Below are 65,079 nucleotides of genomic sequence, written 5' to 3' on the forward strand. Positions count from 1 at the left end.
GACAAAACAGAGCAGACAGCATCACAAATCCTCTGTCTGCACTGGGAGGCTGTGAATGGGCTATCAGGCCTGGTGGAACAAGCATACCTTCAAACAGGAGAGTTCAACAGTTCCATGGGGAATTCCACCAAACCTCTCTCCCATATCCAACCCCTGTTCCTCTCTGAAACCCCTCAGAGGCACAAGCTCAGGAGGAGACTGCAATGAGGCAAATTTTTGTAAAAGATTCACTTCTTACCAGTCCTGCTGAGAGGACATATCTACAGAAGTTTCAATTCACTGTGAAGGTTCAACTGACAGAGCAACTTCTCCCAAATTCACCTCCATGGGGTAGTGGATGAGAGACCAGGAAGGCAACTTCACTAGGAGGAGCAGTAAGGCTTGTGAGGTGTTTATTTCCCTGTTACACACATTGTCCAGTTAAAGCAGGGCTTTGGTCAATCACTTTGAAGCTGCGGCACTCTCTTCAGCAGAAATTTGCTCCAGGCCCACGAGGCTCCTCTGAGGAATGGAGGGGACTGTGAGGGTGATGCTGTGAGGTCCTGTGGAAGGAATTCAGCTCTGACAGAAGAGTCCTCTGAGGGATGGAGGGGACTGTGAGGGTGCTGCTGTGAGGTCCTGTGGAAGGAATTCAGCTCTGACAGCAACAGGAGCTGTACAGATGGAATACACACAGCTAATTGAGTCATCTTATGGATATTGCTGTGGTACATAAAGGACCACAAAGCTCTAGTGATGGTGTTAAATGAGGTCACAGTGCCAGAGACAGCAGCACAAGAACTTTGGTCTCTTCCAGTCATCAGTGATGGAATGTCTGGCACTTCCCAGGAAGCTGAGCTTTAATGGGTCAGGAGAGAGCTCTCCATCCTGCTGAACTGAGACATTCCCTTCCCACTATGCAGATCAGTGTGAGGAGTTATCCCCCTCCCCTCCAAACACTCCAGCAGGGCAACTTCATCTTGTGGGTGGCATTCCTGCCTGTGGCAGGGGGGGTGGAACTGGCTGATCCCTAAGGTCCCTTCCAACCCAAACCATTCTGTGAAATACCTGAGCAGCCAAGCACTGAGCAGAGCAGAAAAGAGAGAGCTGAGCAGGAGTGTGACATTTACCATTTTAGCAATGTAAAAAGGGAAATTGTTCGCTGTCTCTCACAGCACTCAAAGTGACATCAAGTGGAGTAGCGAGTGGCAGGTTCAAACAGACCAGAAGAGAATCTTCACACAGCACTTTGCTAAGCCATGGGACTGCTTGCCACAGGAGGTTCAGGATGCCAAATACTTACCAGGATTCAGAACGCAGCTGGAGAAGTTCAGGGGAGAAAACATCCATCAGGACAAAGATATTAAGGCTTAAGCAGCTGCTGAGCTGCAAACTGCTGGAAACCCTTGCCTTGTTCTTCCAAATCTCCACGAGCACCCGCTTCTGATACTGTTGGAGACAGCATTTCATAGCTGGACCTTTTTCTGGCTCAGAACAACCTCTCTAGGATCAGCCAAGGAACAGAAAGCACCAGAGCTCTGCAGGGGGTTTCAAAACAATCTCAGACCAGCTGAGAGAGAGCTGGCAGGGCTCTCCAAGTGCCCTGCCCACGGCTGCTGTGGGACCCAGGAGATCTAAACTTGTTGGAAGTAAGCCTGGATGGGGTGGTTAGAAACCTCCACAGAAGGACAGTGTGAGTTGGATTTGCAAGATGAAGAGTACAACTGCACACTGAGGGAGGCGTAGGAGGAGGGGAACAGCACCAGATGAAGTTTTTATTATATTTGCTTTAAATACATTTTAGGCATACACTGCTAAACTCAAGAAGACTTAAACGAAAGTAAGATGATTATACTCTGATCAATAACTTATGTTTTTTTTAAAAAAAAGATCACTTTTAAAACCAGCTGTGAATCTCCACAGAGACGCTTACACATTTTTGATGAAAGCATTTTGAGTTTGTGCTCTTTCCAAAGTCCAGGCCACATCCTGGCACGGAGAAGCCTCAAATGTCTCTGATATTTCCTCTCTGCTCAGAGAGTTTGGAATTGCCAGCCCCTGCAAACACACTGCTCCGACTGGAGCTGACCACCTGCAGCTCAAGCACGCATCTCCTGCCGCTTGAAAGAAGCACACCAAAAAGCCTCTTTCAAAGAAACCCCTCGGGCTGCTGCGTTTGAAGACGCAGAGACAAAAGCTTTTGCAACTAGTGCCTGCAGAGCCTCTCCCGGGCTGGCACTGAGCGCAGATTTCCCTGGGGAACCCGTGTTTTCTCCCTTCTGCAGCACTTTCTGCAAAGGACAGCTTTGCTGGCAGCTCAGCTGGGGCGGATGAAGCTGGAGCTCCTGTTCCCTGCCACGAGAGGCTCTGCCCCTCTCTTTGCTGCTCAGCACCAGGGCAGTTACTGCAGGGCACCAAGAACTCAAATCCAGAGAAAATCCTCCCTGGAAAGCCTTGTGGGATCCAACAGCAGCTGGGGCTGAGGCTTGGGGTGACTTCCACACACGGCTCTTTTTCTCTGAGGATGCCCAGCTCTGACCTCTGCCAGCCTGTGAAAGGTGCCCAGAGCTGCTGGGTCCATACAATCCAAGACAAATACCCACCTCCCCAGGTGCAACCTAAATATCAGCATACAAATGTGTCCAGGCATGCCACCTCTCATCTGTCACACAGAAATCCCTTTAAACCATCTTCCTCACAGTGTTTTGGTCTGCAGACAGCCTGCAAGCACAGCACAGCCTCTTGATGTGAGGAAACACCATTGTAATCTTATTCTCTCCTTGGTGTAAATGTCACATCTCGACTTGAATAATTACAAATAATTGGCTTTGAACAGGCCACATTTCCTCCCTCAGCCCCTGCTTGTACCACACTCCATCCTGTTTTGGCCCTAATTACAGAGAATAATAAATCCAGCTAGACAGTGCTTTTCTGAAGAGCAATTTGGTCTGCCTTGTCCCAGCACTAATGAGTTTGTTAATAGAGGGATTTTCCCTCTCCCTCCCCTCTTCTAATCTGTTTCCTTAAATAGCATCACCCACACCGATAGTCCTCCCCAGCCACCGCAGGTGATGCCTCTCCCTGACCCATATTCTCCTCTCCTCCAAGGCAAAGAGAAGCTGAGTATTGCACCTCCCAACCTTTTTCCTCTTTCAAAGGAGGCACAAAGCAAGAATAATTAATAACTGTTTGTTAACGAGCATCAGGAGGATCACCCATTTCACAATGCTGGGCTGTTCCAGCCTGGTCAGAACCACCACTGGGGCCTGGAAAGCAGCTGGGAGATGGAAAATCAGTTTAACTGCTGGCCCAAATGGGGAAAAATCCACAAAAATCTGATCAAAATGTCAGGGGTTTTTTTTGTTCACCAAAACACTTTAAAGCGTCTCACTTATGTGTCCAAATGGAACCTCTGAAGTGCCCTACAGGAAATGTATTCTACCTCAGTCTCCCCTGAGGGAAGCAAAGGACAGGAAGGGGTGGATGTTCTCAAAAGATCAGCAGCTTCTCCCTGTCCCTTGTTCAATAAAAGCCCTGCTAGCAAAGGGAAATGCAGCTTTACTTTCCCCTCTATCTGGAGAAAAAATATCTTCACTCCTAAGCAAACATTTCCTAACAACAAGGACTTTATCAGTGACTTTTGAAAAATCGCATCCCCAGTTTTTGTCCCCAGCAAATTTAAACAGCATTTGCAGGGACAGATGTCAAAGTTCAGTACCTATTAACCCAAACCTAAGAAGAATCCCATTTCATGGTACTGAAGGGAGATGACTGCATGGGTGGCTTTTACCATCTCTGCAAAGTGAATATCAGACCCTGAAATCCCAAAACCCATTTTATATTGGAAAAAAAAAAAAAAAAAAAGTATTTTGCACTTTTCATCTTACAGTTGGAAGCCTTGTCAGAAACAATTCCCTAAGTTCAACCCAAATTCATAGACAGCTCCAGTTCCCCTCAACACAGAACAATCCTGGAGTATTTTCATGCCTGTTCTGGATCTGCAGAGATGTCATAGGTCTGTAGGTGTTTCTTTTCTTCGATCATTTACAATCTGAATTTAACCTAAAGCAGCAAGTCTGACACAAGGAGAGAAGGTCCTTGATTTGATGTGAGGGGTACAGAGAGGTACCAATGATTCTGAAGATTACAGTTCTGACTTCAAGCTCTGCATTTTTTCCCCCCTAAGTCTCTTACTTGACAAAACTATTTTCTCATATTTCTCTGCAGCCCATTTATTATCCTCTCTATTAATAAACCCTCCTTCCCTGATGAATCACTGCAATTTATCATTAAATTAGAAGATGAAATGGGTCTTTTTTCTTTAAACAAGGAGGTTAACTACTATCAACAGGCTATTTCTCCATTATAAAACTCCATCTTCCTCACCAAATGCAGGAGTATCTTTGTTTGAAGCAGCCCCAAAGATGATGCAAGGAGGGAGGTTCAATCAGAGAGCTGCCATCCTGCAATACAAATATATGGATCAACCTAAAAATAGCTGTGGAATGATATTATGACCGTGATTCACTCTGGAGTTTTCTAATAGCACTATGAAAAAAAATGAAAACTATTAAAAAAAACCCCCAAAAACGTTTAACTAGTACGTAGATGAGACTGCCGGGAACTGATATGACAAAGCACAGTCTAGACAACACAGCCCACCTGTGCATGCACAGCCCAGGGATTAATCACACCCCAAAAGGTCACTCAGGAGAAGAATTCAGCTAAATATGAAGCAATCTTCTGCTGGAAACCCGTGTCTGCCCTCACATCCTTTTTGTATGGTGCAGGGCCTGGGAGCTGTCCCTCACCAAGCTGCTGAAGTTCTGCACCATCACAAACACAGAACGACCCCCAGCTCCCCTGGGGCCAGCAAAGCAGGTTTGAGCTTCCTGAGCTTCTCTGCATCATTGCAGCCCCTGGACACATCTGCTGTGAGATTTAGACTCCTTTTACTGTGGTGGGTTGGGTATGGGCAGATCTGTGAGGGGAGTGGCAAAGCCTGGGTGTTTTCTGAGGTCTCTTTCTGTCCCATAAGTGCTGCCAGCAAGGGGCAGACCACGATGTGAGAGGGATGGAGGCCCAGAACACCCTCCAGGAAACCACTTCACAGCAAGAGCTGCCCCTGGCTGGTGACTTTTGCTGCTAAAGTCACCCTTGGGAAGGTGTAACAAAAGTCAGTCAGCACTAGGCACCACAAAAAAAAAAAAAACAAAAGAAAACAATAAAATCCAGTATCATTCCCTAACACTCCCCATATTCAACCCCTTGGTTAATTTGATTATAATCAAATTATCATAATAATAGTAATTATTATTTTACTATAATAATAATCATTTGATTTCTATCTCCAGAATTACAGCAGTTCCTTTCTTTTATTCTTGGATGCTAAGGAGATAACCTGTCTCCTGCCCCCACAGGTCTGGCAGAGGAGAGAAGAAAATGGAATTAGGATTTTATTCCACTGTCACCGTTTGTGATGAACTTTCTCCTATAAGGAACAAGGCCTTATCAAGGCAGAGCCAGCCCTGCCAAGCACCTTTCCATGTGTCAGTGTGCTCCTCTCTCCAGATGTGATCTCTTCTGGAAGAGCACTCTCTGGCTGGGCTATTCACAGGCCCGTGTCAGCTTTCTGCATTGAAGGAATCTATTAATTCCAAGTAGGGGCTCATTCTCAAAGGAGCTGCTGATGAAATGGAACTGATAAAATGGAGGTAATTTAAAGGTCAGATGAAATCCAGCTCGTGTTCATCCTGCTTGTAATAGAACATCACCAAGATGCTTCATCAGCAAAGGGGCATTTATATGTATTTTTTTAAGAGACATTGCTTATCTGTAACAGAGACTCCAAACATCTGATAAGAAAACTTCCCACATTAATCTAACCAACAGCTGGCATCCTGCTGCCTGCCTGGGTGTCCCTTTCTGGAAATTAAATCTCCTATCATCTTTTTATCACACTTTGGAGGGAAGAAATGGGTGCCAAATGCAGCACTCAGATGAGCAGCAGAAGCAGGAGCTGACACTGATAGGGCTGCAATAATTCAGGACATTAATTCAAGACAAGTCACTGCTAGCTCAGGACATTCCTCCCCCTTTGCTCTCTGCCCACAACTCCCAGTTACAAATTTTGGAGGTGGACTCCTCAGGGAGGGGAAGGTCCCTTTCCTTGGCCAGGTTTAGTTGTTGAGGTACTCCAGAGCCAGGTGAGCAGGGATTTCTGTGCACTGAAATCCACTGCACACCCTTTTCCTCATCTTCCACACACCCTGCCTGAGCTCAGCAGTGTCCAGTGGGGCACACAGAGGAGCAGGCTCTGTCTGCAGCACCTGAAGCTTCTTTGCTGGGAGCAGAATCCAGCTGATACTTGCTGCAGATAAACCTTTCCTTCACTGATAGAAAAAAGAGAGTTCATCTGGCTGTTTCCTCATAAAGCAAAAAGCTCTTGCAATGGGATCTCTCCTTCCCTCCAGTCTATTCTCTGCCTCCATCCTTCAAGTGCTCCTCCCCCAGTCCCTATAATTAATATTAAACGTTACAGTTTTGTCCTATTAACACAAATTGGCCTTTCCAGAGGCAGATTAAAGAGTTTCCACTGGGGATTTCTTCCCTCCTTTACAATTTGCCTTCTCTGATCAGTGCTGTCTATGTCTCTCACTAGGCTCCTAAGGGGAAAGGAGTGGGAGGGAAATAGAAGACAAACACTTATTAGCAACTCCTTTGAAGAGCTGGAGATTGTGAATTAAACTGATTATTAACTCCCATCATACCAAGTTCCCCTTTTCTCTCTCCTTCTGCTCCTCCTCTGGGAATGGTAATTGGTAACCACACAAGTCATGTGTGTGAAGTTTCACCTAAATCATTTACAGGGCAGCATAAACCAACTTGCACTTAATTTCTTTGGGAAAAGGTTTTTGTTTGTTTTTTTTGGTTTTTTTTTTTTTTTTTTGTTGCTCAGTGATAAACACAGGTACATAAAATAGACATGGACATGTAGACTTACATAGACATGCAAGTGTGAGGTGTGTTGGCACATTCCCAACTGCATGACCCTTCCAGTTTGGTGCTTGGAACAGGAAGGAAACACACATGTTGACCCTGAGGCAGCTCTAGTTCCCTTCCAAAATGGGTCCTCAGTGATATTTTAGTCCTGAATCCTTGAGGGGCACACAGGGACAGACCTGACTCATCAGACATGTGTCACTTGCACTCACCATCAGCAGGGCTGGCAGAAATACCACACTCACAGCCCCCCACACAAACCCAGCCACCACCACAGCCAAAATTCTCCAAACCCTCACTCTGACTCCTCATTAGCACAAATCCAAAAGAGGAAGAGGTGTTCCAAATCTTTGGGCACCTATAAATTTGATAATCTGTCAAATACACTCCACACCCACACCTCTCATGCCTTTCCCAGAGATTTTTCCTCCTCAGAGCCCCAGCTCCATGGGACGGGAGATGCCACTGAGGGCTTTGGACATGAAGTAAAATATCTTTGAGCTTGTCAAGCCAAGTGAAAAGTATCACGAATGTTATCTGGCTTATTAAAACATTTCATAAGTAAATGTTTCTGGGGCTGTGATGGTAAATAGATAACTGAATTTAGTCACAACAGCACCAAAAAAGCCTGGCCAATGACAATTCACTGTGACAGCTCACCGTGCTAACTAAGAAACAGTAGCATAATGAGATGTACAATCTATTAAATAAGATGTGTGTTTACAGTGAGTAAGCTATTTATAATCAAGTTGCATTTATTTAGTGTACAGCAAGCCTCTTATAAAAACCTGAATTAAATGCAGAACTACCTGTAGACGCGTGGCATTTATTTAAAATGTTTCAGGATGCAGCAGCTTTTTCAGCAAAGAGAACTTAATCAGTCCCTGGAGCTTTCCCTTCCTGTGCTAGGACAAGGCAAGAGCAGCTGTATTGATTTCTAGCATCCAGCACTGCCACGTGAGCCCGTTTATTGGGCCAACAAACTGTTTAATAGAAAAGGTCCCAGAGGTCCCAGCTTTTACCCGGGGTATAGGCACATCCTCTATGGATAGGTGGTGCAATGCTAACTGGAATTTATTAGACAATAAATACATCACATCACCCAGTGCCAGGAGCAGTGTCAGACTGCCCAAAGTCCACTGTAACTCCTGTTTCATTTAGAACTTTGTCCACCTTCTGTTATGGAAATTTCACACTGGATTCCTCCTCAGACATTCTCCAAAATAATGCAGACTTTTTGAGGGAAAGATGGTGTTTTACCAATGTTAAAAAAGCATCTTGTGTATAATTTATACAGGCACTAACCTGTTCCCAGTGGTTCTGTGTGAAGAGGTAGATCCAGGGGGCTGGGAGATGTCTCTCTTACACTTCCCAGTGAGACCTGCCCAACTTCAGCCTCAGTTCCCACAAGTTCATAGAAGCTGGAAAAGCTGAGGCTGGAAAGCCTCAGTTCCCACAAGTTCATAGAAGTTCTGAGAACTTCCTTCTCCCCTGCAGTTGGACAACTGCTTGAGCACATCCTTGGGAGAGCAAAGATTACCCCAGACGTAATCAACACGTCTAGAAGTTCTCATATCCAGATTCTGGAGCTTTTTGGAATGCTGAGACTTGTAAGAGACTTTTCCAGGATTCTCTGGGTTTTTGAGGAACATCAGCCAGATGAAAAGTGGCGCAGCTCCAGGATCTGGAGACTATTTGTATGTGGATAAAGTAATCACCCTGGCAGTTCACCTCTGGAAGCCCTGAAGTGCTTCAGATCTCACTGTCAGTTCCTTACCCAAAGAGTTGCCCAGAGGAATTCAATAAGTGGGACAGAGCTTCAATTCACAAACTTTAGAAAACAAGTATTTTCCTGTTAAATAGTCCAGGAAACACAAAGTTTTTCTGAAGAGATGGTCATCACTTTTATGTGGGAGAAAGACTTCGGAAGTTCTCTGATATTCCTGGGAATGAATAGGAATATCCTTGAGGCAGGACATGTGGCACAGCTCAGATTTGGAGGCACTTTCCATGTGAGTCTCCAGAGAATAGTTTGGAGGTACAAAAATAAGTGTGTGTGTATATATATTTTTAATTTTTTTTTAAAAAATATATATATATATGTTATAATATTTTGGTGATTCCTTCACAGACATTCAGCCACCTCTCAAAAAACAAGAGAATACATCAGAATAGCTCATGCCTATGCAATAAATCTCTCCAAAATTTATTTCAGTAACCAAGCTCTGGATCATTGATAGTTTTTCCACTTAAAATACTATGAGTACAAAGAGTGCAATATCAGAAATATCTCCAGTGGTTTTGTCCACAGAGGAGTCAGGTGATTGCCTCCAAAATTCTGCCTAATATTGAATTAAACTGCTTCAAACCAAAGCTATTCTTTCCTTTTCTCTCCCAATCACAGCCCACAAAGTCCAACAAAACTCTTTAACAGTTGAAGGGATTGCTTTTCCCATGGATAAATCATCTGGAAGGAGAATGGAATATTTGTTTCCATGAGGAGAAGTCTCTCCTAGACCACGATGACATGACATGAAGAGTTAAAAAGCTGAGGTATATTTGCACTTCCACATGCAAGCAGAAATGTGCAGGGACAGGTTTTGGTGTCTGCTGCATTCAGACAACCAGCCAAAGGAGAACATGGCATCCTCCAGTGCCTTCTGAAAGCTGCCCATTGCTTTGATTTACTGCTTTTTGTTTCCAGACAGCAGCTCCATGGACTCGGTAATCAGGCAGCAAATGCAAAGTGAGGCCAGCCTGGCCATAGGCTGGAGATTTAATGAGAGCATTGTGATTTCCCTCTCTCAGCCAAGCTGCTTCTCACCCCTGGTGTTTCCATGTCTTCCCTGAAATCTAACAAAGCCTTTTCTCTTTGCACAGACTACATAAATCACTTCTGTTCAGTTCACTTGCCTTGGCAAAGAACTTTTTCATGGGGAGGGAAAGCTATAGAAGACAAAAAGGCCAATGTCGTGCAACATTATGAACAGGCTGGAGTTTCTCTCCTCTGATTTGTCCAAAGGAAAAATTCATGGTTACACTCTGATTTTTTACTACAAATAATTGTATTGATGCTTGGGGGGGAAAAAATCAGAGCTAGTGTATTTTTACAAAAAAAAAAAAATCTATTCTGTTTACACCCTGAGAGGGAAAAAATCAGCGCTAGTGTATTTTTACAAAAAAAAAATCTATTCTGTTTACACCCTGAGTTTTCTGCACTCATTCCTTTCAGTAAATACAGGCCATTGATGATTGCAAGGATTTGCAAAAGCTTTGCAATGTTGGGGTTTCCAGCACAAAGCATGTAAAGGCAGCAAGAGAGCAATGCTGCAAAACTGCAAGCAGTAGAAGTTTGGTTTTGTGTCTGAACTGGAGACACAGAAGCTGTCTGCCTGGAGAGTCAGTAGAACCCATCATGATTTTAATATTTTGAAGAGGGAAGAGAATTTTGGTTCTGGCAGAAAAAGCAATCTTACAATTAGAGCAAAAAGAATTGTGATCTAAGATTCTCCAACATGCACCTGTAGGAATATTCACTGTGCAAGACGAAGTTAACCATTGATATCTTAGGAAAACCAAGGAATTCCATTCATTAATGGTGGCAGTCATTTAGAGGAGGAGCTTTATCACGTGCTATGATCAAGCAGAGCTTGACCACAGAGGAACATTCCCTCCAATCATATTTAGCAGAGGATAAGTCATTGTTGAGAGCTGCCAGATTCCCTTTGCTGAACCCAAGGAGTGGCCCATGCTAATCCCCTTCTCCAGCTGGAGAATAATCAGTTGTATCAGACAAAATGCTGGAATCAGAGCTCACTGAACAAACTTTGCAGCCCCGCTGTGGGTGGCAGGAGAGGAATTTTGTCCAAGCCTTGGGCGAACACAGAGCTGAGGGAGGGCATGAGAAAGGCCTTGTTCCTGTCACAGGGTTTAGCTCAGCAAGCTGCAAAGAAATATGTAGCCCAAGGCAATAACAAGGAACTCAGCAAATATGTTCAATTCTCTGTTCTCTTTCACCTGAGGCATGAGATAGCACACCTGAGGCAAGGATTTTAGGTGAGGTTAGCATCTCAACTCACACAGCCAGGCTGAGATTCTCAAATGACACCTTTCACCTCCCTCTGGGACTTCCAGAAACAGTTACCAGTGCTGAAATGCTCTTACCAACCCAGCCCTGCATCAGCTCTCTCTGCCTGGAACGCAGGGGCAGAAACAAGAGGCTTTTGTGAAGACCAGACAAGTCACCCAAGTCAGTGATGCTCAGGGAAATTCCTGCAAGTCCACAGGGCCACGGTTTTAAATAATAAAATAAAATAAAGCTGGGTAATAAATCCTTTGCTTAATGACCTCTCAAAATCCCTGCTTAGCCCACTAGGGATGGCAATGGAACAGCCAAAGCTGCCACACGGGCAAAATAACTAAGTGGGACAGGTCAAGAGGGCTGTGACACCGAAGGAAGAATCACATTCCACCAGAGGGAAGTCCCTGCTGATAGTGACACCTCAGCAGTGCTGCCAAGGCTGGAGGCACCTCAGATGCGTGAAAAGCCCTTTATTTTGCTAATGCAGTGTGAATCCCAGCCTGTCATCAACACTTTTGGCAACTGAGCTCCTGAACAAGAGCAGCTCCATACTTCTCCCTCAAAGCCAAAAGGCTTCATTAAAATGGATGGAGGATCAACCCCTTTGCAATGTTTAAAAGAGGAGGGATCCTACAAGGATTCTTTTTATCCTTTGCATGTCTGACATGCAAATATTTCTATTGCCAAAAGCTTTAAAAAATGCAGATTATTTCTTTCACTCCAGAAGATAAATTTTGCTGCTTGGTCCTGTGAGTGAATTGGGGCATGTAAGAGGAAGCTCCCGTATCTAAGCATTTGGACACTGAGGGGCCACTTCAGCTTCACTGGTTATTTCTCAATTTCTTTTCCAAGTCTGTCATTTGCAGTTAAACTTTTCCTCTAAAGGGTTCCACTTTTGGTGTTTCCCACACACACTCCATTGAGTTCACAAGACAAGTGAAGCAATGCAAGTGTTCGAAGCAATGCAAGTGTTCAATGTATTTGTTTCCATTTATTTCCCTCTTGATCCTCCTATATCTTTTTGGTTTGGGGCTTCTTTTTTTTTGTTTTTTGAGTGGTGTGGTGGGGTTTTTTTAATTAACTGATTATTGTTTTGATTGTTTCTATTGCAGGACAACAGGAATGAAGAGGGTAATGTGAATAACCCTAAGTCTGCCCTGAATCCTTCTATATCTCTGCAAAACCTGGTGCCTGCTCACAACAAAAAAAATAAAAGGTTTCTTTCATTTAAAAGCAAGATCAAGGGTAGAAAAGTTCGATTTCCCACAGCACTTTAGGGCAGCTAAGGCAGGAGCAATGGGCTTCACAATACTAAAAGGCAAGAGAGCATTTCCAACAACTGCAGGATGCTCAACACCCTAGAAGTTCTGACAAGACTGGCTGTAAAAGTAGCTTTGGCTTCTTTTTCATTCACACAGTAAAGTGACCAAAAAAAAGTTTTATGGCTCAAGATTTTTGAAATAAATAATACTTCTGGATTTTTGGGAATTGCCTGGCAATTGTTCTGTACAGGTCAGAAAAAATTAACGTAAATCTTGCAAGCTTCTAGTGGGAGTGTAGTTTTCTTTTAGGATTACACTGTAATTCTAGCAGTGTGATTTTTGTAGGGCTATGAGGTTCTTGCTGCTTTCTTACTGCAAGACACTACATAAATTGTAACCATGACAAGCCTGTGATGCTCAGCAAGACTACTCACAGCTCAAGTGTCATTATGTGACATATGAGACATGGGAATTTATTAATAAGTCAGCACTCCTAGGGGGAAACAACCATCCATTCCTTTTTATTTCCTCTTCCTCAGGGATTACTGCCTTAACCTGGACATGGGAGGACAAACACGCATTCAAATCATGTTGCACAAAGTGAGATCTTTGCTTGGCCTCCTGCAAACCTTTAGTGTGTCATGAAGTCATCCCAGCCCAGGGCTCCACTGCCCTTCCAGAGTCTGTGATCACAGGCTGGATGTCACCAGGCTCGTGGGGCCCATGTTTCCCCTGATGAGAAATCAGTTCCTACTCTACTTGTCAAGAAATAAATTGCCCAGGAGTGGGAAGGTCAAGGACAATCCATGGAATTGTCTGTAGAGGAAGTTGTAGGGCTGAACCTCAAATAGAGTTAGACCTGCAATTTTAAAAACATGTGGGGTACTAGGCTGTCAAACAGTGATATTTGTTCTGGATTTCAGTAAAAAATATCAATCACCTACACCACAAGTCCCTCACCTCCATTCCTTGTAGCCTTCCAGTCTGGGGTTGCTGAATTTCCCATACAAGACACCAGTGGTTTTCCAAAGAGCCAGTGCATATCAAAAGATAATTTATCAAACTTTTCATCAGTGTTCAATTCTAAAAATATTTTTAGATGATGGATACTTCCAAAAGTACTGGAAGATGGACCTTTACATTAGTTCCAGTTAATTATTTCATCTGTACATCATTTAAGTAAAGAATCTTTTTCCTCACTTTATAAATTATTGCAGAAACACTTTATGGTGTTATTTTACCGGCAATTACTTTCTTTTAAAAAAAAAATAATCCCAGGTTCTCAAGTTTCTAAAAAAATTGTATTTACTTGAACCATCTTGCATAGCAATAACTTACTCGACATGGAAATTAGCTGAATAGGAAATTACTTTATAGAACCTTGTAAAATTCTGTGAACTTAACTCTAATTTAAAATTTGGTTTTCATTTGTTCAGTGTCAAAAAGGCAAGTAGTGCTGCTGTAGCAATTTGAATCTCTGCCTTGGGAAGCAGAATCCAAGTTCTTGGGGCACTGTTTCCTCATTAGCCATCCTCCAAAGAACAAAGTGACAATAATGGATTTAGTATTCCCAAGATAATGCTGAGTGTACTTTACTGCTGTGCTGGCCATCTCTTCACCAAAAATCCTGTCATTTATCTGGGGAAGGAAGGCAGATGCATGGTCAACTTGAAGGAGTTTATCACCAGGATGAATTTATTATTGGATTTTGAATTCTAAAAAGCAAGAGGAGACTAAAATTACTCTGCCTGCTATAAAATCCAGAGATGGAAAACAGATCAGGAATGAAATCAGCTTGCAGTTGTGAATGAATCTTTAGGTAAATTCTCATCATAACAGAGTGATTTCCAAGGCCTTCTGTGCTCTCCTTGTCTTTAAGCAATTCCATCAACTATCAAAACCAAAATGAAGCCACAGCCTACCAGGAAGAATCGTTTTCTTCACAGAGAAGAATTCCACATGCATTGTTCAAAGGGAAAGGATCAGGGAGGGGCCACATAAAGGAAAAACTGATATTCTCCAGCTTTTATCCCTCCTCATGCACACCCTTCTCAGCAGATGTCCCCAAGTTTTGGTTCAGGGCTGAAAAACAAATTAAAGCCATTATCTTTGTGGTGTCTTTTATTGAAAAGAATCCATCACTCACAGCCCAGAGAGAAGATGACAAAGAATCTTCCCAGACAATTTCACCTACAAACGAATTTTACAAGACTCATCTACTTTGAAACTAAAAACAAGAACAAGATGAACACGCAGCAGGTAATTCTAATTTTAAGAGCCTCATTTGACCAAATGATAAGTTATCTTCAACTCTGTAATTTGTGCAAGTGCCACCACAGAAAGACGAATGCCTTTCAAAATCATTTGGACTCTGCTTGAAAAGCAGCAGACCTGGCAAGTGAACCTTTCCCCTACAAAAATAAATCACAAACCACTGCAGCAAAACCAAGCAGAAAACTAAAACCTGATCTAAGAGGGAGCCAGGACAGACCCAGGGTGGGAAGCACCTGATGACAAGGGTGACTTAAAGTAACAGTGATAAAATTGATTGCAGACATTATTCAATCTCCAGGACTACTTCCAGTTTATCTACCCTTAACTTCTTGGAGAACAGAAGAAAATCTAAATATCTGGCATGGTACAGAACAAATGTGGGAAAGTTCATCACAGATATCTACAGATGAAACAATATCAGGAACTACAGAATACAGAAACTACAGGTGGGTGTCAGTCAGGCTGTTTCTGGAACCACCAGGGTTAAATCAGAGGATGTGAATTCCAAGGACCTGAAATCATCCTGGCCAAGGCCTGACATGTTCACACAGCACAGTACAGGGCACTGTACCAAGGCAAGCAATTAAGAGTGAGATAATACAGCATAGACAAAAAGGTAAAGCAGAATGTGTGAGTATTTTTGGTGTCATCCTGAGAAGACATGCAAAACTTATATCCCTAAATTCACATTTCATTTTACTCCCTGGTCTAAATCCCTCAGTGCAAAATTAATAATGCTCCAGTTTCTCTCCAGTAGGAAGAAATATTTGAATATCAGCTGAAGAGTCCTTGGGCCCCCTGGTCACCATCACCACCAGGAGAGGTGACAGCAGAGCAGAGAAGTTCTTTCCCTGGGAAAGGCAGTTTTGAGACCCTTCAACAGTAACAGCCTAAAAGACTCTTTAACCTATATAAATGCAGATTTGTCTGCTTTTTGGATCTTAAGCACAGGTCTCCTGCTCCCCTGGTCCAAGAGAGAGCAAGGACAGCAAGTGGGGACAAGAGAAGACAAGCCCAGATTCCTTTTGTATAAAGATCAAACTTGGAAGCAAGGGAAATACCACATGAGACATTCCCATCTTCTATAGAGCCATTTCCCTTTCTAAGGGAATAAGAAGTCTGACAGCCTCTACAATTAACCCACAGATGCCAAGAGATGATTCTACTTCCTGCTCTTTGTACTGCTTCCCAGAAAAAAAAAAAAGAAAAAAAACAAAAAACCACCAGGGAAAGACCATTTCTTTCCTGCTGTGTGGATCCTGTTAACAATCTCTGTCTGGAGCTCCTCCTCTGGTCTGCCAGCACACAGGGGGCTGGAAAAGCACAGCGACAGAGTCACATCCATGGGGGATAAATGTCAGGAGAGAAGGGACAGAGAGGAGCCAGCAAGAGGCAGGCAGGGAATGCTGCATGGAATCACATCCCCAGGAATCTCCATGAGGTGAAATCAGAGCCTGTGATTAATCTCTCCAGACACCGAGACCCAGGAGCTGGAGTAAATCCGATTAAATTCCTACTGTACCAATGGCTAGAAGCCAAGCAGGTCTTCCTTTTATTTTGAATGGTGACCCAAAGGATATTTCTGTCTGCTTCACTACATAAACACACTGCTTTAAAACAAAACAAAATCAAAACAAAACCAAAAAAAAAAAAAAAAAAAAAAAAAAAAAAAAAAAAAAAAAGAGCAGAAGATCAAAAACATCAGGTGAATTCTAGTGTGGCAGTAAGGTCCTTTGGGATGCAATTCAAAAAGAGAAGAAAAACGTAGTTATTTCCCAGCCTGGAGGGACTACAACAGTGGTGGAGAAAGCAGTCATCCTCCACCCTTCAGCATGGGATAGGAAGAGTCCTTGAACAGATTAAAGACAGCTAAACAGGGGTTAAAAGCAAATCTTTGCCGTGAGGAGTTTTGCAAAGCACAGGACAAGTAAACAAAACAGAACTTAAAGAAGAATAATCCCAATACAACGGGACAATAGAGGAGAAACAAAAAACATAACCCTGGATTATTTAGGAGAGCTAAGTTTTTCGATTCTCAGAAGTTGATGGGAAGCCGAGCAGAGTGACACTGACAAAGTGACCAAGGAGCCCAATCCTCCCCGCCCCGACCACCAGCTCAGCACCCTGCGAGCACAGCTGGAGCTGTGAGCAGAAACTACTGAATGCTCCTTACCTGCCCTGGCCTTGATGGCTCTGGTGTTTGCCAAAGCTCTTTGAAAAACCAAATCCAAAAGACCAAAAGCAACCAATCAAACAAAACAAAGAAAAAAAAATAAATCAAAGCTAAGCAACAAAAGAGACACAACACAGAGATGTTCCTTAAAAGCCAACAGCAACACATATCAGCTGCCAGCCAAGCAGATCTTCCACGAGATGGAGATTTAAGACACGTTTCGCTTGCCCTGTCAAGGGAGAAGGTTTCAGAGACTTCTTAAAAAGACAGCAATTCGGGTTAAAAAAATTGAAATAAACCAAAACGTATCAGCGCTTTAAAGGTTAACGGCCTCTGCTGAACAACATGCGTTTATCCAACCACGTCCTAGAGTAGTTTTTTCAGCCCCGAGACCAATGAGCACAGCTAAGAGGAGGGCCTTGGGATGGTGGAGAGGCTGAGTTACCCCCTCCCCTCTGCCTTCCCTCTCTCCACCTCCCCCTCCTTTTTTTCCCTTCTTTTCTGTCTTTTTTTTTTTTTTTTTTAGTTTAGTAAATTAATGCAGCAAGAAACTCCCAAGATCTGGCGAGTCCTAGCAGGGGAGAGAGGGCAGAGGGGAGATGAGATGCATTAGGAGGACACTGAGCCACTTTCTTTCCGAGCACAATGGAAGTGCTTCCCAAGAAACTTCCCCTTCTCTCCCCTCCGCTCTAGCCCTGAGCAATGGGACACCTTCCCTCCAGCAGCAATAACTTATTCGGGAGAAAAACAGCCCAGGAAGCAGGAATCAACAGCAGCCAAACGGCGGGCAGGAAAGCGACACAAGCGGGACTGCAGCACGGCTCCACACTGACAAATTCCTGTGGATGTAACTAGGAGGACACCCGGGCCAGCAGCGGAGATTAAACCCCGGGTTGTTGAGGGTCGCCGTCCCCCCCACAACCTCCCACCTCACCGCCAGCACCCTGATGGCAAACCTACACCCTCTGCGGCCGCCCCTGTCGCCAGCCTGATGTCCGGAGCGACATCCCGCTGAAGGGAGGGTTCCGCGCGGGCAGCCCCGGCCCCGAGCGGCGCTGCAGCGGCGGTGGCGGGGGCTCCGGCGGAGGAGGGCCGAGCCCAGGCGCGGAGCGGCGCCGCTGTCCGCGGTGCTGAGCGGGCGCGCCCCGGGCGCTGTCCGCGGTGCTGAGCCCGCCGCCGCTGTCCGCGGTGCTGAGCGCGGCCGCCCGCCCGTCCGTGCCGGGGCTGTTCCGCTCTCCCCACCGCTTCTCCCCAAGTGCCCGGTTACTTTATTGGCCAACCCCACCGGCCCACCCCTCACGGAGTACAAAAAAAAAAAAAAAAAAAAAAAAAAAAAAAAAAAAAAAGCTACAACAACAGTGAGAGCTGGAAAAATGTGCAACGTCAACGCGCTCGGAGTCTACGTGTGGGAGACGATCGTTTTCTTCAGGTAAGGCTCGGCTTAACGCGACGAGAACCGGGCACAGCCCCTGGGCACGGCCCCTGCCCCCAGCTGCCCCTTGCCACCCCTCGGTGCCCCGGGCTCGCTGTCGCCCATCCCCGGGCTCGGGACGTTCGGCGGCTCGGGGAGTTACTCCGGTTAATTAGCACCGCAATCTCGCTAACCGCAGTGCTGAAAACACCGAGCCCGGCTGCTTGCAAAGTGACAGCTAGTGGCGGCTGGCAATGCTGCACTTGAATTTGCCCGGGTAAATATTCCCACCTCGCCCCCTCCCCATGCTCGGATTGCAGGTGAGTTCTGTGGGATGCTTCCACTGCCTCCCTCTGAGGGCTCACCGTCTATCCTTAGCTGGCTGTGTTTAAAATCACTGACAGCAAAGAATAATTTCCTTCCTTCCCAACTTTTTTTTTTTTTCTTTCATGCTGTTTTGAATATTCTTTCTTTGCAGAATCTAAATGAAAGCCAGAGGGGAGGGGGCGAGCTTTTTCCAATTATGCCTATATAACCCAGCTGTATTTTGACTCTGGTTTAGATGCGTTCAGTTTCTCATTAAAGCTAAGATAGAAGGAACAGCTTTAGTCTAAAAGAATTGCTTCTTGTCCATCTATCCTTGCAGTGCTTTTATTAAATGGACAAAAAAAATTGGATGGTAGAAGCTTCTATATTTCAGTGAAAAATGCAGGCTGCTATAGCAAGTGAGATACACCAGATATAAGCAATTGGCAAAAAAAAAAAAAAACCTGTTTCATGACCTGAACTTGCTCATCAGACTCAGCCTTCCATTCAGTTGCATGGCTCTTACTTCTGTGTTTTGCCCAAGTCTCATCTTGTAGTTTAATGCGAAAACACAGACTTTATTTGCATAAAATCACTGGCATAATACTTATTATTTTATGAATCACAGCAGCAGACCTGCCAATACTGGCCAGACTTTGAGCTAGCATTCTCTTTCCTTTTGAACATAAAAGTCTTTCTACGTATAAAAAATGGAACATCCCCATTTTTTCCTCTAATTCCACAGAAATTCAGAGACAGCAAGACTATTTTAAAGCAGTAAATGTTTATGTTAGGTAAAACAAGAGTTCTAGAAATAACTAAAATCACCAATCTCTGAGGAGCAGCACCCAACAACCAACACTTCAGGGCCATCCTTTCTTATCTTAGTCAAAAGTGTATTTCAGCCCTGCACAACACAGTGGGATGGGCTGACAGGGAGCAAAAGGATGTGCAATGAACTCTTAGTTCAACTGTGGGGAAGCAGTGGGTTAAAAAAACAAGCAAAACCAACAAGATTAAACAACACAAATGCCAGAAAGCAAAAGGAAAATTGCATAACTGAAAAAAAATAGCATTTCCAGGCTTGCTTTTGCTATGTCCCTGGTACTGAAGCCTCTGAAGTGCCAGAACAGTGAAATTGATGCACACTCACAGTGAAATTGATGCACACTTGTCCTGCAGATCCTGCTCTCACCTGTGCTCCATCACACCACACGTGTGAGCACTGACAGGTTCCCAGCTCATCCATCACTGTCGTGGGCATTGAAACCCCTGGCAAACCAGTCACTTCAGATCCTAACGAAAAGGTTCATAATGTTATAGATTATACACAGACATACATGGGATTATATCATATTGCATCCAAAAGGTATTTCTGGAACTTTAATTTCCTCAAAATCAGCATTTAAGAATATTTGAAAATGCTTTAACACAATTACAGGGAAAGGATGAAATCAAATTTGTTTATATACTGCAATAATATTTTAAATACATTAAAAAAAAACCGCAAACAAAAAAAACCAATCACTAATTCCTGCTCAGAACTGACTCTACACAATGATTTTCTTTTTTTCTCTCACGCTTTGTGTTATGTGTTCAATTTATTACAGGCCAAAAATCTACCAGCCTTTTTAGTCCAGGAATAGCTTTGCTATTTCAGTTTCAGTAACAGAAGTTTATTAATTAACAGTCATTCATAAATTTAGTATGTCAATTACTCCTGCACTCAGTCATACAGGATGTTTAACAAACCCAAAGCTGATAATCCAATAATCCATAAGAGAAGTATGCATTGCTTTAAATTACAGAGTGCACCATGCTTTATTGTCAGCCTGTCAAAGAGAATCCATTGTATGCTAGCATATATATCACACAAATATATATTTTAAAAAAATGAAAAAAAAAAAAGAAAATCTAACCTTCCAAGGAAAATTATATACAGCCAATATAGGAATATAAGCCAATATAGAAAATAAGGCTAGATTTCTTGCTTAACAGAAATGTCCTCCACCAACCATTTAAAAAACAAGACCCCATGGGAAACAGTAACTGCTGGTGTGTGAATGCAAACATTATGGTACTGCCAATATAATATTTGTTTCTGTTCCAGTTGGGGTGTTTTAGAAGGAATTTTTGATATGTGGCTTATTCTGACATGCCTTTCTTTATGGAAGATCACTTCCCATCCTGCTACCTGCCTCCTCAGACTGCAGTCACTTAGCTGTGACTCAGGCTTTTCCTGGGAACCTGGGCAGGGATGGGAACTGGGTTGGGATGGGAGATGAAGACAGCTTGCTTGACCAAGCTTTCCTTACAGGTATCTAGGTAAAGCAAAGTGCTAGTTCTTTAAAATAGATTGGACAGTTTGGAGCAAAATTGGACACAGGGATTTTCAGATGTCCTGTTTATATCTGTGGAGACATTTACAATCAATCATTCTCCCAAAGTCTAACTGCACACCCTGAGTGTTCAGCTGTGAATTCCTTCATGCAGAACAAAATGCTCCTTTATCCTGTGATGATCTTGCCTGGACTTTCTGTGGTGCCATTGAATTTTCATAGCTGTAATGGTCCAGAAACATCACTGCATAAGCTGGAGGTAGGAATGCACCTTGTCAAATTAGGAGAGGAAAAGATGCCCTAGAACTGACCCCTTACCCAAATGGACACTGTCCTGTGAGGCTTTGAAAATCTCTGGGCCTGAATTTGATCCTAATATCAGGAATCAGCAGCACGACCTTCATGACTCAAGATCAGGGTTGGCCCCATCTGAACAACAATCTGTCAGCTAGCAGGAGTGATTCCAAGCAACTGCTCCAAGTGAGTCACAGGCTAAAAGTTGCTGCCAGCCTCAGTCCCTACTGGATTGCTCCCACTGGCATGTTTATATTCCCTCCTGTCAGTAACAGAGCTCTTCATTGCCAGTTTTTAAAACAATAAGAAGGTGCCACTGCACACATGAAGCCTCATCTTCATGGGGAGGGAAAAAAACCACACACAAACCATCTCCTAAAACAGTCTTGGCAAGTACAGGGGATGATTGAAGAGCTGCTGGTTTCATCTCCTTGAAAATACCAAGAATGAGAAGAATAACCTGCACTATTCTCTAAGGCTCCTGCTACAGCTCTGCAGGGAGAGGTAACATTACAGACTGAAACCCCAACCTGAGACTTCCAGAGCCACAAGATAAATGATGTAGCAGATATTGTCAGTAGTCACAGAATATTTTCCATGCTAACTAAAATCCACTGGAAGTTGTGCCTTATGACCTGTTGTGCCTCTGCAGAGTCCCTCATCTCCATGAAATAAAAGTGATTTAGCAAGTCTTGGACCAGATGGTTCTAAGGATACTCTTTAGCTGCTTTGGTCTGCAACCTTTAATAGCTCCATTAGAGACCCTGCTAAAAGGGTTACAGAGGCAAGGTTTGAAAATGTGACCATGTAGACAATTCTAGAAACCCTTATAAATCATTCTGTAAAGAAAGATTAATTTGGTGTCACTGTAGTAAAAGCACAAAATGTCTGGGGCCCTGCCTTCTGCAGGGACTTTAATCCATCCATCCTGACTCTTGCATTTAAGACAAATCAACATAAACTACATAAAACATTTTCTGACAGCCTGGCCTTAACCGTCTTCTTAGGCAAAGAGCTGCCTTAAACAACTCCAGACCTGCTCTGTGGATGGTTCAGAGCAGAAGACAGGCTCCACAAATGTTTGTGAAAAAACCCCATTCTTTCCCCCTCACCTTAGGTTGGGTACAAAGAGCAGGAAAACCCTAAATAACCAACTTGCTTATCAAAACCATTACAAGGAATGTTGCAGTTTCTCACATGGGCTAATAAAATACCCTTGGTGTCTGAGGCACTGGTGCTGGGCAGATTTTAGGTAATGCAGACTGGTTGTCCACCTTGGCTCTCTCTGAGCATTACCCCACACTGCAGCAAGTCCCACTGGCAGAACAGAGATTTGCTGTTCAAATACCTGAGAGTTGCTGCTTCTGAGAAAAGATTGAGATGTAGAGGGAATGGTCAGACCCTGCCCTTACATGCAAAGGCACTACAGAGACTTCCTTCAAAAACAATTTAGGCATGGCAATTCTTATTCTCCTTTTCCCATAAGAGGAGTTGGAGACCCTTAGGTATGAAGAAGATCAGCAGCCCTCTGACTCTGGATATCCCAGATTTAAGAGCAGAGGAAAAGGCTCAGGAAGTTCACTCTGCTTCTGATCAAGTGATTCCAGACAGGAATGAAAGCTCTCATAAGCAACAGAATAGGGCAGCTCCCCTGGTCCTGGTCAAACACATCCCTTGCGAGCTGAAGAAATTCATCTCCAAACCCACATTAGCTGACCTGGATAGAAAAGGATCTCAACATCTGAATTAAGAAGTTAATCAATGTCCAAAATTAAATTACTTTATTATCCCAGCACCAGGAAGCAATCATTCATATGCAATAGGAAACCAGCAGATAGGCCTGTTCTCATTTCATCCCAGCATGCAGCTTGAAAGGACTCTCCAAATTCCAGTGTTAAAACAAGGTGTCAGACCACCTAATGAATAGAATTGCTATTTAGGTACTGATGAAAGACAAGGGTCTTATAAAAATAAATCACACTTTTTAAAAATCACACCAACTCACAAGACTTAATTATTTCAAATCACATCACCTATTCTCACTTGCTTATTTTCTATAACCTGGAGCTTTTCTGAGATCCCAGAGTGATCAGTGTTAAGACAACAAATAGGCTGTTTACAAATTATGACTTCCATCTGCTTTATTTGCCTGTATCAGCTCTCACTGTTGTGACACATTAAATTAGGGTTTCGCTATTTCCAGTAAATTATCCTTTTGCTCCCATTACCTGGCATGTTTCTACTGGCCTTTATCTATCAACAAGAGCACAAATTATTGGGTTTTTTCATTAACTATGGTTACACCTATGCACCTCACTCCTTCCAAGAGAAAGGATTCATCATAAGCTTTCAAAAACTAAAAATGTCATTCCAGCACACCCTTCCCACTACAGCTATATTCAATTTTTTGATGGACCAAAAAAGTAATTCCAAGAACTTTTGATAACTTTAGTTTGGAACAAAATCCAACAAAATGACAAAAAACCCAAACCAACAACACACCAAAACCCAACATCAGCTTGGGATACATGAAGCAAAAAGGAAGGAGTGAGAGAAGGAGGAATTCTTCCTGCAAGGCACTGGAAGGATCAGCAGCAGCCATGCCCAGAAAACTGAACACCAGACTGTCTGACTGCTGACTTCCAGACCTACTTGCACAGCTCAGGAAGGAGCAACTTTTTGATTGTACCAGCATAATAAACTATTGCTAATACAACAGGTCAGTGCCCTTTAAAGAGACAAAAAATTCACTGATTTCTTTTCTCTCACAGTTTCCCCAAAGTATACAAACAATTTACATTTGTGTTTACAAAGGCAGACAGAACAGAAACCATTTCCCTCCAAAGGAGGTGTTTTGCACTGGGATTTCTTAGCCAAGATTGGTGCAAAATGTTGCAGTTCCCTTCCCCTCTGGGGAAAGTGCTGATACAGTCCAGCTGATCTGGTGCTATCGATCCCATACACACCCCCAAGCTGCTCTTAAATCTCCCTGATGCTTCAAGAGACTAATGCACAAAAACTGAAAAAATCCAGAAATACAATATTTGTCCTCCACTCAGCAAGGCCAAAGCCCAGAGGGGGCCTGCAGAGAACAGAAATAGATGGAGGCAGATGCACCCATTGTTCACAGGAGCTGAGCTTTGCCCATGATGCAGACAATTAGTTCATCCCTACAGTGCCCACGGTGAGCTGCTGATTTGGGGACTGCACCACATCTGGCTGGTACATGGGCACCGTTGGCATCCTGTAAATACATCTCTGCTGGGTATAAGTGCCAGCAAAAAGAGCAGGAGAAATCTTAATTTACCAAGCCTCACAAAATTTAGATTTTGAGAGGGAGGGCAAAACATAAGAAAACATTTTAGCACCCCTGCTTTCCTTTCGATTTCTCTCTCTTCACTCTTCCATTGAGGCTCACAAAAAAATAGAAAAAAAAAATAAAAAGGGGGGGGGCGGGGGAAGAAAAAACACCCACGAGCCTTAGCAGCCAGCAGGGAACCCTCTTGTGTTTATCAGTGCCTCGCTGTGGGTGGGTGAAGAGGGAGCAGAGCACAGGGGGCTGCCAGCCCAGGAGTGTCGCATGGCTGGAACAGCAGGGCTTGCAGTGCCATCAATCATCCCCGGGCTGCCTTCAGAGCAGAGCTGCCGACAGCACCTCCCCAGCCCTGCCTGCGACCACTCGCCCAGAATGCAAATCCCGTGCCCAGCCCCGGCAGGGCCCGAGCAAACACACAAATCAATTAAACAGCAGCGCAAGGGGCATCAGGGCTGGATCAGTCGGGCTCGGCAGCAAAAATGCAGCTGAGGCAGGAATCCTGCAGGAAGTCCAAAAAAATCATGGTTTTATCACCTTTACTTGATTTTTTCCAATTTTGTTTTTATATTTTTTTTGTTTCAGCTGATGCCCCTAAAAAGATGCACTGCGTAAAGCCTCGAGCAGAGACCCCTCCTCCTCTGCTTTATGAGGGAGTTACAAAACCTGAAAGCTTGCAAGGGCCAGCTGTTATCAGCACCCCAAAAAAAGCCTTTCCAAATGTCCTGCTGGTGCCAACAGTGCCTGTGCAATGTTGGCTCAGTCCCCCATTACAGCAGGAAGTGTTCACCACAGGCATTACCCCAGTGAGGAGTGGAGAACCTCTGGCTTCCTGGGTGAGAGAACCTTTCCTTATAAGAATTTTGTCCACAGCCTGTCTTCACAAAGTGACTTTCTGAGGGGTATGTTTACAGTCCTGTCTCTGTTTGCTCCCAGTGCTTCCACCCTCTGGAAGCACTGCTGACCAGGGCAATAGCTGCTGGCACACCCACACACAACACAGAATTCTTTCCTGCACCAGGTCTCCCAAGATCTCATTTACAACCCAAAATGTGTGTATCCCACCTCTCCTGCCACCCCATGGGCCTGGGAATTGTAAACATTGTCCAGCTTCCAGCCCCATCCATCACACCCTGACACAGAGCTGTGGACTTTGAAATCATCTCCCAGCAGTGTGGCTGACAAAGCAGCAGCCTCATCAAACACAACTCGCTCTCCTGAGCCAGGGCTGAAAAGATGGAGTTTGGTTTCTTCAGTTCCCTGACAAAACAAAGTCAGAGGGCACCTGGAGTGAGGAGGAAAAAATCCCTCCTGGGCAGGGGACCCAGGGGTTAACCATTCCTTCCAGGAGTTACAGTTCATTATTACTCATGAATAAACTGATGAATTACACCAGGAATCACAGATGGCACACAGGGAGCACTCAAGTCCAGCAGGGTATTTGCATTGCAATTGTAATGATCAATTCCATCAGGAAATATTAACGTGAGTGCTCTCATCACACAACTCACTTTACACAGCACAAATTTCATCAGAGAGCCCCAGTTTTACCATGGCACCCACAGTTTTGTAGGTAGGTTACACAGGTTAGCTCAGGAGACCTCTTCAAAGGATCTGCAGCAAAAAAGTTTTGATTCAGAAGATAAAATCCCCCACCGCTCTGCGCTATATGTCATATCTCTTAAAAAAATTCTATTCATACCACTTCTGATTTAGCACAAAAAAGTTACAATATCCTTACCCCATCTTAACGAGCAGCATAAATCCTTAAACTAAAACTAATTTCTAAAAAGCTGCCGTAGCGAGCTACTTGAACTGACGGGAACGCGCCCGAGAGCGCGGCTGCAGAGCTATAGATAGAAGAGCACCCACGACTTCCCGTAACTCCCTGACACTTGTCTGCTCTGTGATCTAAAACCCTCTGACGTCAATTGAGGTTCCCATTGCAGCTCTCCATCCAAACACCAAATCAGGAGCGCATCAGCAAAGAGAATATTCTTACCTAGATGATGAATTTCATCTTGTTAAGATGTTTTCCCCCTTTATTTACTCTCTTCAGGAGGGCTGTTTATGCACGGCTTTGAATACCTGACTAGCCCTCCTGACTTTAAAAGGAATGTGCAGTGCGTGTGTGAAGCTACAGACACATGCTTTTGTCTTTGCAAGGATGTTTTCCCCTTTGTTTTTCAACAAAAAAACAAAAAGCAATTATAACTTTGGATTTTTTGTAAGTCTCTCAGTATAGGCACAGGTGAGAGTCAGTGCTGGTGTTTGCTGGATTTATCTCACAAGTGGTTAAAACCTGAGCTTTGACTTGTGTTCCTCTGTTGTTGGGAAGTGTTTTCAGATCTGTCTCAGAGGCTTAGGATCATATACATCTCCAGAAAGTCACTTCATGGGCTCCAAGAGCTGTGGATGCTTCTGGAAGAAGGAATAGTTGAGAAAGTCACCAGAGATAATGCCTGTGGCTCAAAAATTAATTTAACAAACACTTTTTAGTGTGCAATAAGCAAGAGTAACCACACAACAACAATCCTTGTGAGGAGCAGACCCAGCACAAAACTGAGCATTATTCCCATACAATTTATTGGTCTCCCTGTGCTATTCCCAACTATATACAACATGCAGATTTCTCCTCCCCCCAGCCAATTGTCTAGTCATTTATTATTTTCTTACTGCTCTGTGCAGGCAGCGTCAGCAAATGTTCCAAGCGCTGGTGTCTTTCCATAGAGTTAATCAGTGTAATTGGGATGGTTTATAGCTCTGGACAGAGTGTTTTGCCATATGGCATAGGAGCCATGAGCTGCAGGAATGTGGCAGTGGAGCACAGACACCAGAGTGCTGCAGTCTGAAAAGATTTTTCTCACTCCAGTGAAGTTGTTACAGCTTTCCCTGGATGGGAATGACCACAGAGGGTTAATTCTCTGAGGTTCATGAAAAAGTGCCTCCCAGCTCCTCTCCTCAAGTACAGCCACAGGGACCAGTGACAACAGGGATGGTGAACGACCTTTGAGAGAGTTTTGGGATCCTTTGGGTTAAAACTTTAACTGATTACATCCTGTGACTACTGCAATGCAGTTACTTCTGGTGCAAGAGCTAGAACTGGTTTAAAGAGCTCACAGCAGCAGAGCACAGCCATCCAGGACAGAAACATTTAACAAGCCTACTCTTTCTTTCCTGCCCCCATCCTCCTGCCACTAATGGAGACAAAGAATAACTCATTGCCCATTTCTTTCTCAGAGTGAAATCTCTCCCCACGTTCTCAATTTCCCTATTTCTCCAGCCTGACTGTACATGTCCACTTTCCTGTCCTGTTCCTGTATTCAGGCCTGCTCTCTGCCTATCCTGCATAAGAACTCAGCTGAATTAAGAAACCAACAATGTCCAAATTACCTTCCCACCTGTGAGAATTAACTTTAAAATTCACCTCTGAGAGCACCTCACACCCACACACCAATGGCTGTAACACACCAGCAGCTGGGCATGATGGAGGGATTGAGATCACCACTCAAGATGTGCAAGATGCACACCTGCAACACTCTCAGCTCCTTCTACTCAGCACCAGGATAGGCCAAAAATTCAGTATTGGGGCTCTTTTGTCCCCCACACCTCCACCATTCCATCTCCTTTCCACCTCTAATGTTGCAGGCCAGAAATTCAGACAAGGTGATGGAGAAAAACAGGCAGGCAATGAGTTTCATCCTATTTAATTGAATTGCATATCAATATTGATTGTGCTATTAATTTTGATAGTAAATCTAATCATTAAAATAAAAAGTCTGCTTGCAGTCTCTGCCAAGCCTTCCCAGCAAGGGTCTGGCAGCATTCCCCCTCCAGATAACATGCTGGTGTGCAGTCAGAAATAAATGTCTGGATGCAGAGTTTAGGCCTGCCCCTCTTTCTTTTCAGGACTATCTGTCCTTCCTGCTGCAGAGGAGAAGAGAGAGACAGGCAGCCCCAGCACCATCTGAATCCAGGCTGGGCTCTGCTGAGCTCCAGGATCTGTTCTGTGCCTGGGGAGGGGGTTCAGGAGGAGGAAGAAGAGGGTTACCCCGGGCTGCACTGTTAATCATGCACAACACGATGCCTTCCTGTGCCCAGCTCTCTGATGTTCTCTGTGCAGCTGCCCCTCTCAGAGCTCACTGGAGTCAACAAAACAAAAGTGAATTCTCCCACATCCCCCAGCCCCAGCGCTGCCCCAGCCTGGCTTTGAAGGTGATGGGGGAAGCAGTTATTCTGCACACCTCAGCCTGCCTCAGACCTGATGGATATTTCCCTCCCTGGGATCTTCTTAAAGAACACGTCACATTTGAAGGACAAATGTGTGAGGCAGCTCACCTGAACACTGTTCCCAGCACATCCCTGCCAAGGTTTCTGGCTTGCTGTGTTTCAAAAATAATAAAAACCACAAACAAACCACTTCAGAAACCTCTGCTGAGCAGCACAGAACCAGGGTAGGGGTGAGGTATCTTCTGTCCCCCCAGCCTGCAGAGATCCCATTTCTCTGGTGCCACTGATGTGGCACCACCTTACCTTCACAGGGACCTGAGCCCTCCATACTTTGTAGAGAGATATTTCCTTTGCAAACACTTGTTTTGTAACAGTTTGTTTCTGCTGCCAGACATGATTTTTTTTACACTCAGAATTAATGATTAACAATTAAATTATTTGACAAGGGAATAGAGGCCCTGTGATAATTAAATTCCTTCATCACTCCTCTTTGAAAAAAAAAAAAGAAAAATGTATTTCTCAGTATCAGCATTCAGCCAGAACAGGGCATTTTGTGATGTTGGAGTTAATTAGATGGACAACCATAGCCACAGCCAAAAAAAAAAAAAAAACCCACAAAAACATTGCTCAAGGATCACGCAAATGGGAGGAAGAGAAGGAAACAGCCAGCTGGGGAGCCAGGAATCAAGTGAACAGACACATCCAGACTGCAGAAGAGCCACTTTCTAAACCAAATAATTCTTTATAAGAATATATCATCTGTTTAGCTGAAACAAAGTGATGCAGACAGAGCAAACAGTGCCTGTATAGGCTGGGAAAAACCAGCAATAGGTGTCCTGCAAAACTTGACTGCTCTAAGGGATGCAATCCTGAGCTGCTGGGCTGCTCATCTCCACCACTCTCTCATCCTGCTTGTGGCTGGACCTCCTGGGGGCTTGCTGGTGTCTGCTTACACGCCAGCATTAATATCACAAAAGATTATGCTAGTTCATCGACCCTTTGAAGAGATCCTTCCCATTGTAGCTACTGTGATGATTGCCTGATGGCACTTTCTCAGCCAGATCCACTAGGGATTACAGCAGCATAAATAAGATAAGCCTCTGTCTGACTGCTATTAAAATGCGCCGAGATGCTCGGCTCAGACAACTCTTACACCACTGCAAACTCCATCCTCGGTGGGTTTGTCACAGCCTTTGCCTCCCTTTGTTTATTCACAGAATAAATCTTCTCTCTGAGCAACACAACAACCCAATGTTTCCAAATTTCCAATTCTCTTCCATTGCCAATAATTTTGGAATCACTTGGCAATTCCCCTCTCCTCGTCTCTGTGAGCCAGGAGACAAACAGTCCTGTGGGACTTCTGAGGGCGTTCTGGAAGGACTGAGGGATGAAGAAAATCCCAGAAAGCTCCCAAGACACATGAAGTCCAGACAGACCTGGAAGGCAGAGGAAGCTGGCAGATTTTTCGGGTGCTGCCTGAGCTAAGCTGCCGTTGCAAAGCTCAGATATCACAACCGGAGTGAAGATTTTGGGGCTCTGCTAGATAAAATCCATCCACCTAAAGCAGTGGGGTGGATCAGCCTCTCTGCAGCTCCCAGTGGTGTTTTCTGCCATTATGTCTAAGATAGAGAGTAGACTCAGCTGCCTGCTTCTAAAAAGGCTGCTCCCTATGCACTCTTTTCTTGCCTTTTCTTGTTAAATCCAGGGGGAGTCTAGTTTTAGGAAAGCATCTAGTAACCAAACAGAAACTGGACAGAACTCAGAACTCACCATTCCCAGGTAAAGACACACAGCAGCTAGACAGATTTTAAAACGTCCATGAAGCCACTGAAGCCTGGTGTGACAGTTCCAGCACATCCCCAGAGGTGCTCCCAAGGAGGGGTCGTAGGGATGGGCACGAAGCTGCAGGAAGCAGTGGGGCTGTGAGAGGGTGGTCCTCTGCCAGAGCTTTCTGAGCTTCAGTTATCCAAATATTTATTTCCATGTGGGAAATGAGCCCATGAAATTAATTTATTTGCAGCTTTGATGCAGAAAGGATCAGAAAATGGCACCCAAGGAATACAGATTCACTAATTGGAAGTGGGGTGGATATATTGAGTAGAGGCTTTCACACTGAATTTAGGGGAAAGATGAGCACCAACTTCTGTGCTTTTCCACCTCATTTTTTAAAACAAATGCCAGGGGAATTGCAGTTTCTAATTATCTTTTTCCACTTAAAGATTATTAGATGCTTATTAGGTTTGTATTGCCTCTCCCCTCCCACACACATTTTCCATTTCCATATACTTCATCCAGTCTACAGTTAATGAGAAGAAATCAGTGTATTGCACTGTCTGGCATCTTGCTGAAGTGGCAGAAGTCATTGGTTACCAAGTCATTTGCTGCTTAATTGAAATCTTTTCTCTGGACTCATTGCCATGCAGACACTCCATTGGAATGCAATAGTCAAGCCCAGTATTGATTGTCCTCCCACTCCCAGCGTTCTTCTGCGTTTGCAAATCAATTGCACCCTGTTGTTTTCCTTCTAAAAACAAATTGAATTAAAAAGCATCACCCATTCCACAACCCCATTTACCCCTGAAACACATTGGCTCTGCTTTGCAGTATTTTCTTGGGGCAGAGATGGGGACAAGACAAGAAAGGGGACATGGTTGTAGCGGGAGCAAGATCCACACCTTGTCAGAGAGAAAGAAGTGCAGCAGCCTGTTCAGAAATGGTTCAGTGAAGGAGTGGATTGGGAAGGAGCAAGAGCCACACCTTGTCAGAGAGAAAGTGCAGCAGCCTGTTCAGAAATGGTTCAGTGAGGGAGTGGATTGGGAATATACAAAGGAGTGAATAAAATCCCAGTTTTAGGCTCTCACTCAAAGTTGATCTGGAATTAATCTCCCCTCTTCACTGCAAAATACATTATTTTTAAGTTAAAAATCCGGCAATCAGAGAACTCTGTTGCAAATTGCAAAAGGAGCCAGACTGCAATTGTGAGTTTGCAGGACTGAAAACCAAGGCTTGGCAAACCATCACTGCTGACACCAGAAAAGAAAGTCAATGCAATGCAGGCCACCAGATTCCTGATTTTGAAATTAGGCACCTAAGCACTGTTGAATCCCGTCTGATTTTTTAAAGTTCTGAGGACTCAAATGGTTCAAAATGCCCTTATCAAGGCTTTGTCAAGAGAACATGCCTCTTTGGGGTTTCAGCTCAAACTTGCATTGGAAGAGCTCATCTTTGGGGGCAAGATCACATTAATACCATGCAGAGTTACAGTCCCAGATTCTTCCCAGAAGATCTTGTGTCCGTACTTAGCACTACTCCTGCAGGTCTGACTGCTGCACAACTTCCCAGGGTGAGGTCTCCATGCTGTCAGAGGACCCTGGTGTCACTTGTGGGGACATGTGTGACCAAATAGTTTGTGCCTGTTGTAAACTCCCTTAGACCTCCCAGCTGCTCTGTCAGGGGCTCCTCACCGTTCCCACAGCCTTTGTACTTAAATAATTCAGGAGTTTTGCAGAGTGTGAAGCACTCACTTCCTCCTGAGCAGCCTCCTTCGGCTCCCTGTACATTTGCATTGCAATGCTGCCTGCAGGCTTTACTCAGCACCAGGCACCTGAACCCACAGGCTCACCATAACCACATTGCATAGGTGATTTGTGGGATTTTTTTGGATCATCTAGGCAGTTTTACTCAACACTTGCAGCCTGAGAAGAGACTGGTGTAGAAATAGAAACCATAAAACCAGAGGGAGGATACTGAACGGTGTCTGTTCCTGTCTAGGAAGTCAAACCTTCCTGCAAAGCTGAGAATGAGCACCTAATACCAAGGGTTACTTGTTCCTCTGTAGATGGCAACAACAGATTTCCTAAGCCCAGATCATCACCCTGCAGATCTTGCAGACTCCCCTCGAGTCAGAAGGCACCTTGCCAGCCATAGGTTTTTGTCTTCTACAGATGAATTCGTGATTTCACTCTTTCTGCCCCACAGTCCACACAATCCCAGAAAGATTCTACTTCCTTTCATCTTCAACACGAGTAAAATTTCAGGATCACACTCCAGCCACTCCAGTTCTGTGTTGAACTCAGACCCTGCATTGCAGGTACCAGTAGCAAAGGCTGGACTGATCAGCAGAACCACTTCTCTCCCCTCCTGTCCCACAGGTTCTGCATGAGCTGTGCAAGCACGAGATGCTCATTTAAACCTCAAACTTAAGATTTCTCTGATCCTACTTGCCTTTTGGAAAATCATACTGTCAGAGTACTGAATATGCTCCTTGCTATTTGCCCTGTAATTAAGCAGTAATTGCTGCCCAAGGCTAATCTCAGAGTGTATTTTACCTGTGGAGCTCAGCGCCAGAGTTCACATTTGTAATTTAGTGGCACACCAAGGAGCTATACCTAAACTCACAAAAGGATTTTCACTGCTCATCATCTCTCTTCTGCTTTGGTGGCAGCTGGGATTCTGTATTTGGAGATGTTTGGGCTGGGCAAACAAATTAGCTGAGACCAGCCTCATTAGGAATTCACATGGGTACCCATCCTGCCTCAGCAGGAATAAGATGCTGACTGCTCTGTTTCTGGACCCCAAGTCCTCCCCAGCATGGGATACACACTGAAACCTCCTCTTTATTTCCACTTGCACAGCCTGGCAGCCTCCAAGGAAGCTGAAGCAGCAGCTCGATCTGCCCCCAAACCCATGTCTCCTTCCGACTTCTTGGATAAGCTGATGGGGAGAACTTCAGGATACGATGCCAGGATCAGACCAAATTTTAAAGGTATGAAAAAAAAACAGCTTTTTCTCATTTTGGGACTGAAAACTGCATCCAATCCTCATTAATATCTTCCTAATTCTGTATGAAATATGAATATTTATGTTCTTACCAAGTATGTATTATAAGGATATTTGGCACATGGATCCCTGTAGATTTCTGGAAAGACATCAGCAAATGTCTGCTCAGAGTGGAAACAACCTTGTAAGAACTTCACATACTGTAAACATAGGGGCCCCCAGTCCCTGCTTGGATCAGGGCATCCCAATGTATCAATTTCAATATAAACATCAAGGATCCTGTCCAACCAAACGGTGACTGGCAGGGAGCCGAACTTCTTTAGAGGTAAAGATAAAATCCCCGACTTGCCTTTCCCCTGGAGTCACTGCCCACAGCACCTGCTAATGGCAGGAAATGCTCCCCCCTTACAGCCGAGAGCAGCCTCTCCCATCAGCTGCAAAGAAACCCCACAAGATGCCAGGGACAGCCCAAAGCCATCCCTGTCCCCCACAGCAAAGGGGCTCTCCAGCCCAACACTGCTCTGTGCTTCCCACCCAGATTTCCAGTCTATCCCATATTCCATGGCAGCCAAGCAGCACTGAATCAAACCCTGGCAGAGGCAACAAAACCTCTTTTCTCCTCAAAACACCTCTTCTGGCAAGTGCGGGGTTTTTTCAGCCTGGTCTAATGGAAGATGTTCCTGCACATGGCAGAGAGGATGGAACTGGAGGGTCTTTAAGGACTCTTCCAATTCAAACCATTCTGTGATATTTTTTGTTTTCCTTTCTTTTTAACTGAGCTCACTTTCCCAGGGGCTCTTTGGCCCCACACCACATCCAGAGATAAAACAGGACCTGCTTCTCTCAGCCACTGCCCAGCCATCTCCAAAGCTCATTTTGTTGACTTCTTTTGTTTCCTGCAACCAGTTCCCTCTCCCCTGGAGCCACTGGCAGTGCTGACAGGATTCCCAGGACCCATTAATCACTGGTGACAGCACCTGGCACGCAGCTTTGAACAATAAGCTCTGTGCTGGGCTTTTAAACCCAAAGAAATGTGGGAAGCCAGGCAAGAGAGGACACTGCTGTTCTTATCCAAATCACAAGGAGTTAAAATGCCACCCTGTAAACCTGCCTACCTCTAAATTATGCACACACACAAATTAAACTTTAATATTTAATGAAATGTATACATTCACTTCCTGCTGAAGGCAGCTGTATTGCATTTTTATTTGAGATAATTTAATTTCAGTTTTATTTCAATGAACTACACCTTCCCCTCAGGGCAGTTTTGCTGGCTTAGCCTCCCACACATAAATCAGACTCCAATTTATATGGGAGGCATAGGAGGTGTTTTACAGAGCTTGGGGTTGTAGCTCTCAAAGCACATCATTTAAATTAACTGCAGTAACTCATAAGGACATTTTAATTGCTTAGATCTAAATGAAAATAATACTGAAGATCCATATCAGATTGATTTTTGAGGAGGGGAAGACTAACAAAAAGAAGATCACAGCTAAGTCCAGACTTTACAGCATTTACAGAAAAGCTGCAGATTCACATTCTGAGAACAAATAAGTAGCATTTGGGTTTCCAGTTGGAGGATGAAGTCAGGAGCTCGAGCAGGGACAGAGAGGAGCCTGGCAGGGGATCTCTCACCCAGGCTGTGCCCTCCTCCCTGCTGCTGGAAAACTCCATTCCTCCACAGCTGCATCCCTGCAGAGACGAGGAATATTTCAGTGGCAGACAGGGAATTTTCTAGAGCCTCTCACAAGCTAAAAAAATACCAAAAATCACCAAATCCTGCAGGGAGCTCATGGCTCACCTCAGACACCCCGAGAAGAGCTCAGTGCCTCAACAAGAGCTGGGCTGCCCCAAGGAGCCTTCACATGCAGGGGGCCAAACCCACACTCAGCCTCATGTCAGCTCTGCATCAGGAGCAGGGGGACCAAAATATTCCACACCTGTCAGTCATGAGCATGATCCAGGAGATCAGCTCAGTGCTTTCCCTGTACTGTGCCCTTTGGGAAGGAAATCACCTGTTCAAGGACCTTTTATGTGGTTCTTGAATGGATCCAGAAGAGAAAAATAATGCCCCTGAGCTCAACAGAAGGGATGAAACAAGTACTAAAGCCTGATAATTGTGTGCTTTCAGCTTATGGATAAACTTCTGGATAAGAGAGGATGGTGAAGGCAAGGGGAGGAAAAAGATAAATTTTTGTCTCTGATTGCTCAAACCATGCCAGTGTTTAAGAGTCTGGAGAAAGCTGCACAGACTGAGCAGTGTGAGATGCTGCTGAGCTGGCATTGCTGGTTAAACACAGCCTGCTCAGATTGCCTGGGACTCACACCAAAAAAAACCCAGCAGAGAGCATCACTGCAGGGGACAGGCACAAACTTTCAGAGGAGGCCAAAGTAGAAGAGGAGGAAAGAAATTAAGAGAAGAAAACCAAGCTCCAAATGTTCCTCAGTAATCAGGAAAATCCATTAATTTCCACACAGGAGGAAGTTTGCACTGATTAGAGGCACAAAGCTCTCGTTAAAGCCATTCCTCCCCCCAGTATTTCATGCTGCAGCAACTGCCAGACTGCAGATGTGACCTTAACAGGAACATCACTCCCCCAGCAGGCTGAGCCACCAAGCAATGTTTGAAATGCAGACACCATCCCTGATTCCATAAAAAATGGGGGAATAATCTGAAAATCCACACTATCCACTGTCACAGATCTTATCTTCAAAGAAGCATCTGTCTCAGGGATGATATGGGATTAACTCCGGTGTAAAAGGGGATCTTGGTCCCTGGGGCAGTGTCTCTGCTCTCTGCCTGGGCTGCCTTTCCCCACCACACCCTGGGCACTGCCCACAGCAGCCTTTGGCAGCCCCCAGAGGCCCCTTTTGCTTCAACCCTCTACAAAAAATCATCTCATTATGTGTGGGCAAGCCACAGGTTTGCCAGGCACCCGGTACACCCTGGCTCCAAAATATTCCCCAGCATTTTGCTTTGTGCTGAACTGCAGCTCTTGGCATCTCCCTCTGTGTAAGTGCAGCATTTCCACCTCAGATTTCCCAGGCAATGTTATGAAACACTTCCCATCACACCTTTGGGCACCAGTACCACACAAACAGACTGACCCCCCTGCCCTCAAACCACAATCTGTCATCCCTTAACCCTCCCTCCTTTCCTTTGGTGACCCCTTAAACTTCTCCAGTATGAGCAGGGTAAGCAAAGCTTTGGTCTGAAAGCAAATCGAGCCCAGGAGAGGCATGGCCCAGAGACCAGGATTACCTTCTGCCCAAAGAGGACAGGCAGAGAATTCCTGCTGGCAGAGCCCTGAATTCTCCTACCCAGCTGTGACCCCTGTCAGACAGCCTGGATCAGGATCCTCTCCTGGGGTTTGGGATTTACAGGCAGTTCTGCTTGGAAACACGCACAGCAACACAAGAAACACAGGTACTGAAACATCTAAAAAGGAGGTCTCAGGACACTGGAAAGGTCTTTGGGATTTGTAACCTGGGATTTACTCTGCTGAGCAGCCAGTCCCTCCCTGCCGTTTGAGGATGCAGAGGGTCAGGCAGGCAGTGCCAACCCAACACCACCATCACCATGTGGGGTATTTGCTGCCTTCGCAGCCTGATCCCTACAGCTCACCCTGCTGCACTGGCTTTGAAGGGAGCACATCATCCTCGTTCAGGAACAGTGAGTGTTTCATAAGTACAGCTCTAAATAAAAGTCAGTTATCTCTCAGCTCTTTTCTGGGATACTTAGCTCTCACATTCAGTGTGAAGTTATCACCCATATAGCCAGGTCAAGATAATTAGAAACTGTCCTGGCTGTCTCTGATCTATTCCTGTTCATCTGAGCAGTTCCCAGTAGAGATCTGTAAACGCTGTCAAAGAGGGGAACAGAGGCAGAGCACGAGCCCTCTCTGGTGTCAAACTGGCACCAGAACCCAGACTGGACCTGGCAGGGCACCCAGGCCTTCCTCCCCTGCTCATCCCATCCCCACAGCAGGTTTTAACTCCAGAGTGGAAACCTTTTGTTCCAGGAGCACACACTGAACTGCTGTTCCAATCTGTTTTGTCATGCAGGCCCGCCAGTGAACGTCAGCTGCAACATTTTCATCAACAGCTTTGGCTCGATTGCAGAAACAACTATGGTAAGTAAAAATCACAGCACAGCTGCTCAGCTACTGCCTCTGCCTCCCTGCACTCCCAGAAAATGCAGCACCACCCTCCTCCTCAGAGTGACCAGGGAAAAACACTCAGTGCTCCTAAGCTTACTCAAAGTTTGAGTGAATTAATGGTCAACAAGACTCATTTCATGTAGCTGAAGATCACAGAGTCTCCATCTGCATCTTATAAAAGCACCCCATGAGCAAAGGACAAGGGTCAGAAAGGAAAACAAATAATCTTTTTCTGAAGATTGGCCTGAGGCTCCAAGCTTAGCAACAGTTACAGATACTTTGTGTTTAAGTGGGCATAAATCCAAAATTAATCTGGATTCAAGAGAAGAGAAATCAGCTGAACTCAAATTCAGCTTGCACCAGGATTTCAAATTCCCAAAGACTAAAAGAATTATTAAAGATCACAATGATTGTTTTCTTGGAGACATTTTTGGTTGACAATGATTTTTAGTAGAAAATCAAAACCAATATTTCTGAGTTAAGGCTCACTTCATACAAAATTAGTGAGCATGGCTAAAGGCTGCATCTAATTGGCAAGGCACTAGGAGCAGAGGATCACTAGAACAGGAGATAATTGCTCCATCTGAAAACTATTAAAGATTGGTTGTGACATAACCAGTGAACAGCAAAGGAAAACTCTGGAGGTACTGTGCCTTACTGCTGTGATAATTAAAGACAATCCAGAAATACGGTGTTTAATTACCCTCTGGTAATTCTTTTTCTAGAAAAATGCTGAATGAAGAATGCCAGGCTCCAGCTTCAGGCATTCTGTGCATTCAGGCAGGAAGTTTTAGGCTTTGCATAGAGATCACAGCCCTTGACTTGAACAAATTACTTGGCATGCACACCACTGTCAGAGGAGAGGCACAGCCATACAGCTCAGGTTGTAAGTCTCTTCTGACACTCCATCATTCTGCTGGAAATATTTGGTTTGGGACAGTTCAGTTCTGGTAGTGGAGTAGAAAACAAAAGCTGTTATTCTGTCCAAGCACAAGGAAACAGATTTCCTTCCTGGCCTGCGGAATTTGTCAGAGCTCACAGGCAAGGAGTGTAGCGTGGATTCATTGGTATATAAAGCAAAAGAGGAAGAACTGTCACTGAAATATGCATCTGTTCCTAATTTACTGTTTATTGGTTACCTCCTCTGGCCTTACAGGCAATAAATGCTGTTGCTGCACACCAGCCCAGAGTGTGAGGGAGCAGGACAAGCCCTCAAAGGATCTGTGCAATGTACAGAGCACATCCCACTGAAAAGTTTCTCAGTGCATCTGTCCCACACTGTGAGATGCACTGGAGCAGCCAAAGATGCCACATGATCCCTGTAAGCAGGATGCTCCATAAAATTAGCAGAGACTAGCACAAGAGAGATGCAGTTCACCTCCAAGACACGCTGCAGGGACTTGCTATCATCTCCAGATGCCACTCATTTCATAGGCAATCTTCCATGGGAAAAAAAAAATCCTCATGGGAGCCCGGGAACACCCTGTGGGCACATTGCTCTGTCTGGAAATATCCGAGGCAGCTCTGACAAGCCAGCCCAGATGTCAGGCTGACACAGCAGCATGCAGCCTGAGCTAATGCTCTTGTGTGGGAGCAGCAGCTCTGCTTGTAAACACCAACAGCAACACAAGAAACACAGGTACTGGAACAGCTGAAAAGGAGATCTCAGCAAGCTGGAGAGGTCCTGGGGATTTGTAGCCTGGGATTTGCTCTGCAGAGCGGCCAGTCTCTCCCTGCTGTTTGAGGATGCAGCAGGACAAACAGGCAGTGTCAGCTCCCCAGCAGTTTCTGGGAAGAACAGACTGTCCTGTCTTGAAGGGTTTTTGGGACAGGCCTGACCATTTTGAATTCAAACAAATGGTCAAACACCAGAGGAAGGGGTGGCAGCTTGAAAATGGAGAGGGGCAAATCAGTGTTTTACCAAAAAGCAAGCCATAGTCTATCAATGACCCCTGGGACTGATGATGGCAAAATTCCCCCAGCTGCTTCATTGGCCCAAAAGAGAAAGAAAATTTGTTTTCAACCCCCATTATTAGGCACTCTCAGCCTGGTCAGGTTCAGGTCTGAGTACTACATCCCCTTATATTTTATTACTATTACCTGCACAAGAACAGGTAATATGGGTATAGGGTGTTGTGGGTACCCTACAAGCAGTTAGAGAAGGCTTTAAAAATCTCCATAACGGGCTGATACTTCCTACAGAAAATACCACTGCTCCCTTCTAAGTTGACACTGCCCGAATATCACAAATCAGTGTAAACCATGAGCTCGCCATGCAGAGAATTAGAGAAATGAGAGGGAGAGTGCTCACTTATGGCTTGAAGCCTCATGGAGGGTAGAGGAAGAGGAGAAAATACAGAAAAATAGAAAAAACACCCAGGCATTTGATGTAGACAGCTGGGTCTACAAACCTCAGAAGAAAAGAAAATGAGCTGCAGGCAAGAGAAGGCACAAACTGCAGAAAGCTGCTACCTGCCCCACAAAGGTTCAAAATGAACAAGGCAAGAAAAGGAGATCTGAAAACTGCTGCAAGGTTTGGGGGAATTTAACAAAGGCAAAGTCATCCGCCAAATTGAATTCCTAACACAGAGCTGATTTAGAGCAAGGGAAGCAACTCCTTTAAGCATCCTGCAGAGCTGGAGACCCAACAAAAAAGCCTCTAGTGCTGCATATAATTGATGGGACATTTATGTTGGATTGCAGCTCAGAGCTTGTACCCAGCCCCACTTGCCTGGAGCTCTAAGGACAAGGGAGGCTGAGCCTGGGAACACATCCCTTGCTGTGCTCCAAAGGGAGGGACAGGACCAGCCCCAACAGCCAGAGCCTCCTGTCCCAAAGCATCACTGCAACAGGGCATCCAACAGCAAGGGGTTCCCAAGGACAAGTGCAAGATGCAGCCACTCTCTGCAATTACTATAATGGTAAACACCAAACAACCCCCACACACAACTTTTAAATCCCTTTTGCTGTTCAAAAGCATAAACAACTCCCCAGCTATATCAGACTATGAAACTTATAGCAAAAGTACAAATTCCTCATTCCAAATAAATGGAAGTGAAGCACCTTGGGAACAGGTCTTGGGTTTTAAGTGTATAAACTGCACCAGCTTTGGCTTTTCTTTGGGGCATGAGGCAACTGATAGGATGATCTGAGCATTTCATTAACAAATTCCCTGCTATAACAGCAAACTTGAAATTAAGTGCTGCCCTTGCTCACTCTTCCAGTGGAAGCTGCATTTGTGTGGCCTTTCACTGGCTTAGGCAGCTGGGAGCATTTTGTACACAGTGGAGGCAGAGGGAGAAGAAGGAATACATTTTTATATCATCACCTAGCAATGCTAGCAGCTGGTCTCAGGATGAGCTTTTCTAGATTCTTCTTTTAAAAAGGACCCACACACAGCAAAGAAGAGACTGAAAAGGAAAGAAAAAATCTCAGAACAGCCAGCATAGCCTCCCTTAGACACAGTGTAAATATGCAAATTCATTTTTGCTGTTTTCATACCACAGTTATCTCATCTGAAATGAGCAAAGCAAATGTGACCTTCCAGCCAGCTGCAGCACAGCCACAACTGAGCTCCCAGCATCTCCTGGGGACAGGGGAAGCTGGAGGCTGCAACTGTCCAAATGTTAAGTGCTTGTTCAGAGACATCTGCACATGAGATTTCCAATAAGAAAACAAAGCATCCTGCAAAGCAGACCAGGAAATTCAATCAAGGCTCACAAACCTCAGTACAGCAGAGATTCTGATGAAGAACTTGGGTCCCACATTTAATACCGGTTCCACTCACTCCAAAGTCAGCAAAAGATATGAGTTTCAATGCACAAAGCCCATAGCAGAAGTTGGTTTGGAGCAAAATTTCCTGCAGTCAGTCATTCTTAAAACCAGCCATTAGTCCCACAGAGATGATAAGCACCTAACAAGTCACACAACACAAAATGAAAAGGTTTTCACAGCTACTCACAGTCTGCTGCCATCTCAGTGTTAGACCTGCAGTGTTCCAGCTGTCTGTGATTGGAGTTTGTGCACTAATGGAGAAGGGAGGAGGAAAAGAAAAAACAGCAAAAAGAAGCTATGAAACACAACTGTGCAACTCAAATACAAGGACACAAAACCCCCTCAAGCTGAAAAACAAGATCCCACTACTAAATACCTACATTTGCAATTCTGGGTGCTAGCTACAGCACACACCCCAGCAGCTCTACTGGCTCAGAAAGATAGATATTCCCCACTTTTTGGAGGAAAACACAGAAAAACTTTCTGCTTTGGGTTTTAGCATAAAAATCCCCACACTTATTAAGCACCAGGGTACTGCTCCCACCCCTCACCAGGTGCCTGCCCTTCTCTGATACAGAATCCTCCTCCCCTAGCCCAGGTGTGGTTTCACACAGGCTTCAAATTGGCTGCTTGGTTATTAAACCTTCCTAGGGCTGCTCCTGGTGTGCTTGGTGTTTTTGCAGTCTGTTGTACCTCCCTGACAAGGCAGGTTGCCTTCAAAGTGTTTGTTCATTCCTATTCTAAAGAATTAACTCGATGCTAACAAAGCCCCTCATGCACTGCTGGGGTCCCAGAATCCCCTTCTGAAGGAGATCAGGCTCTACCCTGTTTTTTTCCACCAGCAAAATGTAAATTTATCAAAGGGGAAATCTCTCCCCAAAACTGTTCAGTGCAGAGGCTGCTCTGACAAGGCTCCTGAGTCAGGAGTGTCCTGAGGGGCTCCATCCCCCCTGCTCAGCCCTGCCTCCAGCCTCCTTTGCTTTCAGCAGGAGATGTCAAGGCTGTGGGATCCTGGGAAGGGAAGGTCTCAAATGATCTCCTGTTTCCTTGTCTCCTTGCGAGGTCACTAAGCAGAATTTCATTTCAGCATTATCAAATTGAACTACTTTGATCACTCCAGTTATTCTCTTCCTGCCTTGTGTCATTTCCCTCTTGGGAGTAAAATGCCTTTGTGCCAAATTGCATAGCTCCTGAATGCCTTCACTGCACAGAGCTGCTGCTCCCCTCTCCCAAGCCAGCCAGAGGAGCAGGCTGCACAAGATAATCAATGCCTGGATGTGATGGGCACACAAATGAGGAATGTGAGGGATAAGAAGGATACGTGGAGCAAGAGAATTTATTTTTTTTCCAAGTTTGCAACACCAGTAAAACCTCTTCTTTCTTTGCTTGAAAGTTCACATCAGAAATTGGCCAGTGCTGTCCATCATTTAGGAATAACTGTGAACTTCTTGGGGATGTTAATTAAGATCTCCTATACAGCATCCAGGAGAAATGCTGCATATCTCCAGGCAGCCAAGGAATGAGTGTTGCTTGGCTCATCACCTCTCAGCCTGACTGCAATGCTGAGGACAAATCTTCCAGCACAGAGGATGCTCAGCTGGTACAGAACACTGCAACCCTTCTCTTAGCCTGTGTCACAGCACAGACATACCCTGACTGCTCCCCATGCCTTCTGCTGGCTCCTCAGGCAGTGTCATGTCCAGTTTGCAGTCACAGTTCTTGGTTTTACATTTGTGTTCAAATAAGGCTCGACACAAGAAAGCTAAAAGGCTGCTCAGACCCTTCAACACTGCAGTGCAATGACATAAGGGCAAAGGCATTTGGGAGAAAACCACATTCTCAGTGAGCAGGCCAGGACTGTGGAGTAAACTCCTTGAGTAGGAAGATCTGCATAAATGCACACACAGAGGTAAAATATTAATGTCCTGAAATGGCAAAGCCAGAGAATTGCATTCAGTGCATGTACCATATTTCTTCATCCTTGCCTTTTTTATATCACAACATAAATGACTTGTTTTCTGTATTCCAAAACAAAAAAAAAACATCCACAGCTAACACTTGTCTCCAAAGGAGGAACACAGGGTAAAACAAGCCAGAGTTACTCCCCACACTGCTGCACATCCCTGGGGTGGAGGGGGTGCAGTTCCTCCCACCACCCATTCACAAGGTGCCCCTGGACTGCTCTCAGCAGTTCATCAGGACAGGACACTGTCACTCTGGAGGTGAGTTAGAGGGGCCCTTCTCACTGTAAGAGGTTAATTTTCATTTGTGTTTAATTGAGATGCTTCCTCATGGTTACAAAGATTATGGATATCATTCTGCCTGTGGTCTGTTCCTGTGGTGGCAACATAAACCATTCAGCACCTCCTGTCCCACCCTTCCCTGTCCTTTTGGCAAGTTTTGGAGCTGAAGCAGTGAATTTACTCCATTGACAAAGCTTACCCACAGTAACTCAGGCTGTTGGAGGGAATTTGGCTCCATTCCCTCCCCCCTTCTACTACTCCATCAGGCTGAGCACACTTCTGGGCAGCTACCACTGAAGTTTCTTCCAAACATGAGTTTAATTTGTGTTGTACATGACAAAAGTCCCAAACTGGAGCTGACCTGCTAGCATCCAGCTTTTTTGTAGCTGAATAAGCAAAACAACCTTTTGCTTTCTACCTATTAGGTCAGTGACATTGATTTCCCCTGACTGCAATGGCTGCAGATCTTGATGCAGAGAAAAGAGAGAACTGAAAACATACAGGTAGCTCTGGGAGCTGCTGCCTGCTGTGGAAGGTGGGAATTGATGGTTCCTTTCCTTTTCCAGGCTTGCATGATGGGCTGGCCCCATGCTGAGACCCTGGTCCCCAGCTGTCCCCAGCTATTCACATTTCCTCCAGACACATTATCCAGGGTCGACAGAGACGAATAATTAAGTCAGAGGGATGCACTAGGACTTGTGAAGGTGACACTTGGAATATCAGCAGAAAGAAAGAGAGTTGCAACTCTTTTTGGTGCTCAGAGGTCTGCTCCTTTTAGCATCAAGTCCGTGGTTCATTTGCTGTTGTCACAATCATTAATGTCATTAGCAGCTCCTGTGCTCTGAGGGTGCAGATGGCACCAAGTGGCCTGAAACAGATTCCAGACCATGTGCTTGGCTAAGAAGTGCCTCGTCCAAAACACAGAGCACCCAACACAATCCTCTTATGGGAATAAACCACACAGGACTCCGTTTTCTTTATGGTGGAAAAAATCCATCCTTTATTCAAATAACTCCTTTTTATACAGTTTTACAGACCTTGTGTGGGACTCCAATTGGTAAGTAGTTTTCTTGCCAACTTTTTTTGGTTAGTAACAAGTTGTTATACTCTATTTATTGGTCACTCAAACTCTCAGTGTGTATGTGCAGGGAAAGTTGTTCATAAGGGACAGTTTTCATGTTTCTATCTAAGGTGTAAAACCAGTTTACACAGGTGCAAGGTGTTTTTACCCAGGAATAGATTGTTATGTTAACAAACTGCTCCCACCAAGATTGCTTTCACATGAGAACTTGCAAAGTGCTAACTTTGACAAGGCCAACACTGGTTCCAGGAGAGCAGGCTTGATTTTATGAAGCCTTTCTTTATGATTTTTCCACCTTACTGCAACATCCTCTCCCAACCCTCCAGTGCCTCTGGACACCACGAGAGTTGTGTCCTTGTTGACAAGAGGCTGTAGGTTCACAGCTAAGTGAGCTCTTGAGGCAGCAGCATCAGAAAGTCTGTCCTACACAGGCACCCTTCAGAGCTCTGTGCTCTCCAGAGGGAAAGAACAGAGCTGGGGTCAGAGTGAGGGGAGCCTCTCACCAAGTGCCTGCAGCAGGTTTCAGACAGCAGCAAGCACATCAGACACCCTCCATTAACTGTGTCCCAATAAAAGTCTTCAAAGTACATTTATATTAGAAAGGCAGCAAATAAACCCTTAATCATGAGAAGGACTATTCATTTGGGCCTGGGCAGTGGAATTGGTTTATTATATGCTGCTGTTCAGATGCAGTCTGCCTCTATACTTAGAAAATGTCAATTAATTTATGGTTGTGGAGCTTTCATCCCTCTCCTGATAGCTGGCACCTCCTCTCCCCATTTCAATTTGTTGGCTCACTTTCTTATGTGAAAGTCAGAAGAAAAGGAGCATGAGAAGATGTTGGTCAGACAGGGAGAAGAGAAACTGCCCCTAATTTTCCAGTAGTGTCTGAACTCAGCCTCAGCAGCCAGCCTTGACCTGGGGAATTTAGGGGAGCTGTAAGACTTGTGGTTATGGAGCAACTATAATTTTGCATAGTGCTGAGGGACAATATCCAATTAAGGAAGATGGTCACCCTATAAAATCTGTTGCATTTATGACATTTTGACATTAGAGAGGGGAACTCAGAACGCTCAGGATTAGGAGAGCAGACTTCATGCATATCCCTCTCCTGCTCATAAACTCCAACCAAGGGCAGCTGCTCCCATCAGCTCATCTGAGTTATCCTTGTATTAGCAGACACACAGGGAATTTCTCTTTCATGGACAATCTGTCTCCCTGTGCCTTTTCCTTTCCAAGTGCTGGGGGAGCTGATAGTCACAATATGGGACAGTTCAGCACTGATGGAAGCTGGTTTCAGTTTCCTTCCCCTCTAGAACCTCCTCCTGCTGACAGTGGTTATTCTGCTGTCCACAACTGCTCTTCGCCTCTGCAGCCCCAGGGTCCAGACAGAGAGGTCCTGGCCCTTCCCACACAGCTGACAATTGCTGTAGCAGAGGGATGCAGGGACAGGCAGCTGCTCATGCTATGCCATAGCTGTAAGCTATGAAGCTATAAATTAATAACAGTTCTTTGAGGAATAATACCAAAAACACTTGGCATAGCTTGGGAGCCATAGGCCTGGACTTGGTCTGGCTCATTTTAGGATGGTTTTGTGTGTGCTCCCCAGCTGCCAGCACCTTGAGGCTGTTCTGAGCTCTGCTGTGTGTCTGTGTGCAGGATTACAGGGTGAACATCTTCCTGCGGCAGCAGTGGAACGACCCCCGGCTGGCCTACAACGAGTACCCCGACGACTCCCTGGACCTGGACCCCTCCATGCTGGACTCCATCTGGAAGCCTGACCTGTTCTTTGCTAACGAGAAAGGAGCCCATTTCCACGAGATTACCACGGACAACAAGCTGCTGAGGATCTCCCGGAACGGCAACGTCCTCTACAGCATCCGGTGAGGAGACTCCACCAAGGTCGTCCAAAACTTTGGCATGCTGCTGGAAAGGAGAAATTTAGGGGTTTTTAAGGTGTGAGATCATTCAATTAGCAGGGATGAAGCAATGTGGTGGGAAAGTATTGTATTTGTGGGGTGCTTCGTTGAAGGAAGGAATGATGAATTTGACTCTGTGTTCTTAGAAGGCTAATTAATTATTTTATGATACTATATTATATTAAAGAGCACTATACTATACTAAAGAATACAGAAAGGATACTTACAGAAGACTAAAAAGATAATAATGAAAACTCATGACTCTAGAGAGAGTCTCAACACAGCTTGGCACTGACTGGCTAACAAGTCAAAATAACTCACAGCAGAAACCAATGAAACAATCACCTGTGGATAAACAATTTCTAAGCACATTTTAAAGGCGTAAAACACAGGAGTAGTAAATGAGATAATTATTGGGTTTTTTTTTTTTCTCTGAGGCTTTTCAGCTTCTCAGGAGAAAAATCCAGGGTGAAGGGATTTTTCAGAAAATGTGAATGTGACAGAAAGGGACATATGCTAAAGCATATTGAGACAGAAGCTTGGTCTGGGATGGAATTTAACTCATCTTCACCTCTTTCAGTTCAAGGACTTCTGCTTGTAGTAGATTCCTTACCATCCCTAATGTAAAATTACTCCAGATATCTTATGCTTGTACAAGCCTAAAAACAGCTGTGCTGTGTGAAAACAATAAAAGCTCATGAACACTCTGTTTTCCAAGCTGCAGCATTTCCTGACCCAAAAAAAAAAAAAAAAAAGAAAAAAAGAAAATCAGGAAAAATGCTAAGTAGAGCCCCATGGCTTTGTCTCAGCTTAGTTGTTCCCAGTTACCCTTTTATTGCTAGATCCAAGAGTCCACCAGCAAAATTGAACTAATTACACTGAATTTCCCAGAGGAAATCAACCTTAACCCCTACCTTCATTTCCAACCCCATTCACACTTTATTTTAAACCATGAAATTAAGATCAAACTTCACAGGCTCAGACTGGGACAGTTTAACTCTGTATTTAAGAGCTTTTTACCTCATGTATAATGTAAATTTGCCTGTGGAACACACACCCCATCCCACACTGCAGCTCCCAGTGGCAGCAATGGGAAGAAAAAGCAGTGTGGAGTTGTAAAATGGGAAATAAACACCTTAATGCTGCAAAGTAGATGGCCTCCTCCAAACACCAGGGTGGTTCCAGCCCAAAGACCTGATGGCCAAAACAAGAAGAGAATTGCCACGTGTGTTGGCTGAATGGGGAAACCTCACAGTTCTTTGCTTTAAAAGCCAGGCAGGGAGCAAAACTAACAGCAGCAGCTTGGCAGTGAGCATGGCACAGAGTCCTGTTCCAGGGGTCTGCAGGGGCAGAGGGACACAGGGTGCCCCCGCCCTGGGGTTGTTCTGCCAAGCAGAGCAATGGCTGAGCAGGGAGCATGGGAAAATCACCATTTTCAAGGCAAAAACGTGAAAATACTTCAGTTCTTGTTTAAAAAGAACAACTATCCTATCTCACTCATCTCTGAATGAAATATAAGTTTCTCTATAAGTACATTTTCCTGCGAAAATGAAAAAGAAAGAAAAGCACACTGTAAATTCAAGGAGTTTCCAGAAGGAGAAATAGTCTTTCCCTTTAAAAGGAAAAATCTCTATAGTGTGCTCTGCCATTTTCTATTTTTTTTTTCTGGTTCTTTGCTACTACTAGCAATAATCAAACTCCAGTCAAGGCATTTACAAGAAGGTGGACATTGTCACATCTTTTGTCCCAACACGCCTCTAAACTCAAGCTGAGAATTTCTAACAACATAAGATTTTAACTTAAAGTATCTTTCCCTCCTGATAAGTTTCTTGTAGGTCTGATGATAGGAAAATTCAATTTCTGTCCCCTGTGTAATTCTGCTATTTCTAGATCAAGTCAAAAAGCTGAAAACCCTAAACACTTCAGGGAACAACATTTTCAACATTATCAAACCAAATAACTCAAGTCTAACTATCTGCAGCAAATCATTTAGTATCAGCTTGTTGAACCAACCAAACATTTTAAGCGTAGATCATGGTTCAGAGCAGCACAGCAATATAACACAGAAAATGCAGCCTGCACCTAGTGGGAAATGGAGACAGAAATAGAGGTCTCAAGGGCTCTGCAGGAATTCAGGAAGGTACAGGAGTTCATACTGGCTTAGCACAAGGCATTTTCCCTGCAGAAAATTCCACTGAAGTATTTCTTTCCCTACACACAAGCATATGATCTTGATCAAACTTCTTTGTGGTGGCTTTTTATCATACACAAATGTTCTTTTCAGAGATTTATGAGCAGTGCCAGTCTCTAGAAATACCTCTGGGGGTTCCAGAGAGTGGGCTTGGGCTCTCTGCTGACCCAGCCTGCTGTGAACCTGAGGCAGGACAGGAAAAGCAGCAGAACTGTTTGTGAGGGAACTCACAAGCGCAGCCTCAAACAGCACTGCACTGAAACGAGCAGCAGGCTCTGCTGGGAATGGTGTCACAGACTCACATGTTCAGCACTTCTGCTGCTTTCCAGCTCCAGAGGGAGAGGCAAGGCAGGGGAGAGGGGGATGATCAGTCATTCCCCCAGCTCAGCCCTCAGCAGAGCCCGCTGTTTGCCATTCCCTGTGCTCTCTTCTCTCCTCAGGATCACGCTGACTCTGGCCTGCCCCATGGACCTGAAGAACTTCCCCATGGACGTCCAGACGTGCATCATGCAGCTGGAAAGCTGTGAGTCCTGTGCACATTTCAGAGAGGAGAAAACCTCTTTTCCCTGCTGCTCTCCCCTGCCATCTCCTCTCCCAGCTGCAGCACACCCCCAGCCCATCCTTCACTGGAGGCTTGCTCGAAAACCTCTTGCTTAGGATTTTCCATTCATTCAGCGCATGTGACATTTGCTAGAGAAGCCAAACCTCGTAAGATCCCATGTGAGGAGCCCCAGCTTGCTCATTTTACATTGGCCTTTCACTTTGCAGGAGAGGTGAAAGTGCATTCAGCTGCAAGTGGGATTTTTTCTCTCTGGATGAACATCTGCCACTTGTACATGTTGCTTATCCCGAAGGAGGGAAAGATGATAAGCTTCTTCCAGAGAAAGCATTCAAGTTGGAAACAGTAGAAAACAGTTCAGCAAGCCAAATTCAAGAAAAAAATGTTATTTATTGCAGAAAATCCATTGCAGCTCCAGTGGAGGTGGTTGCCCTGCCTCTTACCAAATTAACAAGAAGTTTTGCCTCAACCTAAATCCCACTCATGACAGCACTGTCAGGAGGGCCAGGATGAACCTCTGCCTCCAAGCTCTCTTCTGCAACACTGTCCCTTTCCAGACCAGTATTGAATGTGATTCATGTGACAATTGTCCCTTCCTCTCAACAGTTGGCTACACAATGAATGATCTCATATTTGAGTGGCAAGAAAAAGGAGCAGTGCAAGTTGCTGACGGGCTGACATTGCCTCAGTTTATCCTCAAAGAAGAAAAAGACTTGAGATACTGCACCAAGCACTACAACACAGGTCAGTGCTGTTAACCCTTAACTGAGGGGTTCAGTAGAGAGGAGTTCAGGGCTGTGCATTTGCCAATGTCTTGCTCTGTCTGATGGCATTCTGGCCTTGTCCCACACTTCCAGAGATGACAGACATGTGGAAACATGTATGGCAAATGAAAAGCTAACGGACATAAATGTGCAAAGCCCTCCTGTCCCCGGTAACATCTGCATTAATTCAAGGGTGTTTGGCTGGGATCTTCTCTCCTAGAACCTTCTTTTGTCTTTGAAATTTAAGTGACAAAGGAAATACTGCCAAAAGGTTTTCTGTGCTGTGTTAATGTTCATAGAATCCTGGAATGGTTTGGGTTGGAAGGGACCTTAAAGACCATTTTGCTCCAACCCCCTGCCATGGGTAGGGATAGGTTTCACTGTCCTAGGTTGCTCCAGGCCCTGTTCAACCTGGCCTTGAACATTTCCAGGGATCCAGGGGCAGCCACAGCTGCTCTGGGCAACCTGTGCCAGGGCCTGCCCACCCTCACAAGGAATAATTTTTCCTAATATCTAATATAAATCTTCTCTCTTTCAGTTTAAAGGCATTTCCCTTTGTCCTATCACTACATGCCCTGGGCAGCAGCTGCTCATTTCCCCCCTGTAAGACTCTGGTTTAGACAACACAAGGAAAAGGAAAATCCCCAGACACTGGCTGAGAACAGGAGGCTCACTGTGCCTTACCAATAACCTCCCATGTGTCTCCCATCCTCCTCAGGCAAATTCACCTGTATAGAAGCTCGTTTCCACCTGGAGAGGCAGATGGGCTATTACTTGATCCAGATGTACATCCCCAGCCTTCTCATTGTCATCCTGTCCTGGATCTCCTTCTGGATCAACATGGATGCTGCACCTGCTCGTGTGGGCCTGGGGATCACCACCGTGCTCACCATGACCACGCAGAGCTCTGGCTCCCGAGCATCACTGCCCAAGGTGGGGAACACCCTTGGAACACCAGGGAAATCGTGCCCCTTTTGGGGACAGCACCTAAGGAAATCCCTACACAGTTGCTCCTGCTGCCTTTGCACAATTCCTGTGTAAGGACAAACAGAGCAAATTCCAGCCCCATCCTGAAAAGATTTTATATTCTCTATGACTAGCAGCACAACTTCCCCTAAGATTCAGCACTCACCACAACTCCCAGTAACCAGGAGCTCTGTACTTTACAAACCCCTACAACAACCACAGGTGGATGTGCACTCTATATTTTAGCTTTTTAGTCACTTGACCATCCTACTTTTATAACAGTACTGAATTTTACTTTATGAAGGGCTTCTGGCGTTGTGGATTACTAATTTTCTTGCATATAAACAATCACAATCAAGGCCTGAATAAATTAAAGGCTGTGGAATTATTGCTACTTAAGAGCCTGTGAGGAGTTTCAGTGACCTGATAACACGTTCACGTTAAATGAGCGTGATCCTGGTATCCAAGAACAGATGTCAGCCACATAAAACACCAACTAAAAATGCATTTGGGTAAGGAAACCACCCCATTTCTGTCTCTTTTTCTGACTCCTAGGTGTCCTATGTGAAGGCCATAGACATCTGGATGGCTGTGTGCTTGCTGTTTGTGTTCTCTGCCCTTCTGGAATACGCTGCCGTCAACTTCGTGTCTCGGCAGCACAAAGAGCTGCTCAGGTTCAGAAGGAAGAGGAGGCATCATAAGGTAATACATAAAGCATGAAGGACACAGTGAAATGTGTCCTAGCAGAACGCCATGGTCAACTGAACCAAGCCACTAGCCCCCAGGGAAGTCCCCAGTGTCTGGTCAGATTTTAAGGAGGCTCACACACCAAAAAGCAGAGCTGCCTCAATGGATTGTGCCTGTTCTAACAGCCTGCTGACCCCAGGAGTCCAGCAAGCTGGGTTTTGTTAGCCAAAAGGGTTGTTCTCAACAGGACATGTGTCACACAGCAATGTTCTGGTGTGAGTTGTCCTCCCCAGCAGCTGCAGCCAGGGCTGGGGGAGGCAGGCAGGGAGGAGTGAGGGGTGTCTGGCAGAGAGCAGCACCCCCAACACAACAGCCTGCAGTAGCCCAGAGGTAAGTGACACCTCTTTTGTCTCTGCCATCTCCATGTTCAAAAGCATCTGCTTCTCAGACTGACTGCAAATTCCTCCTGGAAGGAAAGAGCTTTATTCTGAGCCTTAGCCTGCTCCATGCTTACCTGCCGTGGCTGATCCCAATCCCAATCTGAGCATGCACGCAGCTCTGACAGCTCCCCAGCCTGGGCTCCTACAGCAAATATCTCACCTCACAGATCACATTAGAAAGAAACAAAAAGGTGGCTGTGATCACAAGGCCAAAGGCACTTAAAAATTATCCCTATATAAGTGGTAGAATCAGGAAAGGGGTTAGCAAAATTTCTGCACCAGGCCCAAGAGGCTGCCCTTGGGAGAGGTTTAAAAACCAATACATTTTCTAGGAGACAAAAAACAAAGACAATTTTGCTGATGCAAATCTACTTTCCATGATCCATCCCATCCAGAAACCTTCTCCCATTCCATTGTTTCAATGTCCCAGCCATTAAAAGTCTTTCCCAGGGTCTAACCTGTCCTGCAGCCGTTCACAGTGTATGCTTGCAGAACTGCTACAATTCCAGGAGGAAGTGGAGGCTGAGGGGCAGGAATCCCTGTATTTTTCTAGATTTATCTGCAAAACAGGAGAAAACTGTTCATTTGTGCTCAACTCAGTCAGGACCCGGGGTGAAAAGTGTTGGACAAATGCAAGGGAAAAGAAGTAACAGATGAGACCCCCAGCACCCACTGATTTTGTTTGACCAGAACAGGGCTCTGCCATCCCAAAATCAACAAAGCTTTAGTTCAGAAGATGCAGCTGAACAGAGGCAGAGCTAAACCCACCCACATGGGTGCCTCCAAAATGCATTTATCTCTTCATCTATATTCAAGCATCCCGTCTCTGGATCTGTGCTGTTGTATGCAGATCAGTCAGTTGATAAAACAGTAAGAAGGAAAAGAAAGCCACTAATACACAGACCAGTTTAAGAGATATTTGCCAGAGCTGTTCCACTGAACACAAGGCTGTTAGCACAGTCCCTGCTCAATCTCACAGCTATTTAATTGGAGCAAAGCATAAACAAAAACACTTGGAAAAGCTAAGTGAACAAGGTTTGCAAGCTCATCAGAAAACTAAGCTGACTGCTAATATGTAAATGGGCTAATACAGCTGCCAAAGGCACTAATTGCTCTGTCCTGATGTCCTGACTTGTCTGGGTAGCTCTGACTGGTTTAGGCATGACACACCAGGCTAAAAAAAAGTGACATGTTGCAGTGGTATGGACCAGTCTGGCTAACATGACACCATCATTGCACCCACATGGAGTGTATTTGGAATATATTTCCATGGAGTATATTTCCCAGTGTGGCTGGTGATCTTTGCCTTTCTCCTTTGACATGGCACCTTGAAAAAGGCACTGTTGTCTTCTCTAACCCTGCTACACCACTCACCAAAACAAAGCCACAGTGGCCAAAACAATGTCCCAGCCAGTGGCCCCTCAGCAATGAAAAGATAAAAAAATTCAGTAAATTAAGGACTGAGTGGTTTAGGTTAAGCCAGACATGGGCCAGTGTTTGTTTGTGCAATGGGAAAAGAGCAGAGGCAGTTTTACCTGAACCCCTGCATTACAGACATGATGAGAAGGTCCATAAGCTCTGAGTATTGCAGAAAGCCAGATCTTGATTTCATTTAGGTAGTTTTGTTTTGCTCAGATATGGCAGTGTCCTCTGTGTCCTGCTCCTCATCCCATGCAGCTGCCCATGGGATGCAGGGGCCATCCAGAAAAGACACTCATCAAAGGACAGGGGAAGGGGCAGCAGGGCACAGTGGGCAGGCAGCTACAAGGGAGGGGGCTGCTAGGTCAGTGTTGGGGGACACAGCATGGATCAGCCTCTGTTAATGATTAATTAGTGCCACTGCTCTACAATTAGCCTTGGCGACCTGAAGTCAAGAGACTTCAGATTCTGACTCTGCCTCTGCAAATCACTACCTGAATTACTTGGACCAGACTTAGTTTTCCCTGTCATTACATCCCTGTGTTCAATAAAATAAGGCCCAATCATTCTGGGATTCCAGCAAAGCATTCACAAAAAAAACAAACAGCAACACTGTTTGCCTTTAGATTAGCACACAAATTATATTTTTTTCTCAATAATTGGCATTACCACCAGCAGCCATGTCTTACCACTGGCCTACAGAAGGACAGTTGAGTTCCTCACCTAAAAGCTGGCTCCTGGGGATGGCTGTGGGGTGCCGTGGGCAGGCGAGTGAGGGCTGGTTGCACGCTGCCTGCAGAGCTCTTTTCCTGGACAGCTCCTGGCTCCTGCACATCCATGTAACTCTGTAGGAAGCAGCTGCAGCTTTGGCTACGTGAGTTACATGGAGCCCACTCCTTCTGGGCAAGCTGAAACTGCACAGGCAAAGCAAAGAAGGTGCTGATAGGAGGTGGGGGGGGGGATAGGGAGAGGCAGAAGCAAAACAGGGGATGCAATTGGAAAAATGAAAGCAGTGCCACAAACCCTTCAATAGGTCAAAGACCTCTACGGGGTGGAAGTCAGTCCTGTTCTCCACGGGGTGCGTGGATCCCCTGATTTGCATCTGTGCATCACACAGCTGGCACCCCTCTATAAGGCTGATCTCCCAAGAGCAGGGGGTTTGCCCAAGGGTGCCAAGGATGGGGCGTGGTGGGAGCATCTTTCCCGTGCAGAGCAGGACGCTGTCAGCGGAGAGCCTTATAGCGAGGGTGCACTGTCTATATCTCATTTTAAGTAGAGTCCCATGCTCAATCTGTTCCAGGAGGACGAAGCTGGTGAAGGCAGGTTCAACTTCACCGCCTACGGGATGGGGCCAGCCTGTCTACAAGCCAAGGATGGCATCTCTGTCAAGGGAGCCAACAACAACAACACGGCCAACCCGGTGCCGCCGCCGTCCCGCTCCCCCGAGGAGATGAGGAAGCTCTTCATCCAGAGAGCCAAGAAGATTGACAAGATCTCCCGCATCGGCTTCCCCATGGCCTTCCTCATCTTCAACATCTTCTACTGGATCATCTACAAGATAGTCCGCAGAGAGGATGTGCACAACCAGTGAGGGGAGGGGAGCAGGCGGGAGGGAGCGAGCAGTCCTTTATATATGTGCAATAGCAATGCAGCAATGCATGAATTTAAGAATGCGGCAATATCTACTAAAAAAAAAAAAAACACAAAAAAAAAAGGGAGGGAGGCTGGGAGGGACTTTTAATCATGTGAACTGAGGGTATCTGGCACAGGGAGGAGAAAAGAAGCTCTTGATCTGGGGAGTGCAGGGTGGGAGTTAGTTTTACAGCATAGGAAGATGTGGATTGCTCCAGCAATCCAAGCAGTGTAATATAGTAATATATATTCATGCTTAATTATAATGCAAAAAGAAAACAAAAGAAAAAAAAAAGACCAACAAAAAAAATTTCCTTTTTTTAGCCTATTAACAGCTTAGATTCTCAAGTCACTGGAATGATTCATGATTCCATGTGCAGAAACTACTGCAATTATGCTTTATCTGACTTTTGCTGTAGAAAGGCCATTCCAGTCAAGCACGTGGGGGGAAAAAGCCCTAACAAAAGGGGAAAAACACCTCAAGAAAATCATTCTGTGCTTCTCTAGGTTTTGCACTTTGAAAAGTGGATAGATGGGGAAACCTAAGAAAGAGTCTGTGGATTGCTGTTTATTTTATATATTTACTTTTTTTAGTCACGGGTTTGCCGATCAAACACTTTGTGACTTTTGCATAGAGGAAAGCAAATACATTATCTCTGTCATCCCCACCAGAGAGCATCCAAAGGAAACCCGAGAAGGACATCAGGGCCTTCATCAGAAATCACAGGTACTTTCTGTCCTTTTAAACAACCTGGCAGGATTCAAGTCCCAGGAGGCAGAAATATTGTTCAGAACACTAGAAACGATGAAGGATTTTTAAAATAGTTTTTTTGTTTGTTTGTTTGTTCTTTTTTTTTTTCCAAACCCCTTTCTGCCATGTTTGTTTACAATGGGGGGATGGAAGCAATTGTATTTAAAATGTAGAGAAAACAGGCATCTTGATGCCTTGTTTTGACAGGACCGGGCGTGTGGCAATACTGTCAGTAAGGGGGGTGGGGGGCAGGTGTGTATAGAGAGAGCAGCTTTTATTTTCTGACATTTCATAGCAGTTATATTAATAGTGAAGCTGGGCCAATGGACCCAAAATTCTATTTTTGTATCTATTTTGGTGCTGCATTTACCTTGAACATGGATGGGAAGATGGAGCAGGCTGCTTTGCCCCTCTCTGCTGCCTGGCAGAGAGATGGGGGAGGCTGGCACAGCTTGGAGGGGATGGGGACAGGGGGGAGGGAGGTGGGAAGGCATGAGCAAAGGGGTTTCTCTTTGCCCAAGAGGTAGCACAGGTTGGCATTGGTGTTTGGGGTGGGTAGAAATGTACCAAGCACCTCTAGGGTGTTACTTGAAAGCCTGGCTTGGGGCCTGTGGGCAAGCCAAGGGCTTGATGTCCCACTTGTCCCTCTGGGCCCCTGGGTGTGAGCTGGCTGCTGCACCCGGGGGACTCCGTTGTGTTCGTTTGCACTTTAGAGAGAGAGGTGAAAGAGAGCACCAAGGAAGAGACAATCAGTCTGCACTGAAGCACTTGGGGTCAAGTCTGGGTTAGGCACCAAAAGAAGGCAGAGAGAAAAGTGGCACCCACAGGTTGCATCCACTCTCCTCCCTCTCCTGCTCAGGATGGGAGCAGAGCTGAGCTGGGCTGTGGATCTGCTGCTTGCTGTGGGAGTACACAGCTCCCTCCTGCAGAGGCTGCAAGAGCTCCCAGCAAAGTGCCCTGGGGCACTGCCAGGTCCAGCCTGGCCCAGGTCAGCAGCACCCAAGCCTGGGATGGGAGGGTGAAGTCATGCTTAGCCATAGGTATCCCAACCAGCACAGAAAGAATAAGGTGAGAGGACAAGGGAGCCTGAGACCTGCAGCTGTCCTGCACAGGGATGCTGCCAGGAGGAGAAACACCAGAAAAAAACACCAGAGGACTTGCTGGGGCTGGGTAGAGGGACATCCATCTCCACGGCTGCCATTCAGCACCTTTCACCAGCACTAAAAACACTTTCGTTTAAGAGGAAAAAAAAAATTTAGAAAAGAAAAAAAAAAAAAAAGGAAAGAAAGAAACAACGGACAAAAATAGCAAGAGGAAAAAAAGAAGAAAAAAAATATACAAACCACAGCTGTCACTGTGTGGACAAGGGCAAATGTTTTGGCAAAGGCCACCCAGTTTTCTGAGTCCCTTTGTACTGCTGAGACAGGGACAGGTCACCAGGTCACGCGGTGGGAGCATGAGCCAGCACATCAGTCCTTTCCCTCCGCTGGAGCAGCAGAAAACCTGTGGGCTGAGGATTTCTCCTTCCCCTGGCAGACGGTGCTTTCCCAGGCAGGGAGATCTCAAGCAGAGGCGTTATTTGATGCTGGGGCAACGTCCCGAGCCTTGGCTGGAGCCCAAGTCTGCTGCTGGCTCTGGGCTTTTTTGCTGAATTATTGAACTCTCCCCGCGTGCGCAGGGCCGGCTGTGCCAGCTGCGGTTTGCGATTGCTTCAAACGCCGTGTCCTTGTCTGAGATGAAAGGCAAATCCAGGGAATTTCCTTCCCTGCCCGGCAGCACAGCAGAGGCTTGGCAACCCACACACCACAGCTCCTTCCTCATGCAGGTGAATGACCTCAAATTGCTGTCATTTGGGTAAAAGCCTCCTGTCTCGCTGCCTGGACCTTGCACTTTGGAGTGGGGCAATCAGGCCGTGGCTCACACGCCTTCTGTCCCACCAGGCTACCTGGGCTGGCTCTCCAGGGCACAGCAGGGCTCCTTCCTAAAGGAGCTGCCTGTAGGTGAACAAATCCCACGCCCCATCTTCCCACCTAGCTGAGCTTTGGTCCTACATCAAACCCAAACACCGCGGGCAGGAGCAGAGCAAGGAGGAGGAAGACATTTCCACCCCACTTCATTCTGCTCCAGCTGTACGTCAGAGAATCCCGTGTTCATCCTGCACCTCCTGGGTGCAGATGCAGTTGTGTCACAGCTGCTGCTTCACTAGAGCTCCAGTGCCACTTCCTGGCACAGAATAAGGCATGTAGGGACTAAAAATCATCAGGAATATGCTGGTTTTTGCCCATACTTCAGCTGCCAGTAGAGCCCATGGAAGTTTAGGGACTGAAATAAGAGTCACACTCTTACCAGCCTGCCTTGGCTTCCAGTTCAGCTTTGTCAAGCTCTGGGCACATTTGATGCTCACCATAAACTGCCAGTTTCCATTTGGGCCATTTTTCAGCCCCAGGGCTGCCTGCAGGGTGACAGTGAGCAGCACTCACACCCCACCAGGAAACACACGGGAATCTTGGTGAAGGTGTGACAGTGCTGAGATAACTGTCCCAGGGATGTCCTGCCAGAGAGTTTCACCACCTAGACAAGACTTTAGACTGTCCCTGGCAGGTCTGGGTAGTTTTCAAAATCAAAGGTTTTCCTCCATCTGTACCAGGTTGTGTTTAGTCTCTGTATTGCAAAAGAACTCATTTTGATAACTTATCTCATCTTTAAAGTCGGCTGCTTTAATGGTGCCAGCAATTATGTTCATTAGTAAGAATGCACAGGGTTTGATATTGCACGGTAACTTCCCAGTATACTGATGGAATTTAACTCCATAATTGTTATTTTTCTTAAGAATGAGGCTCAGAAGCAAAACCTCTGAATAAAACAGCAGTTGTCTGGCAGTAAAAAGAGAAAATTGGGTCCTAATTCACTTGGCTTCTTTGGAAAAAGAGAGCTTTATCCCAAATATTATTTCCAGGTGTTTCTGGAGATGTAATGCTTTGTGAGCAGGAATTCTTTTTCCTTACACATAAATATAATTGTCCAGAATGGAAAAAAAAAAAAAAAAAAAAAAAAAAAAAAAAAAAAAAAAAAAAAAAAAAAAAAAAAAAAAAAAAAAAAAAAAAACCAGCTTACTATATTTTGATCAGGTAGAAGGGTTTCTCCCACTTTAATACTTGATCCATCTGGGATCCCAGTGCCATGGAAGCCAGAGAGGCGCTGAAGAGGGTCTAGGACAGAGCAGCAAGCACGTGGCTGCTGCAATCTGCAGAGCTCAGCCTTGGCCTTGGCCAAGCACCAGCTGCCTGGGAGCACTCAGGTCATTCCCTCCATGGCTCTGGTGGTGCCCTAATTCTCCTTTCCTAGAAGACTTTGCTTGTCAGGCCTGGGAGACTTTGCTTCTAAAACTATCAAACAGTTTCAAATGCTGAATAATCTCATATTCTCCAAACAGGAACTTTTTTGGCTTTGTTTTCCTCAGACCTTTCTGGAAGCTTATTCTTCTGAAGATCTTTCATTTTGCAAAGCAAAGATAATTCAAATTACACTGTTGGCTTCCCTTTATCTTGACTATGATTTAAAGAATTCATGTCCCAGTGCTGGTAGAAAAACAACCTTAGAACCATTTACAATGTATATTTATGAAAAGAAAGGAACATATGAAAGGAGAAAAGGCTGTTTTCAGTGGTGCCGTGTATTTCAAAGGTTGTATACAATCATATTTTTGTACTGTACTACCATTACTTAATAAAACATAGTTCTTATCCCTGTGCCAAAGACAGACAATCTCTTTCAATACCCTATTCCTTACTCCAAAACCTTGATACTGGCAGCAGTGGACAGCATAATGTGAGCCCCAGTACCTCAAACCCCAATCCTGCTGCAGCATTCCACAGAGTTCAGCTCAGCAAAGGAATTATTTGATCCATTCCCAGCTTGGAAGCACCCACACATTCCTGTCTTCTTCTCAAAAGGTGGATGGAAGGGGCATCTTGTGCTGCTCCTGCATGAATGGTTTTCCATTATTTGCATGGAGTGTACTGGTTAAGTAGAAAATTGAGATACTTGATTGTTCTTCAGGGTGCTAGGATGAGCACCAAAGCAGAAGCTAACAGTCATTAATTTTAGCATCTTAAATTACTTCAGGTTCTTTAAGTCTTCCCATTCCCTTCTTTCTTCCTCCTTAACAATTATTTCTTAAGGGCAGTTGCACCTCTCTTGCTCAAATGAACCTGCACGAGTCTCTCACTTCATCTGAGTCTAATGCACTTTTCTGTGTTCATCTCCCTTTTCTTCATTCCTGTGGGGTTCAGTTCCTCAGCACTGCAAACTTGGAAGGGCCTGGGATTGGTGTCCTGGCAAAATATGGCACTAAAACCATTCCCCAAGGCAGGCATGGTGACAGCTCCCAGGGAAGAGCTCTCATGGCCAGCCATGGATGGAGAGGACTCCTGGGGAATGCCAAGGTGGCCACTGAGAGCTTTCTTGACTGTGCTCTGTGACAGAAAGCAAGGTCAGTGAGAGTGAATTTAGTCTCTGGCTGTTATTCCTGTATAGCTCCCTGTTTTACATTGATCCAGCTATACAGCAGCTGCTTATACAAAATCAGCTCCTTGCATTCTCAGTCTCCTACCGTGGTGTGGAGCAGAGGGTCCCACCAGAAATCAGCTGCAGCGAAGCAGGCAGGGTGGAAGGAGCTGTTGAGCTTTGAGCAGAGCATCCACTCAGAGCTCCAGCTCTGCCTGCTGGTGTTTGCAGTGGCTGAGACCTTCTCCTCTGAGAGCAGCTGGCATGAGCAGCCCTGGGGTGATGCCCTCAGGAGCACTGAAGGGCACAGCCCAGGTTAGAGGCACCAATGCCAGTGTGGAAGTGGGAAGCACAGCCTGTGCCAGGGGAGGAAGCCCAACCTGAGAGCCCCCAAGCCCAGGAACAATGACCTCTCTGTTTGCAGCTTTCTTGCTTCAGCTCCTCCCTCACCTGATCGTGCTGTCCCAGCACCACCTGCCTGCTGCTGTAACATTGGAAAGGACAAACCACAGGGGAGAAACAAGGAGAGTGATTATTTCAGCCCTCAGCAGAGGAAATTACTGGTTAAATTGTTAAATGAGGATACTGGCAAAGAGTGGCAGAGAAAAGGAAGGAGAAGGAAAAGCACTAGGAGAGGTTTAGTTTGCATGCCACATCACTCCTGCCATCCAAGGCCAACAGGGCTAACAAGGATGGTGCAAGGCAGCAGGCATTATATGTTGTATTAAAATATGACCATCAAGTCTGGCAAACCTAAGCTGCAGTCCTTGTGCACTTCACTGGCAGGTTTCTGAGCAGAAATGACAAAGGAGTTTTATGTTTGTGATATTCCTGCTCCTGGGTCTATTACAGACAGTGCTGAAGGCCATCCTGGGATAGGACTGGGTTCCAACAGTGCTGGAGCTGGGTCAGCTGTGGTTTGACCCAGACCATGCACAGGGAAAGGGAACAGATGGAACAGATTCAGCACAAGCTGATGTTGCCACTCTGGGGAAAGGCAGGGCGATTGCTGTGTCTTGGTTTAACAATCCCTGCAGCACTCAGAGCCTCAAAAAGCACAAGGGAGAGGGAGCAGCAGCTCCCAGCCAGGAGCGGGGACACAAACCCTGTCCCCAGACTGAGGGTCAAGTATGTCAGCGCTTCCAGTATAAAAATCATCCATGTTTTCCTGGGCAGAGGATGATACCAGCATAAATAAGCCATCAGCACAGCTTGAATTCAGCTTTTATTTACAGATTTTCCACTTGAATTGTGTAAGTAGCTTAAGTCAAACAAGGACATCCTCCTCACCTATCCAGGAAACTGGGGCATGAGATATCATCAGTAACCACGTGCCCAGGCTGTGATCATGTCATTGCTGTGGCACATGAGTCAAGTTTGGCACAAGCAGGGGCAGGCTGAGCTGCCTGGAGCTGCCAGGTCTGAGGGACACAGAGCTCACAAGTAGTTTTTGCTGCTAAGGCTTTTGAGAAGCTGGGCCCAGGACTGTTAGCACTGTAGCAAGCCAAAATCCCCTTCCCCAGAGGGCCTGTGGGAGGACATCTGCCTTATCCAGGCACTTGGTGACACTGCAGCACTGCTGGGTTACCTGTCTGACAAAAACATGAATCAGGCTTTAGGCTGCAACCAGTTGAGCCAGATGGCCTAGGTTAAACACACCACAGAATTTGGGCACTAAATTACTGCTCCAGGGTCAAGCCTGAACCACCTTTGCAGTGATGACACCATCGCAGTCACAATTACAGTGGAGGGCTGGTAACTGCCTAAAGCAGCGTGGCCCTGCCAGAGTCCTGCACACATCAGCAGGGCATGGCCTGCAATGGTGACAGAACTGGGGCCTGGGCTCTGGTGCTTCTTGTTCGGCACCTAATCCCAAAACACTGACCTTTACTGAACGAAAACTATGCAATATTGAAGATTGTGCCACGGGAGGTACCTTAGCCACCTCTCCTGGGTATACACTCACACATTCTCAGAAGTATCCTCACCACAGTTACTCAGGCTGGGGTGAAGAACCAAGGAGTTCCTGAGGAGCAGGGCCAGATCTGGAGCTTGTGATGTGCCACAACCATGTTGTGACCACAGCCAGGTCTGCTCTGCTGAGGCTGCACTGTTAGAAAGGAGGAGAGTCCTAAGAGTTCGGCTCCCCAGGCAAGAGTAGAGTGAAGGCAGGGATCTGAAAAGAGACAGGACAAACAGATCAAGGATCATGCAAGGCAGAGAAACCTGGAGTACTCACTCTTTGCTGTAGTTAAGTGTAGTCACTGCAACCAATATGGTCTTCCTGTGAGTCAAGGCTTTAATTAATAAGCTGCTTCTTATTCCTTGAGGGGCTGGAAAGACAATTCAGGAGGCTGAACCTATCCCATGGAAGAGACATGGGACAGCATGGGCAGTGTCACCTCTGAAAACAGGGCTCTGAAAACAGCAAGGAAAGGAAGTGGTGAGGGGGCAGCCCCTGTTACCTAAAAATGGTGCTGGGAACACCCCTTGCTGCATGCCAAGGTGTGGGACACAGGTACATCCTTCACAGGCAGGAGTGTAACCATCCTGGCAAGTCCTTGGTCAGATGTATGTCTCCACTTGCCATCAATCCCACTTTTGATCAGGATAACTAGAATAATTTTTTTAAAAATCTAATGACTTAGGCTATTGTTGCATCTTCTCACTACCATTTAAGTGGCTGTGGCCAGTCCCTTGGTCACGGCAGTAGAGCTCAGCTGTACAAGAGATGCTCAGCTAGAGCCTGACCCAACAAAATCTTAGCACAAGGAAGCAGAAGTTCCTTTGCTTTGTGCTTATCTAGTCCAGGGAACAACTGAACCAGGGCTTTGAAACACTCTGCTCTGCCTGCACTGAATGTGTACTTTCCTTTCTATTCCAATCTTCCCACATCTGCTATATTTTTGTCCAAAATACTGTCATTCTTCCAATTCCAGGGTTAGATCAGAAGGGAAAATAAGCTCAGAAACAGCACGGGCCAAGCTGACAAATCCCCACATAAACCTACTCAGAGTGGAGAACTATAAAAACAGCAACTCCACACTCAGACTGATGTCCCACCCCACTCCATTCACAGACCTCCAGCCCTGCCCAATGCCACTTAACTTGACAGGGCATTTACAAGACACACACACATTTCAGAACAATAATTGATCCATCCATCCTTACATCAGGTCACAACAGCAGGTTAATCTGGGGATCTGTCAGCTTTGGGAGTGTTCAAATTATAACTTTTGGGAAACAAACATTAAGATCCAAACAATGATGTTATGTGAGAATTTGAGAGGCAGCTAAGCAGTCAACCTTCCCCTCGCTGGGAAGAGTGACCTGTTGTACCTGAACTCTGCCTCTGAGCTTTCTCACTGTACAAGCAGCCTGGTGCTCCCTGTGACCAGGGCAGTGGGTCAGGGGACACCAGCAGCTCCAGAGGTACCTGAGGCACAAAGGCCAAGGGACTTACCTCACCACATGCATGTGGAATGAATGATCCTGAAAAATGCACTGCCTGGAGCATCTCAAGACTACTGTGAAATGGAGTTCCTACATAAAAAGAGAAGTTTGTGTGGTTCCCAAGTCTGGTCATGACATACTGACAGCACTAATCGTGGCCAGAGCTCACCTCTTCTTTCACGGACTTACCGAGCTGCGGCAAAGGTTTGACTGTTTCAAAAGAACTGAAATGGGAGGTAACTGTGCTAAAAGCCATTCATACTTGTGTGTGTGAGATACAGCAGTGGATTAAGAGACTGAGAGATGTAAAGACAAAGCAACACACAGAGGACTTCACCTAAAAATGGCCTGACATGCAAAGGTCACTGCATTCCATCGCAGTTTGCCATCCTGCAGCATTGGTGACACCACTCTGGAAGCAGCCTTGGAACCTTGAAGGTGCTCAAGCCTGTCCCAAACAGTTGTCACCACCCACCCGAGATCAAACCACAGCCATGAACGGGCTGAGCATTGTGGAAGTGACATTTTATGGACTGTGTTGTCTCTCACCTTCTACCACAGTGTACAGCATATCATGCTTGTTAAATTACAACTAAGGAGTAATGAAAAACTTACTTAAGTGACATAAAAAAGGGGGGGGAGGACCCTTGAATTTCTCCCATCCAAGTATGAACGCACACCCATTTACATTATTTTGTAAATGAATTTAGAAGAAAAATAAAAATATTAAGGTATTTCTCTTCAGAACAACCATTGCACATTTGGTTTTGCTTTGGAGGGGAGATACAAACACACAGAGCAGGAATATTCTCCAATTCAAAATACATAAAACAAATAAAGTGAGAACAGCTCAGCACCTAGACAGCATTTTCCTTCTGTCCTTAATAAACATTATCTCAGTTTCCCACAGCATTTACTTTACTAGTCAAACCCTCAAAATCTGGTATCTAGGAAGAATAATTCACAAAAACTTAAAAAAAAAAAAGCCTATTAAGCAGTGGCATTGTACTGCCCCTTTTTCTGTATCTCTCCCATCTGCAAGCCATTTGTATGAAGAAAATCTTTGTTTCCAAAACTTGGCTTACTAAAGC

General features: G+C 45.3%; 1 protein-coding gene across 2 annotated transcripts; it reads left to right on the plus strand.

Annotated features, from left to right (window-relative positions):
- The first annotated feature begins 18,144 nt into the window (after positions 1–18,144).
- GLRA1 (glycine receptor alpha 1) lies at positions 18,145–55,237 on the plus strand. 2 transcript variants are annotated; one of them, XM_041397738.1, is made up of 9 exons: positions 18,145–18,200; positions 33,299–33,429; positions 37,509–37,576; positions 46,361–46,584; positions 49,252–49,334; positions 49,977–50,114; positions 50,853–51,067; positions 51,656–51,802; positions 54,923–55,237. In XM_041397738.1, exons 1-9 carry the CDS (start codon positions 18,145–18,147, stop codon positions 55,235–55,237), a joined length of 1,377 nt encoding a protein of 458 aa, XP_041253672.1. The 2 variants fall into 2 exon arrangements, with proteins under 2 accessions (XP_041253672.1, XP_041253673.1); XM_041397739.1 differs by lacking the exon at positions 18,145–18,200 and having other exon boundaries at positions 33,303–33,429; positions 54,947–55,237.
- Positions 55,238–65,079: the final 9,842 nt, after the last annotated feature.

Source organism: Onychostruthus taczanowskii, unplaced genomic scaffold (genome assembly GCF_017590055.1).
Source record: "Onychostruthus taczanowskii isolate IOZ18803 unplaced genomic scaffold, ASM1759005v1 scaffold14, whole genome shotgun sequence".
NCBI classification, from domain to species: Eukaryota; Metazoa; Chordata; class Aves; order Passeriformes; family Passeridae; genus Onychostruthus; species Onychostruthus taczanowskii.

What these genes read in the sequence shown, in the direction of transcription:
- GLRA1 (XM_041397738.1), top strand. Translation starts at nt 18,145, where the DNA reads ATGTGCAACGTCAACGCGCTCGGAGTCTACGTGTGGGAGACGATCGTT. An exon ending in GAGACGATCGTTTTCTTCAG is followed by an intron (nt 18,201 to 33,298) that starts GTAAGGCTCGGC and finishes CCACTTGCACAG; the next exon opens with CCTGGCAGCCTCCAAGGAAG. An exon ending in GGAAGAGGAGGCATCATAAG is followed by an intron (nt 51,803 to 54,922) that starts GTAATACATAAA and finishes CATTTTAAGTAG; the next exon opens with AGTCCCATGCTCAATCTGTT.